The sequence below is a fragment of the Mchenga conophoros genome, linkage group LG18, assembly GCF_057382185.1.
Source record: "Mchenga conophoros isolate Kocher_MC1m ecotype Shallow Benthic linkage group LG18, M_conophoros_male_GT1.1, whole genome shotgun sequence".
In the NCBI taxonomy this organism is placed as follows: Eukaryota; Metazoa; Chordata; class Actinopteri; order Cichliformes; family Cichlidae; genus Mchenga; species Mchenga conophoros.
This window is the reverse complement of record NC_140543.1, coordinates 13706114-13778202: the sequence shown is the minus strand read 5'-3', so window position 1 is coordinate 13778202 and position 72089 is coordinate 13706114. Positions and strand designations below refer to the sequence as shown.

At 40.5% G+C, this 72089-nt stretch overlaps 2 protein-coding genes across 4 annotated transcripts in view; both read right to left on the bottom strand.

Moving 5' to 3' along the window:
- The window catches only part of skila (SKI-like proto-oncogene a), a 35716-nt gene extending 26187 nt beyond the window's left edge, over positions 1 to 9529 (bottom strand). The window contains exons 1-2 of one of the 3 annotated variants that reach the window (XM_085253563.1): positions 9324 to 9529; positions 5759 to 7039 (exon numbers count right to left, since the gene is read on the bottom strand). In XM_085253563.1, the coding sequence (XP_085109689.1) occupies positions 5759 to 6889 (1131 nt within the window). In that variant the 5' untranslated portion in view covers positions 6890 to 7039; positions 9324 to 9529. Of the gene's footprint in view, positions 1 to 5758; positions 7040 to 7746; positions 8591 to 9323 lie in introns of those variants that run through there. The other 2 variants (XM_085253561.1, XM_085253562.1) reach the window with 2 other exon arrangements.
- A 13072-nt stretch (positions 9530 to 22601) lies between these two features.
- prkci (protein kinase C, iota) lies at positions 22602 to 68476 on the bottom strand. The gene is made up of 18 exons (XM_085253499.1): positions 68122 to 68476; positions 53781 to 53902; positions 51013 to 51102; positions 48724 to 48774; positions 47368 to 47453; positions 46680 to 46817; positions 46536 to 46590; positions 44492 to 44547; positions 43368 to 43544; positions 41546 to 41643; positions 35663 to 35749; positions 35413 to 35548; positions 35177 to 35264; positions 31260 to 31385; positions 30815 to 30894; positions 30522 to 30611; positions 24458 to 24573; positions 22602 to 24348 (listed from the first exon to the last, which is right to left on the bottom strand). Exons 1-18 carry the CDS (start codon positions 68202 to 68204, stop codon positions 24261 to 24263), a joined length of 1767 nt encoding a protein of 588 aa, XP_085109625.1. The 5' UTR covers positions 68205 to 68476; the 3' UTR covers positions 22602 to 24260.
- Between the last annotated feature and the right edge of the window lie 3613 nt (positions 68477 to 72089).

Here is a 72089-nt window from a genome sequence, read left to right as displayed (position 1 = left end):
AGCCCATTGGGATTCAACGACACGCCTTTGATATCCGTTGTTTATCTGCTTGTCTCGGAGATTGGGGCTGTAGGAGAAACTATAACACTGCCCATATGCCGGGCGTCTACGTGTACTGTCTGATGTGTACATGGTGCTCCTATGGAAAGCGGCGTCTCCGGGGTTCTCCATTTATATCTTCATTAATCACCGTTCCCACCGGGAGGCCGCACAGAGGAGTCTTTCAAATGCAAATGCATTCTCTCTACTTGCACACAACACACACACAGCCCCTTTACAGTATACCCACCAGCGTAGCAGCTCACAACACGCACAACCTGTCCGGCTGTCTTTCAGGAAGACCTGACAGTGGACAGTTAATCTTCTCGTCAACTGATCGATTAATTAATACCAAAACTCCTCATTATTCTGTTTTCTTCTAAAGCCAACTAAGCAAACGAGTCAGGCGTGTTTTGATCCAGAAACCTCTCTCTGCTTGCATCTTGTTTGAACTCGTAGCCCCACTATTCTCACTTTGTTCTCAATCTCGTTTTCCTCAGAAGCAGCAAACTGATCTGGCGCCCTGAGGGGGAGCGAGCAAGAGCGCAGTGAACATGCAAATAGGCCATCCGTCGAGGCTTCTTTTAAAAGCCCGCAGGACGTTTAGCGGGGAGGGGCTTGGCAAATGTGTTTAGTCTGTGTGAGTGCTGGCAGACGTGGCAGAGGCTCCGCTGTATCTGGACAGACCTGTCTGTGCTGCCCACTGCTGCGGCAGGCTCACGTCAGGCCCGGAGCAGCACAGTTTCCTCTTATTTTTACTTTATTATCCAAAATAAAGAGCAGCAGCTGTTCCAGCCCAGTGATGGTACATTTCTAAATGTGGGGCTGTGGTGAACGGCACAGGCTGATGAACTGTGGCAGAGGCCTGTGGTCATGTGAAACCTAAAGCTTTAAAGGATGATTCTTATCTATTTCAGACAAAGACTAGGAAGTAATGGTTTGGGCACTCCTCCAGCGAGCTGCAACTCTGTTATAGAGCTATGATACTGGCACTGACCTGACGATGACATACCAGAGGCCCCTCAGCTAAGCCCCTCCTACCTTGAGAGGCCCCTTTTAGGCCTTTTACAACAGGCTGCAAACATGGGCCAAGGCATGGCTCGTTATACACAGACTGTCTCCCACACCAAACTACATACAGGCCTAATAGACTGTAGGTTAGTGTGGGCCAGCGTCCAAAAAGCGGCCGTGTATTCAGTATAAGGGGACAATTGTTCTAAGGAAAATGCACAAACAGACAGAAATATGTGTATGTGTGTCCTTCTTGTTAGCTGGGGAAATACAAGCTAGCAGGCATGTGATTGGCCAATAAAGAGGGCTGTTACAAGCAACATTTGAGGTTGAGGTTAATTTCACGTTGGAAGAAAGGAAATTTGAGGTCAGAGGCCAAACCCCCCACCCCAAATAAATAAATAACTAAAAAGTGGAGCAGTTTTGAGTAAACCATATTCAGGGCAACGTGTCCTGGCTCTAACCTCACATCCTTTCATAGCCTTTACTTCTCTTATTTGCTCAAGTTTCTTGCCCTCAGGCGGTCAAAGATACCGTGTTGCCCGATGCTGCTTCAAATGAATGCATGCGACAGCAGAAGCAGTAGAGAAGTGAACTTGGGACACTGATTCGCATGTCTGAACAGACAGGAACTTATGTAACACTGGCTGTGCCCTCTGTAAAAAAAAAAAAAAAAAGTCTGCTCCTTTCACTCTTCTTGTTTCCTTCTTCCTCCTTCTCCTCTTGATGCACCCTCCCCTGCCACCCACCCCCACTCTATTCAGTGTTCGTGTCACCCGGCAACTCGCCATATCCATCAAGGAGACCCGATCAATAGGCGCTGGCCTTTCTTCCCCATCCACCTCGCAGAAGCGCACAAGTGGTCTTATTGCTTATGTAATGATTGACTTATCGGGTCATTTGGCTGCCTACTTTGCTACTGTTCGCCAATTGGGGCCAGGGAGGGGGCATTGACTGTTTACGGATACATGTGAGAACGTCTGATTTGGGAGAAAGGGGGTAATGGTGAGCAATGGGTGGCAGCGTGAAGACCAGACTGCGGGTCTGAGGGCAGGAATCCAAGAGAAGGCAGGCAGTTTGAATGTCGAGGGGAGGTAGATGAAGAAGGCAGGCGCAGCGAACGATTAGCATGCTCGCCAAAATCCAATTAGACACCGCCCAAGAGAAAGACTGACAAGCAGACAGACAAACAGCCCAGGAGACAGCCAGAGAGTGCAGCTGCACCGGTCTGCGGTAATGAAGTCACTGGTTTCCAAATAGCAAATAGAGGAAGCCAGAAAGATGCAGCTGTCTGCCGTCTGTGCCGCAGCCACTGTGTCAACCCGGCCAGGGAGACAGACAGAGGAAGGCTGTTCTCTCCGTCTGACACTTCTGACTCGGGGCCAGCACAACGCTACAAACAAGGCTGGGGCAAAAAAAAAAGGAAAAGCAGCAAACTGCTACACCCACCATGTTGGGGCTGCTCATTAGCGTTAGGAGACAAGCCCAAAATATCAAATCAGATTGCTTCTGCTCTTTCCTCTCTCGCTTATAGTGTAAAAAAAATTTTTAGTAGCATGAGCTTATTTACACAATACATTTGAAAATGGCTTTAAAAATATGAGGAACCATTTTCAGTCTAAAGAATGAGCGTCTGTAACAAACCCTGAGGTCAAAATGAAATCATTGTCTGTCGAATACTAAAGTGACTCCGGTGATAAGGTTTCAGCTTGTTGCTGTGTGCGTTGGTTGTGTCTAGTAAACTGTTTACACAGCAGGGATCAGTAGACAGGCTAGCACTGCCTCCAGGCACAAAGCGCCTTTATGGAGCGCAGGTCCTGGAGTTTTTAACTGCACCTTTTTAAGCCAAACAGTCCGAGCAGGATTTGGGACTGGGGGGGACTGGGGGGGGATTCCAGAAAGCTCCCCTCTTGTTTTCTATGAGGTCCCAGAAATCTCTGTTAAAACTGCTTGTAAATGTGCACATTGACACTGTGTGTAAATAAGGGACATTGGGTAACAGTATACATTTGGGGTTAGACCAACACGCACGAAGGCGAGCCATCTTTCTAAAAAGAAGACTCAACTATGAGCTTGCCTGCCTGGCCGTCCACCAACTGGGATGTGGAAACTATGAGTCACGCAGCCAGTGCGGTGGAGGCGGCTGGACACAGAGAGTCTGGAGGATGTTCAGGGTGAGAGACACGTCCGTCTGTTTCGCTTCCTGTTCAGTTAACGCACACTTTCATTACAGGAATACACAAACAGAGAGTGGCTGAATGTGAAGGGAGAGCCCCTGTGTCCTGACTTCAGTACGAGGTCATCGTGTTCCTCCGGTCACTGACCTTTCACACACTCGTAAATCTGTTCAGGAGGGAGTGGTGTGAAGCTTATACTGGCATCCTCTATCAAGTCACCTGCTTCCTGGACACTCTCATGCAAACATCTTTCCAGGAATTTTAGCCATTTGTGACTTTGTCTGTCTCTGTCAACACCAGCATAACTGTTACATAAAATTTCACCACTGCTGTTAACCCTGCAAAAACCATTTCCACTGAAACCAAAACCCCACAAACACCATGTTCTGGTGTTTGTGGGGTTTTAACTAGAAGAAGAAAATGAGAGAGAAAAAAAACAAAAAACAAAAACTTTGACTGAGAAAAAAATTAATAAAAAAAAAATCACCACCTCACAGAGGAGACAGCACCTGAAACTGTGGTGAGACACATGCTCCAGAGGGCCTGGCAATGTGTGAGTGTGTGAGACAGAGAAACAAAGATGTGTCATACTGGCCTACACACACACACACACAGGGGCAATGTGTCTCACACATAAACACACACACCACTGATACTGCGGGACTCATCAGCCCCCTCGACATTAGGTACATGGTGCAGTAGTTTGTGCGCTAGTTTCCCTCTGAGCTACAAAAATGTCTCTGGCTTTCAGAAAGAACGTCTGTGGCTTCCAACATGCATACCGGCTGGGAAGAAGCGAGACAGGAATGTGGTCAGGACGCTGGGCGAGACGGTAGATGCTATTTCCGATGCATTCGCAAAAGGCAAATAATTCCTCTGTCTCGCACACATAAGTTGTGTGCCTTGAGCCGTACAAACCTCACACTCTGCACAAACTCTGCTCAGTCTTGCATGCAACCAGCTGCCAAGTAGTGACATATAAATCCTGACAATGACAGCTAACTTCACCAAAAACATGCATATAGATTTGCGTGTGAGCTAACCAGCCATTCACCCAGAATACAGTGCAAACCGGGGTAGTCCGCTGTGGTCACAGAGAGGTCATGAGACGACATAAACCAGTTAATAGCAGTGAAACGAGCTGGAGTTTCTCCCCCTCTTCCTCTTCTAAACACTGACCTTTCAATAGGATCGCTGCCCTTGTGGCTTCTATATTGCACTGGCATGATTTTTTTTTTTACACAGCAACTTAAAAAAACAAAAAAAATACATAGGAGCAGTAAAAAAAAAAAAAAAAAAAAAAAAAAAAAAATCACAATCAAATCAAATATAAACCCATTCCAAAGTGCTGGGAGTGACTAAATAAAGCTAAGTGGTCTGCTGAAAGTTAAAATAAGATAAATTTCTTTTAATAAATGTTGCCAGTCAAAACTATAACGGAAACTAAGCTTCAATTAACTGCACAGCCCTGCTTAACATCGGTTGATGTTCCACTACTGAAAGTGTGGCTTTCAGTACGTGTAGACTGTTCCAACATTCATTTTTTTAAACCAGCCAAAAAGCTCCTAAGCTGTGAACGGCACGAGATTTCCTTTCCATCAGCCATTATCTCAGACTGTGCTGAAAGAATGGAGATGAAGTAAACCTGGGTAAACTGGCCAGTTATTAGTCAGTAAAAAAGGGACCAGCTTATTTCCTTTTTAACTCTGTTTAGCTACAGTTAGTTTCCAGTGTGGGCTTCCCTGTTTCAGTTTAGTTTTTAATAGTTGAAAATGTTAGGTTTCAGTTTAGATTTTATTCATTTTACTAGTTAGGTTTATAAAAATGGAGGGCTTTTGCCATGGGCATCTCTCTCAGAAGTACAGATTAGATATTACAATATGAATAAAGCACTTTTTGAAGGCAGCTGACTCGGTCCCATAGACATGTACCCTCATACAGGTAGGTTCCGATACCAAATTTGACTAAACAATAATTCAAACTAAACATTTCCTCTACAGTTAGTTTTAAGTGCAATATTGTGTCACTTAGTTTTCTTTCTTTTCCCTTTAAAAGTCTTTGTTGGCTATAATAACCTTGGTGCTGACAGATAACTCCAGTACCAGAGTTTCAGGGTTGCTTCCTGAGCCTCGCATATTGGCCTTTTGTTCAGTGACATTCCCACCGACCTCCAGGTGACCCGGAGGACAAATGATGCACTTCCCCTTCAGCTGTGGCCAGCTGGCCTAACTTCGTCTGATCAGACCTGCCCAGGCAGATGTCACCACCTGTCCCAGGCCTCAGACACACACACTAGGTCAACACTGGTTTAAGAAAACACCAGCCATTTTATTCAAATGAGCCCAACACACAAAACACAAGTCTGGAAGAGGGCAGGACAGAGGACGTGTCAGCTAGACAAACAAATATGGAGACTTTAATTCAAGAGAAAAGCTTTCACCGGTCAAACAGCAGAATGGTGATGAATGAGGATTTATAGCAAGCAAAGACACACTCAGCTTACACGGGTATCACTAAACAGGTGCACTTACTTTGTCTAGCGACCTCTTGAGCTGATAGTGGAACTTCTCTTTGACTTCGTCCAGCAGCTGCTTGAGTCTGGGCTCCTCCGGGGTCCCCTGGTACTTTCTGGCAAGCTGCAGGTAGCAGGGCCACTTGGCTGAGTCAAAGCCCCAGTGGCAGGTCCTCTTATCAGGTGACTTGTGCGAATGCATGACAAACTTCTGCGGTGAAAAGAGCAACTGGCACTCCACACACTGGATGCAGGGCACCTCGGGCTGGGTGTAGAACTGGGGCACAAAGAGACCCTGGCACTTCCCCAGACACTGGTGCTCCACCTGGAAGCTGGCTTCACTCTCCTTCAGGAGGCCCTGGGCTGACAGCTTACCGCTGGGGTCAGCAGGCAGGGCTGCACCAGGACGCAGCAGAGCGTTGCAGAGCCGCTGTGCATCCGTCAGTGTAATGAGGCCACAGGAAGGCGCGTTGAACGGCAGAATGCCCAGCACCTTTAGGATGTGCAGCTGCTCGGCGTCACAGCGAGAGCAGTAGACGTACAGCTCGTCGCACACGGTGTTGATCTGCTGCAGTGAGAAGTCGCGGAGCACGGAGTTGAGCACCTGGGGCAGGCAGAGACGCTTCTCGCCCCCAACAACGAAGCAGGAGATGGACTCTCCCTCCAGCAGAGAGTGGGTGAGTTCAGTAGAGCTGTCGCAAGGAACCAGCAAAGGGCCCCCTCCCAAAACAGGAGGGGAGGGCAGGGGGGGCATGCCGGCCTGGGAATGCTCATGGCCCGTACGCGCAGAGAAGGCAGCCGGGCCCCCGAGGGAGCTCTGACTGCTGAGGGTGAACTGGGCCAGTGTGTGTTTAAGCCCAGGGCTCAGGTCCAGGGCTTTAGTAGAGCCCATAATGTGCAGTTCAGCCCGGCCTTCCATGTCCATGTCACAGTCAGGGCGTGGGTCCTCAGTCTGCTCCCTCTTCACCTTGGGAGTTTTGGGGAGGGAGGGCAGGGAGTCCAAGCTGCGACGCTTCAGGTTGATCTCCGCCATCACGCGCTTCTTGATGGGCGCGTCTTCCAGCCGCTCTCTGTACAGCCGTTTCATGTTGCCCTTGAATGAGGTCAAGTCTTTGAAAGGGGTTTTCAGGCTGGTCTGGGTGCTGGCCATATCTAAGCACAGGGTTATTGTCGTTTCTGCGAGCTGACCAAGTTCTCGTATTCCTCTGGGTCTCTTTTCCTCCTTAACTCTTCTCAAATCTTCTGGCGATGAGACACATGCATGATCGTTACTGAAGATTTCTATCGTCTGATCTGTTCCCTGAGCATGAAAACACAAGGAAAAAATAGAAATAAAAAATTAATCACAGTCTTTTCTACCTTTCCTGTAGACAGATGAACAAACTGAAAAAATATCTGGAGCATTAAAGGTTTAATGGTGTCCCTGCGGGGTTGTTGAACAAGTCATCGGCTGTCAGCTTGGCCCGCTATACCAAATGGCCATTACCATACTTCACACAAACACGGGGGTTTTCTTCTTGGCTCTTGTAATTGAACCCCAGAGGAAGAAATTTGCATCCACCAAAGGTTCAAACGAGAAAACTTCTCAGCGCTGAGTGAGAATTTTAACAAGCCAAACCAGTTGACCACACAAGACAAACAGAAATCCTTCTCCACCACCACAACCACCAACACCCTACCTTTACCCCCCTCTCCCCCGTCATTACATTGTTAATGAGCGGCTGATCCACAATGCTCAAAAACATTTCACTTTGCAAATGAAAGTGCCCTTCCCAGCCACATTGTACGCTCCCGTAGGTGTGCTTACCCCACGCTGACCCCATCAACTCCGTGAAAAACAACTGATAAAAGCGTTAACAGCAGTCATCCCCTTCCCTCAATCCTCTCACAGCTTGACATTCAGCACTGTGGAAACCGATGTCCCCCCAATCTCTCTCTCCCTCCGTCTGCCTTTTTTGTTTTTAACTCTCGGATTTTACTAATAAGGTAAACACCGAGCGGCTTTACCGAATTTAAAACGCCTTGTAGTTGGTAATGGCTGCATTATGGTGCTGCAATATGACAGCAAGAGACAGCAGATTCCATGCACTTCGGCTCTGATGATACGCTTTCTGGTGTGGTAACGAAATGCTCTTTCTCTATATATACACGCATAGAGAGAGACACACACACACACGCACGCACGCACACACACGCCAAACGGAATTTTTGGCTTGTCAAAAAGGTAAACAGGCAGACTCGGTTAATTAACCACAAGACATGGTTTTGCATGCTTCTGCAAATTTTAGCATCCCGACGTTTTCTCTTTTTTTCCACCGACTGACGAGAAGAAGAAAAAAAGCTGTCGCGGTGCAAAACCTCTGAAACGGGTGGATGTTTGTGGGCGTAATAATGGCAAATACCACCGTGGGCCGATTGGCAAAAACAGCCATAAACACGGCAAAATTCAAATCAGTGGCTGACATAAAGGAGCGTTTGCCCCGATTTTTCTCGTGTTTTTTTAAACAAATCTATCTCGGTTTGCTTCCCCCAAGACACAAACCGTCTTTTCTCGCGCAGCCTCTCGCCCGAGCTGGACTTATTCACGTCACCCGCACTACTTCTTAGTACCCTTTTTTTTGGTGCAAGGACACCGCGTATAACGCCAACTATCCCCCTCCTCCTCCTCCTCCAGTCTGCAGCCTCTACCTCGCCTCCTCTGCTGGCTCGGCACTGGTATGCAGACAGTGCTGATAATGACATTCACTGTCTGCGATACAGTCTGCTGTGGTGTGGTGAAGGCACCGCGGTTGGGCATTTATGCGCACACGCCGATTTTGGTGAGGGCACGGTGAGGTTTAAACCCGTGGCAATCTCCCCTCTCCAATCCCCCCCAAACACAGGTAGAACACTTGTCACTAAGGGTCAAAACACTTGCAATAGGTGTTTAATATTAAATATATGAGTGCTAGATTATTTAAAATAAGAATATGTTCTGAGTGTAAAAAATGTGCGCATTTGACTGGAAACCCGCTGAGAAGCAGCTCTCGGGTCCTTTAACACTAAATCATCATAGCGCTAGCTAGCCCGACCACCCCAGTCAGCCTTGCTCCGATACAGCCGCTCGTATAGCAGTCTGAACAGCTCAGAGGGCTGTGAAGCAGGCTAACCCAGCTCCCGTGAGTACAGACGGGCTCACTTTTGCCCAGTTCCCTCCCCCAGCAGCAATAACAACCAGAGTAAAGCAGGCAGAACCGACTTCAGCGCTCATATACATTGTAAGCATTGACCGCGACCGTTGGGGGGATAAACAGCCACCATATTAAGGCAGGCTAACCCCGCGCAGAGACTAATAAAGCAGGCTTACCGAGAGCACGGAAAGCGTTAACATCACGACTGGCTAACCCCAGATAGACACCGATACGGCAGGCTAAAGCAGATTAGCTTCGCTCCCCTTCACTCCGCTACTCACTGTCGGCCAAACGCAGGAATTCAACCATAATCGTTAATCACCGGCTCGGATTCGCTACTAACAAACCAACCTCCCGTCCCTCCTTAACGGGCCCATTTAACCGGCTCCGTCCTTTGAAACGGCGAGCACTTGCCTGGACGCTGTGTATCGGCCGTCCTCACTCTCCCGGGGTCCTCTCAGTACTGGAAAAGCCTGGCGGAGCGTCAACAAGATGCAGCTAGAGGCTCCACTACAGCGCCGTAACGTCACGCTGCACACGGCCGAGAGGCGGATACGTCACCCGGCTGACGGAAACTATGCGGGGGTGTCTCTCGCCTGTCTCTCCTCCTGTCTGTCGGCTCGCGTGTCTGTCTGTCTCACACAATCTGTGAGGTTTGTTTCCAGAGGTGTGGACTCGAGTCACATGACTTGGACTCGAGTCAGACTCGAGTCATTAATTTTATGACTTTAGACTTGACTTGAAAAAATGTTCTAAGACTTGTGACTTGACTTGGACTTTTACACCAATGACTTGGGACTTGAATTGGACTTGAACCGGTTTACTTGAAAAGACTTGATATTTTACCCCAAATATAAAATTTAACACGCATATTATATAGAGATTGAAAATGTGACGTCATTCACGGGTAGAACCGCAAAGGATTCTGGGAACTCGTGGCAAGAGGTACTAGCGCACGCAGGCTTTCAATTGAAATCACAGCGATAAAAAGAAACACAAAAATGTCAAGAAGCCGTTGTGTTATTAACTGCAATAGCCGGTCGCATGACAGCCACGGGAAGCCGACGGGTAAAGAGATCGGTTGTTATCGGATTAAGTCGTTGAAGAGAAATTGTTCGAGCCATGTTTCCGAAGTAACAAAGGCGCGACGGATGGCCTGGATTGCAGCCATTCAAAGATCAAATATAACGTCCCAGAACACTCCAGCTCACAGGTTAGTCTGCTCCAAGCATTTACACGAAGGTCAGAGTTTTTTAGTAGTTAATACGTCATTTTTCTTAACATAATTGGTGATATAGGTTACAAGTAAGTCTGGCGCTGAACAGAAATTGTCGCGCTATGCTCCTTTGTTTATTGTGCATAAATAGTGAATTGTCCTGACACAATATTGCGTTTCGCTTCTGTTATTATGGTACATTGACAAAAACACATACTTTTATTCACAGGATAAAACAGGTTTTTTGTATCACTAATTGCCCAGTACGATTACAGCATACAATATTGTTGTCACTGCTACATTTCTGTGATGCTACCAGAAATTATTTCCACTACTAATTAATTACCCTTGAGCTCAAAGGTTATATTAATAAACGGTTAACGAATGTGTATTTATGATGACGATTTGTGAGACTGGTAAACTTATGATACGTACGATGGTTCAAGGTCCTGCACCCATCCGTCGGTAAACTGTACCTGGACTTGTTGCAGTGACCTGAAGTTACTAAACTTCATGAGTGTATGCACTCACTCCAAGAAGCGTATGATTATAAATATGCATATAAATATGCTAAGATGAGATAGCTGACTTCATCTAACTAGCAAATGTTGTCCAGGCTACGTTGGTGATACAGTTTTTTTTAATGTGTATGATATTTTTGTCATGCGGTTTTAAAGCTGGTCCTACAACCGCATCCAAGAATAACATGCAGCTTATCTCAGAACTGTCGGTGAAAATTATTCTTGGAACTAGGTTTAATTGAGCTGCATTTTAAAGAGGTGCAATTTCACAATTTGTGTATATTTTCTAAGTTCACTATTTTGTCATGTGTTGAGAAAAACACAGATTTTAAAATTACATGGTCTAATATTTACATTTAGCATATAACTGCAACATTATTTTTTCGTTGTTTTTTTTTTTTAAAGACTCAAAAGGACTTGAAATTCAAAATTTCAGACTTGTGACTTGACTCGGACTTTTACACCAGTGACTTGAGACTCGACTCTGACTTGCCTGACATTACTTGAGACTTGACTTGAGACTTGAGGATAAAGACTTGAGACTTACTTGAGACTTGCAAAACAATGACTTGGTCCCACCTCTGTTTGTTTCCTTCAGGAGCAGGTAACGCTGCAGAGGCGGCCCCAGCTTTTTAAAAGGGGGGCGTAAGAGCCGGCGGGGGGAGGGGGCAAATCTAACAAACAACTTGAAAAACACCCCCCATACAGATGTGTTAAATACATCCTTTTGTTAAAGAATATTAACAGGTCTGTTCAGTGTATTAAAAAAAGGAAAAAAGAAAGAAAAACTTGTACAACTGTTTTACAAAGTGACTAAACAAGTATTTAGACTGTGAGGTCATATCAGAAATGGCACTAATCTTAACTCCATGTTATCGCCATGTGTAATTATTTATTTTTTTAATTGTTTTTCCAAGTCTTCCTGACATGGGGCAGTTTTCCAATTTCACTGTACTATTGTACTATGTATGACTGTGCAATGACAATAAAGAGTTATCTTATCTTACGTAAAGCAAGTGCACTTGTTTTCAGAATCATATACGTTATTATATTGAATCATCTATATTAATTAATTAATGCTCATTTCACTTTATTGCTGCAGCTTGAGATCATCTTAATAACTAATGTATTATTATGTATTATTATAAATATTAATATTAATAACAATAATAGAGCTCAATGGAGCAGCTCTGTGGCCTGATACAGATGTAATACATATAAGGCAAGGCTGTACAAGAGTTTAAGCATCCTTTTGTACTGAATAACTTGAATAACTGTGGTGAGCATTTATACCCTCTGAGGTATCTTTTGTATAATTTAAAATAATCCAAAGCCATCAATGAAGTAGCTACCATTGACTATAAATACAACCTCAGTCTTTTAAATGCCTAAAATATAATACCATTATTTTGAAAAGGAAGAAAATGTTACACACTAAATAAGAGAAATTATTTTAATACATATTTCTTTATTGTATTTTACTATAAGCCTTATTATAACTATTTGAAAGGGTATGGGAAACTTTTTTTAAAAGGAAACTGGAGTTTATATATCTTGATGCATTCTCAATCATCCAGGTAAGTAAATCTCCAAAGGCTGATTTTGTTCATCTGGACGTGAAAACGCTACTTCCAGATGAACAGAGTCAACCTTTGGAGATGGAGTTTATATATTTTTTAAAGTGTCAGCTTTATTTGTTATATAATGTAAGCCATGCTAGTTTGTTATTTCTTCAGAAATTGCACAGGGTTTTCTTTTATTTATTTATTTTTTTCTTGAGTTATATGGATTGCCATGCTTGGATTTAAAGGAAGATTTTTTTTTCTGCAGTTCCCTGGTTTGACTTACATATATTGCACCAAGTAGACTGAAAGCATAGCCTGTATATAAATGATGGACATAGTCACTCTGCTGCCTTTCACTATTTGGGGAAATTTCATTATGAGTTTATGAGTTCAGCATTTTCATCACCACCTTGTTCCTTTGAAATTAGATGTGGTGAGAGAGGGATAGATGCAACTGTGAAACCACCCCCTTGTTTGCTAATTAGCATATCCTCAACAATCATACTTACAATTCAAAATAAGGATGACCAGTCTACAACAGTTCAGAGCAAAAAGACCTGAGGACAATTTTCACATAGACTTCTATATAATTGGAACTTGGGATCATTACTTGCTAGCTATAACGCTACAATCATGTTTCATACTATGTATGAGCTGATCTGTGCTGGACTACTATGTAAAACCAAAAACTTGGTGACAGTTGGAAGAAAAAACCCTCTTTTAACAGAACAGAAAGAAATACTCAATTCTGGCTTTCAAATGTCAATGCCTCTTGAGTATCTAAGAAGAATATTAAAACGTAAACAGCAGGATAGCTCTAAACACATCTCAACACACCAAGTGGCAAAATGCTGCCTCCTGGATGTGAAAGTCTTAATTAAATTTTATGGAAGGTAATTATAAAATGTAACTTTAAGTAAAAGCCATAATTGGATGCCGGATTGGAGTCTTTGCTAGGCCTGTTCTGGCCCTCGAGCCTTATGTTTGACCCCTCTGAGCTAGACAATTGAAACTTGGACACAGTTGGGTGTTCCACTAGGACGATAATCTAAAACACACATAAAAACCAGTTTTTAAATGGATGAAAGAGACTCAAATTTAACATCAACCATATCGAAGATTTGTTGACTACGTGTAAGAGCAACTGTAAGATTACAGGAAGCCAACAAATTTAAATTAATTCTAGCAATTCTGCCAAGAAGAGTGGTCAAATATCCAGCCGGAATTATCCCAGAAGCTTGTTGATGGCAACCGAAAGCATCTGATCGAGGTCACACGTACTACGGGACATTTAAACAGGCATTACCACAACTTTAAGTCAAGAGTAGCAAAGCCAAAACTTTTCAGGATGACTTTCCTGTAGAAAATCAGTTCAAAAATTCTGTGCGGACATCTTTAAATGTCTTGCTTTTTCCATCCAGCCACCCAACAGGATACTCAAACATATTCAGTTTACAAGGATATAAAACGGATACAAGCAGAAGTCATCAGTTTCCAAAATTACATTTACAGCAGTTCATGTGTCTGATTATTTATGGCTTAGATCATTTTGTGGTTATTGACGTGGCCTCAGTTGATATTTCCTGGCACGAAATGGCACTCCAGTTGCTTCATCTATCTCACTGGCTTCCCATCAAGTTTGCAGTAGAAAACACACACACACACACAGCTAGAGAGAGGGGGTGGGATAATAGAGGGCAAACTCACTGGGTAAAAAGGGTGGTTTCCTCTCCCAAAGCTCCCCTCCCCCCCTTTTTAATACGGCCCTTTCTTTTAAAAAAGGTCAAGAGGTCATTCAGGAGCACCATTGTCCTTCTAGGCACTGTGAGAGTTAATGAAATCTGACTACGAGGATGTTTAGACGTTACATTTTCTAATTTAAAGACGGCCATGTTGTATTAACTTTAAATACTCTCGAATCTGAATCCACACTATCATTTATAAAAGTCCTGTTTTCTGCAGGAATCTGTGAAGGTTATCTTCCTCTGTCGACACATGCTGGCGTTTTCTCAGCTGGAGTGCACCGTGGCTGGCTGACCCACAATCTGATGTCACACGTCTGTGAGAACAGAGAGGCTCGATAAAGCTTTGATAAACAACACGGTCGGACGTTTCGCCGCAGCCTCTCTCTGCCTCTCTCACTGGTTCGCTCTCTGACAGCAAGGTCAGCAATTGCATTATGAGAGCAGATGTGCATACACCCCATCCAGCCCCAGAGAACAACAAGAGGGACATTGATTTTCCTGTAATAACATCACTCTGTGTACTGCAGGGAGTAAATTAATCTCATATGTGCAATAATGTGACCAGCACTGATTGTTCATTAGGGGTATGCAGCAAAAAGAAAAAACAAATCCGAAGGATGAAGAGGACAGTGGTGGGGGGAGCTTGAGTTCACAGACAGAGAGTAGCAGTCTTCTGCATTGATAAGCCTCTCCATTAGCCGAGAGCCTGTCTAACCGTTATTGGACTTTGTACTAAGTGGACCCTGGGGCCAGACACCTCGCAGTTGTTTTCATACATCTCATCTGGGATCAATGGCAGATATTGAAATACGTACTAAGCCGTTCAGCAGATGTTTGTGGAGCTCGCTGAAGTGGTGGTCTGAGGTCTTCGCGCCTTCACCGCAGAGTGTGAAGTGTCAGAAGGACACTTGCGAGGTTTTCTTCTCCGTGATGTGTCAGCATGTATCAGGTTTCTCCTCGGTATCAGATCGTCATTTGTCTCCTATAATTAAGCACGAAGCAGCGGGGAACTATGTAAAATTTTATGCAATTAGGTGCTTTAAATAACGTTGATATCAAATCCGACTGATTGGACGCTAATATGCTCCCTCTAAACCCTTCTAAATCACATGGCCCACTTTTTGGAAACTTAAATCCTATTTGGTACACAACTTGGAGAAATCTGAGAGACACCAGAATACTCTGAAACCCGATTCGAGTTTGGGAAGCAGAACAAAATCTGGAAACCAGAAACCATCGCAAATGATCCAAACCAGGGCACCTCTAACTCATGTAGCAGCTGCTAAAGTTAAAATAATCAAAGTACAGCATGAGATTCTTCCTGTCCTGATATCTCAGACCAGTCCGCCAATGGAATCTGAATAAACCAAGTATTGATCTGATAGCAGCGTTTGCTTTTCCCCAGCTCTATAATCAGTTCACTGAGTCATTTACATAGGGAGCAGTGACTGAATAAATGTACTCTTCTGTGTTGAGTCTTGAGTCAACCCTCATTGCTGTATAAATGGAAATTGGATGTCAATATTTGGTATGACCACCTTTATAGTTCATCACACCCTGAACTCTCTTAGACAAGCTTTCTTGTCGTTTGTCAGGCTGCTTAAAGGACATTCAAAGCTCTTCTTTGGATGTTGGCTGACTTTTTGTTCTCTCCTCTGTCAGGATGATCTCACACCACTTAAATAACGCTGACATCGAGCTCTGGGGAGGCCAATCCATGACTGATAAAATGGAAAATTTGAAAATTCAATTATTTTAGCATTAAAAACATGATTTCAGGTAAAGAGCTTGCACATGCTTTATGTTTCTCAACAGAAACATAAATAATGAGTTTATTATTTACTAATGGGTCTAATAAACCTGTTAAGCATTGTATGCTTTTACTGCATTGGCAGTGTGTTTGAGATCAGTGTTACTCTGTCCAGATGGTCTTACACAGTGCAATTCCATCTGTTTTGAAAAGATCCCCAACGCCACAGGCTGAAATTCAGCCCCAAACCATGACACAGCCTTCACCGTGTCCTGACATATTGATGATGATTTGAACAAAAAAGTTCAAAATTGGATTCATCCCTCTGCAAGACCTGTTGGCACTGATTTTCAGTCCAGTTATGGTGCAGTTTGGTATACCTGAGCCTTTTGTCCCTTCCCTAAGAACAGCTTCTTGACAGCCACCAGCACTGAGATCAATTCTGACAAGGCGTCAGTAGAGACAAACAGTAGATCAGCTGAAGGGTCAGATGCATCTCTCAAGTCTTTTTTTCCCTTTTGCTTATAGACACCACTTTCAGATACTGTTCATCTACTGTAGATATTTATATAATTATTAACTAAAGATAACTAAAACAAATGATATGTATGTTACTGGCAGCCTGTTACAAAGTGCCATGTGTACTGTACTGCACTACAACAGTCAAGAGTTTTGTGTTTGGCCTGACCTATGAATCATTCAGTGTCCAAAGAAAAATTTTGAGAGACCTTCAGAAGCCTGGAGAGCTATTGCTCAAGACCATTTTAAAAATTACAAGTTTGACTTCTTAGAAACAAAATACAAGGAAATGAGGGGTGACTCAAGAGTTTTACACAGAGCTGTACATAATAATAATAATTCCACCTCGTATTGTGTCATATACACACCGTTACAGAGGTGTACGATCACGAGAAAGAGCTTCAAATAATGAGATCATTGTATGTGAAATCCTCGTGTGCGCTCTGTTTTTGACTCTGTTTGACTTCAAAGAAAGAGGATATCCTTAATGTGATCGTTGAAGGCACAGCCCTAGCTGTGTGCACAGAAACCCCACCCACCTGCTGGTAAAAGCTTCTGTTCGTGAGCGGCAGCAAACCACAAGACAGTTCTGCTTAAGCAAAGAGGAGCTCAAACAGCTTGTTTCAGACAGTGATTGACCTGAGGTGCTGCAACAAAGCCAAGCATAAGACAAAGAAGCTTATTTTTGATACTTAAAATCATACAAAGCTACTCTAGAAGACTTGCATAAATGTAGAGCTGGAAATGAGCATAGATGGTTCACTTTAACCTGGCCTGGTCTCCAATACCTGAAAATCTTTATGGAGTCGAGTGCATCCTTTAATTAGACTGCATGTGAATATTATTGAAAAATGCACAATAATGTCACATGTGAACATCAAAATAATGTTATTCCTTCCTTTGTGCAAATTCACTGTAAGAGATGGTCTTCAAAATTCACAGTTCTTTTGATGCAGAGGTGCAACACATAAGAAAGGCTGCATCAGCAGTAGGGACCTGTCTTTAATAAGCAGGTCTGTACTGCCAGACTTGAATGACTGAAATAACATTCAGGTTCTTCATCACTGTCATCATAAATGTCAGCGTTTCTGCTGGAAGTTAACTACATTAACAGTCCTGGTCAGGATTATTAACTCTCGTACATAATCCCGTGTTTGAAGCCGTTTCACAGATTATTAAAAAAGACAGCGCTGCTCACTTTCATCAGATAATGTACTTTGAGTCAAGTTAAAATTAGTATTCGGTGTTGCTGTCTTCTGAGTAATAGCCTTAAACCAACAGCCCCTTATGACGCACAGCCAGTATGTGATTTATGTACTAAGAATGAAATAAAAAATGACAACACACTCTAAAATGAGAAACTGCTGTGGGGGGGAAAGAGCAGACAGAAATGTGGCAGACGCATACATCATCATACCGGGGGATTTCCAAATGCTACACCTTGTCTCACGCAGCTTAATAAGATCCACATCTGTAACTGTGACTGCTCTGATATTTAAGGGGAACTTAATTAACATAATTGATGCTACATGCAATACTGTACAAATGTCTTGAGTCACCCCTCATTTCTTCATATTTTGTTTCCAAGGAGTCACTTTTTCCTAATTTCTTAAAAGCAGTCTGGAGTTCTTCAGGCTTTCTGGAGGCTTTCAGAAGTTTGTCTTTGGACATTGGCTGCTTTTTCACTCATTTGCATTCCAGTCCTTGTACCTGACCATTTTCTTATTTTAAGCTACGTAACACTGACCTAAGAATAATTCTAGGATAAAAATTCACCGAACTCAAGGGATTATACACAATAACAGACAACTTCGCTAAGAACCAATTTCAAATTATATCTTTAATCACTGTGTTACTAGCAACCTGTCACAAAAACCCATTTTTGTTGTATTTCTTTAGTTGAATCAGTTAAAAATTATAATGATAACATAATATATAGCATATAATAGTATTTTTGGAGCAACAAGCCGATTCCCAAAGCATTATTAGCTGAAAAACATATCTTGGCATGATTTACAGTTTATACTTCATACTACATTTGAGGAAACTGTTATTAAATTTGAGGAGGCTACTGACTGAATGCAGTGAGGACCTCAATGCAGACGCTTGGAGGAAATTGAAGACTGATATAAAGTAAGCCATTTATTCAACTGAACACACACACAGTACAAAATGAGAAAAACAGAACATTATACATTTACTTAAACCAAAAACAGAGTAACACTGGGTCAGGTCACTCTGATAAATAAAAGGAGAGATAGTGACCATAAATATACAGAAGGGCAATCAGTGGAAGTGGAGACAGCTGAGGACGACGAGACACAGGTGGACTAAATCACAGCTGACGAGACAGAGGAAGAAAAACTCTGAAGAAGAATCCATGAAGTAAATGGAAACACTGAACAAACCAGAAATTAAATAGATTATTTAAATAAACAAAACTTCAAAGTCCAAAAAATTAAATAAAAAAAAACCTTGGAGGACAAAAGAAGTGGTAGGCAAAAATATCTATGGCAGATGTCAAGAAGCCGTTCTTAAGGAAGGGAAAGAGGGAGAAAAGGCTGAGGTATGCTGAATTATGCTGAAAATTAGTGGAAACAGGTTTGATGAATGTAGATATTAAACTTTCAACACATTTTGGATCAATTTATCGTTGATATGTACGAAGGAGATCACAAGAAGTGCAGCAGTGAGTGTCTACAGCCATCTGTAAAACACAGTGGAGGCACTGTCATAGTTTGAGCCGGCAATGTTGGAGATCTTGTCAAAACTGATGAAATCATAAATGCAGAAAAGTACCATCAAATTTTGATCGAGCATTCAAAACCATCTGGGAAGTGTCTGATTGGAAACGTCTTCATTTTTCAGCCAATGCAATAAAACCATACCACACAGTGGAAACACACAGTGGACACTGTCAGTCATCGATTGGCCTCCCAGAGTCCGGTCCTCAACATTATGGAAGTTTGCACATTTCAATAAATCACTGCACCTGTTTCCTATTCTCCCAGCAAAATATGCAGAAATGAGGGGTGGCTCCAGACGTTTGCACTGTACTCTATGGTTATATTATATGTTGCTGTGTTTCTGGTTTCTTCTTGCTGCTGGGTAGAGCAGATTTAATGAGGAGGACATATGTAAGCATGTAGACACATGCAGACACCCAGTTCCCCTGACATGGATTAAGAGTATTGCTGAATTTGAAGACAAATTAAAAGTACTTTTAGTCTTTAATCTTTAAAGTGGAGTGTGGTGTAATATCCAACGACTAAATCAAACCAACTAAAACTGAAATCTCTGATAAGATTTTTTTTCACTTTTCAGTCATCGGTTTGCTGTCTTTACTGCAGCTGAGCACATTTGTCAGCCCCACTCATTTACACACAATATGAAGGTGTTCGTCCCATGTTTTTGTTACACTATGGCTCAAGAAGCTTTAATGGCATTGTTTACAGTCACTTAAGTGACAAATAAGAAACAAGCCTACATGTTTGACTGCAGATGTTAGTCACTCAGAGTAAGTCATTAGCGTTACAGTGAAGAGCGCCACTAAAAGCAGTGAGATGCACCTCACCGTGTGTTTTACTAAGTATAATTTTTGTGTTGCTTAATTAATCCCCCCAGGGACGGAATAAAACACCCAACAAGATAAGTGCAATTAGAACAGGATGTTTTTTTTCAGCCCGTTCCCTGTTTTACATCATTAATTATGCAAGGTTAGCCTTCCCCGTGTCTTCCACTGGGCGATGTGAAGCCACAGCGCCTGGGGAGGCCTACCCCTGTTCTCCACCAGAGAGGGCACAGGAACAATGTCAAATATGCCATCACGGGAATAGAGAATTATGCAAAAGACATTTATCCTTGGTGCTGCCCTGCTTGCAGCACCATGTCTTCTGCAGTCGCACAAAGGGAGCAATTTCTACAAAATTTCCTGGTTCATCCTCTACGATGGTTGAGAGGAGTAGGATGGTTCCCTGCCCACTGCTGTGCGAGCTATTGCAGCACACTAATCAATATATTTTATTATTTTTGACACACCATTATTTCCATGACCTAACTTTCACCTCTTAACGCACAGCGCTGTCTGTGTTCGTGACCTTTTAGCCCACTAGGGATGACAAGACCCTTCTAAAAGTCAAAGAGGAGTCATGTGACCATCAGAGCCACAGGGAGCTGGAGTAAAAGAGCACAACCTTGCACCTCGAGTATATTTCCCTTCTCTCCAGACACTCGTGTGGGTGAGAGCTCATGTTTGGGAGTGGGCAGCAGTGAAAAGTCCCATTGTGATGTTTCATGAGCCCAAGAGTGCACCAAAGAAAGAAAAATCCTCTTTAGTGCAAGAGCCACCCTGAAAAACTGCTCCAGTGTGGGTGTCACTGGTGCAGCATACTTTATTTATTCAATTACAACTTTTATTGCCAAAGTTTCACAACTACTCGATGGATTTAAACACACACACACACACAAATCCCAAAAGGAAGAATCTACCTGTCTTTGCTTCTAGTATAACAAAGCATAACATAGTATTTCATATTCTCTCCCACATGTGAAATTGGTTATTGCATTAACATATTTGTCATTAATAAAAATAAATTAATTATTTGCAGGCAGATTTGGTTGGGACCATCACAAAAACACCAGCCGGGGTTTGATGAAGAGGTCCAGCTGTGCTGAATCCAGCGATATGAAATCTACGACTGCATAAGGTTGAGAAAGGGTTTCAGATTAAAAAGTCTACGACGTGTCTGCGAAAAATAAACAGGTGAAAAATGGTATTATTCTACTTCAAAGTATACAAGTTGTTCATCCACTTAAAACCACTTTAAAATCTGGAATTTGGTCACTGTATAGAATTTTTGAAAGTTTTCTCTTTTCACATCTAGTTTTAGTTTAATTTTAGATCACAATAATAATCTTGGTTCCCTGATTACTCAGTGACAAAATACGAGTTGATTTCAGGGTTTAAGCTTGCATTTGGTAAATTGTCACTTAAATTCTCAATGTGAGCTTCAAACAAATGAGAGCACAAGTGAGGGACGCCATCGTTAGGCTTAAAGACCAAAATAAATCAAATAAACCCATCAGAGAGAGAGAGCGAGCAAAAAAGAGCTCAAAGAGAAAGAGCTCAAAATCCTCACTTTAAATTAAATGTGTAAATTTTGTTATACATGTACAATATCAAATGTAATCGAATCAGGTCAAATAAAAGTTAGTTGATTGGTGTACATTGTTTATACGAATCACATTTTTCTTTGTCATTAATTATCTGAATGAATAAATTTGATGCTTGGTGTACGTTTGTAAAAAGAATCGACGCACTGGACAATTCAGCAACATTGAAAGGCCTGAAAAACCACAGAGGACGACTGAAGTGGATGATGACAGAATTATTTCCATGGTTAAGAGAAATAACGTTACATCTAACCAAGTCTAGACTCTCGATGAAGTAGGCGTATCATTATCAGTGTATAATCACCAGACATCTTCATTAATGGAAGAATGACAGGGTGCAGACCACCGGTTATACTCAAGAACAGGAGATTAATTTATAGCAGGATGATGGGAATTGTTGTATGCAATACTGAAACTATCAGTTAATGTGTGTGTGGGTGTGTAACCGCTGAAGTACACTCACTCACACTGACTGAAAGTGAAATGAACTAAATTATATGAAACAGGAAGTACATGCTTTACAGAGTAAAATGATGCACCTCCAAGAACCAAAAGGTTTATTTCCATCATTAACCAGGGTCTCTGATGTCTGAGTGATGTAATCAGAGGGACCAGTGAGAGACAGACTCAAAGGAAAAAAATGTAGAGAGAAAAGGAGCAGAGGCAAAGATACCCAGCGTTTCATCCCTGGCACAAAAAACCAACTCCCAACCGTGTTAAATTTTTTATCAAAACATCTGAATCCTCAGCTGCACGGTGAGCAGCGGTGATGTTGCTGTGACGTCACCGGAGATCTACTTGCCAAAGCTCCTCAAAGGGAAATGAAAACTCGTACTGAATATTAATTATTCCTCTGAACCACATGATAACTATTCTGAAGATAACCCAAGGGACAAAAAGTGTTACATATATGTTTTTAGTGGCTGAATCAAACAAATCAGTAGAAACGTTGCTGTATTTTTAACCACAATCAATATCTGATGCACAAAAATGAAATTCTGAACCCTGTACTGCATTCACTCCCACTTCCTCTAGTTCTGTTTTTTTAATTCTTGCTTTTCATTGAACGTACTAAAGGCTTTTCCTCCTAAATAGTATCTTTATAATTCATTAAGAGCTCTAATTTATTTCCGCTTCTTTTGTACTTACTAGTGCCTTTTAAACCAAAGACAGAGCCACACCAACAAACACATATTACCACAAGGAGAGAAATAAAATGTTTATTTTAGTGTCTGTTTTTTCTTTTTTTCTCTGAACGCTAATAATAAAGTTCACCAGTGTCCTGTGGATGGCAAACATCCTCAAAACACAACAAGTACAACAAAAAGTGTTTCCATTGGGATCACCCAGTAACATTTTGGAATCAATGTAGTGATTAAAAAAAAAAAAAAGAACAAAAAAACAATCAAAACTAACCATATCCACAAAAGAAAGAAACAACAAAGCAACAGTAACAAGTGTAACAGATCAGAGTGCTCCGCCAGAGGACCTGGAGGTTTGTGCACCCCCGCTTACAGTTTGCGGGTACAGAGCGAGTCTTTATTATGCTTTATGTTTTTAACAGTTTTATAAAATATCTAATTCAGAAAATAAACTGTGGGCCGAACATGGTAAAAACTGAGTCCAGTGGATATGGGTTACAGCTTTAAAACCTTTTCACGGTGCGGTCCGCTGCTCTTTTGAGCTCTTCTTTCTTTTAATATTTGATTTGCAGCACAAAAAAAAAAAAAAAAAAAAAAGACAAACATGGAATGAATACCAAAGAAAGAAAGACTGATAACAGATCATAAATTTTTAGAAAGTGTTAAAATAAGAGGGGGATCTAAATATATATATTTCTATGACAGCACATCTTCCTTACGTATTCTGTACCCTCTAATACGTACCAGCAAGACATTTCATGTGTTTAGTTTTTGGTTCTGTATGAATGTGAGCGTCACCAACAGCCCCCGCGCAGAAAGATAAAAACCCGTGCTCCAGCTTTCAGGTATCGTGTGCCATTTTTCCAGAACGAGCGTCTTCATTTCACTGTTTGAGAGCATTTCCTTGTTATTAGTGTTACGTTGCCGCTTCGGTTCCTTCACTGTGGAAGAAGGGACCTGAAGTAGCCCCTTACCGTCCAGACGTTGAGCATTCATGTTTTTTTTTGTTTTGTTTTTTACTCAGGGCTGGAACATTTAACACTTTGACAAATGGTAAACAAAACATGAGAAAAATATATTGTTTTTATTTATTTTTTCATTTCTACTCTTTTCCTTTCTTTTTTTTTTTTTTAAAGGCTAGTGTTATTATTTTTTCTACAGAGAAGGGCGGGGGACGTCGTGACAAAGCTAATTCCAAAAACTTTAAGATGTCAGTGCTGTCCGACTGGCTTGAAGCTAAAAAGTCGCTGTCTAACGTTTATCCTCATTAGTATTTTCATGTATGTACAAATAAAATATGGATTGAAAACACCCCACCAGCTGGAAGAAGAGGAAGCTCAGTTCATCTGTCGGGAGGGGGCCGTGCCTCTTCCCCCCCACCCCCCCACACATACAGCGACACTGGAAGAACTTAGCAGCCACTTTGGCCACCGACAAAGAGGCCCCGACGAGATATTTCTGATATCAGTGCAGATTTACATGATATAAAAATAATTAAGAAAGAAGGTAGGCTTAAGGACAAGTGGCTATAAATGGCAGAGTGTGAGATTCGATTTGGCAAATAAGCGTTCTACTTGTGCATGTGTGCGGCCCTCGAACAGAAGGTGGATGTCATCGGGTTGTCTCGTAAACATGCAGCTTGAAGACACTGAGACGCCACGTAAACACGTGCATGAGTGTGTGTGTGGTGTGGTGTGCGTGTGCACAGACGCCACGCCCCCTCACACACACTCTTCCGCCGACATGAGCAGAGGGTTGATGTACTCGAAGCCTTCAAACTCAGACTGGTCGATCTTCTTCACGACGTCCCTGAAAAAGGAAAAAAAAAATGGAGGAGAAAAGATCAAAAAGTTGGTTAAAATCGACAGAAAACTGAGGCTGCAACAGGAAATGAGCACAAAATGAAGCGCTGACTCACTCGTCATCAGGCGTGAGCTGGATTGGCTCGTTGGTGAACTGGGCGTCAAAGTTGTCCAGTCCGTATTCCCCTGAGATGTTGGGCTTGAACGGAGGGACCACCTGTTTATGTTCCAGCTGGAAGTAAAGCAAAGGACGAAGGTAGGACCCAGTTTTTAAATAATTCTTTAAATAACCAATTAGTTGCTTAATAGAAAATTAATCTGCAAGTATTTTTGTGATTGATTAACCAAAAAAAAAAAGAAAAAAAAAAAAAAAAAGAGCTTTTCAGAGTGGCCAGAAAAATCTAATTTCAAAGCATCTGTTTGGTCTCTGAGAAACTGTGACTATATTTTTCATACACTAAGAGATGAATCTATTGAGAAATAATCTGTGAATAATGGAAACAATCCTTGTTTGCAGTCTTATTAAGAAGCTTCAAATAGTGACTGTATCAAGGTTGTATATGAGTTTGTCCAACAGGATTTCTGAGAGGATAAGCTCTCCCGCAGCTGTAATCAGGCCTGAGTGACGTCCTCTCCACTCAAAAGCATTTGATAAGATAAGATAAGATAAGATAAGACTTTATTGATCCCACAACGGGGAAATGTTTGCATCACCTCAGCTCAGGTACAGATATATGAAAAAATTTGAACACAGAGTAAAAACTTTTATTAGGGACTTCCACTCATTTCCTCTGCCTGTGGTTTCATTTATCACAGTGTACGTGCAGCTCTCTGTCCCGAGTGTTACTGCACTTGTTTGGAGGGCAATAACTGCTCCCTCTGCAGGCCAGAGAGCACACTGCGGGGCAAACATCAGCGTTGGGGGAAACGGGGTGGGAGGGTTGTAAGCTGATCCTCCAGACACTCTGACCGAGTGCTGGGTCTCAGCTCCAGACCAAACAGGGAAAAGAGGTCATGGTGATCCTGGCGAGCTGCCCTGTCTGTCTGTCTGTCTGTGCAGATAAAGCTGATGTTACGTGCTCTGTCTTCTTTAAAAGATTTAAAGCAGATTTAATCTGGATTAGTTTAACACTTAAATGACCATACTATAATTTATACAGTAATGCTTTTAATGGCTTTTAAGAGTTGTCTTTATCTATGAAACACACTAAAATGTTCTGATGTACTTAAATGTCGTTTTCTCTGGAGAGAGTTTACAAATTTAGTCAAATATAAATTTCCTGTATTTTCTTTTCAATAACAGACTGTTTTAATTATTAAGGTGTGTTTGAGTGAACTGTGTATTACAGTTTGCTGGGAGCCTAACACCAAACTCGAAACTAACTTTGATCAACAAATTACAATCAAGTCTTCACAGTCAGGGTGCTTTATTAATCCTTTGTTGCTTCCAGGCTTCTGTTTAGCATACACATCACTCCTGACCACCTCCTGGTATATCAATAAAGACGAGGGTTGGATGCCCATTGAACGGTTTCTGGGTTTTTCCATAGGCAGCTGCATAGGCAGAGACCCCTCTCCTTGACCTCTATAATAAATCAATAAATGTGAGGTCTAACACAGTATTGACAGAATATGATAGAAGCTGATCACTCTACAAAAGAGCTTCAAGGCTCACTCCTAACAGGCTTTCAAGGGGTAAAGATATCTTGTGTGTCTGTAATATATGCATGTTGTGCAGAGTAATATTTTGATGACACAGTTTTTCATTATCCATGCCACATCAATGGGCCAATTTCATATGAGAAATTTAAGATATTGGAGGTAGGTTAGTATTTTTACAATTTAAAAATGTCACAACGCATATAAACATGTGGCGGGCGTCCAAAATGACTCTAGATGAGGTCACTTGAGAGTTAATTAAGTTTATAAATGGGTAGAAAATGTAAACTTTTTTTTAGTAAAGTACGACGAATACGTGACAGCAAATTCAGATATGACAGATTTGTTCTCATCGCTAAAAATACCACAACAGTATAATTTCATTCTAATTAAGTAAAAAACCCCAAAAACAAATAGTATTAAACACAATTAGCCCTAAACTGCAAAATTCACTTTCATCCTTTACCTTAAACAACTTAACATAAAATCAAATTATTTATTATTAAATTAATTAATTTTATTTAATTAATTAATTTTATTTTTCCTTAAACAACAGAGACAGGTAAGTAAAACAGATAAATTAAATAAAGAAGGTTCAATAAAAGTGTTCACAAACAAAGTTTATCACACTAAGTCGTGTTTGCCTCATCTTTGTCATTACTTTATGTGATTTCATTTTTTATCAGTTGGCATATCAAACTCCGCCCCCCCCCCTCCCCCTCCAATTGTTGTCATTTTCATTAACTGATGGCACGACCATAGCTGGACTGGCCATCGGCCCACCAGGCATTGTTGGTGATTTTTCGTTTTTATGTGCCGATTTTTTTTATTTTATTTTTTTTGTAACGGTATAAACAATGAGAGGTGGTGGATTGGCCAGATGCTGGTCAATGTGTAAAAATAGCTCAGTTGTTTGGTGGTGGCAATGGCGGCGCTTCCACAGAGGCCAGCAGGTGGATGAGAGAAAGGGGAGGCAGGAGGAGGAGAGACCAGAGGCGGCCGCCGGTCCGAGTGTCAGGTGAACTGAACTTCAGGTAAGAAGTTATGACCTGCAATCTATCTGGGTCAGATACATAACAAATTTAGGTTGAGTTTATTTTCGTTGTGCTGACTTTTAGTCAGTTACAATAACTCGTACTGCGAACTAACAAGCATGACGGAGTTTCTATACAGCTGGGTGGGTGCTATGATGTTACTGATAGTGAACTTTATTTTATTCATAAGGTTAATTAGTAGAGTTGTCAACCATCCCATTAAAAAACGGAATCGTCTGGTATTCAGAGAAAATATTACGCGTTTCTTATTGAGGTGAAAAGGAACAGTTTGTCCCGGACTTCAGCTACAATGAAAAAGACACAAAGCTGGAATTATTCTGTGTTTACGCTGCACAGCTGCCTCTTCTTCTCTCATATTTTCTCCTGTTTCTACTTCAATCATGAAACTGATCAATGATCAGCTGATCGTCTCTCTTGTTTGTTTATCGCCCACTTTGCGCCAGAAAGAGGAAACCGCGCTAAACAACAGCAGCACGTTTAAGCTTGATCAGCTGATGTTAGAATTTATTTAATATTAATTTCTACTATCAGCTGATGTTTGCTGGAGCCACAGCTGTAAAGCTGCTGGTCATGATGTCGGTTTGGATATGTGGTGAGAGGGAAACATGAAGATGAAACCAGGAGATGTCCTTACTGAACAGGTGATGGAGAAACAGGTTTACCTTTTAGGTGACATGAATGAGTTGAAGGAAAGCTATGAACTGTTTCTGAGAGACAAATAACCCCAGGATCTTTTTCTAAGTAGCTGACAGCTGGTAACTGTGCAGGGGCGGGTCTAGCCAAGTTTTGCCAGGGGGCCAGGTAGGACATTAACAGGTAAAGGGGGGCACAAAGAAATACTTTCTTATTCTCATTTAAAATATCTAGCTTTTAATAAATAATTATCTGAATCTTACAACCAAAGTTTTTATCTGACATAAAATGTATAGAAATCATACATATACCAACAAGAAAGTGTACATCACTGTCACAACAGCGTTTGTTTTCATTCAAAGGCTTCAATACCTGGTGGGCCGGTCTCTAGTCAAAATGCCCGGGCTGTTTTTTTGTCCCAGTCCAGCCCCGGGCACGACACACAGTGAATTAATCTGAGAAGGTGCATAAAAAAATAAATGGCCGCGCCAGCGGTGCACATCGCAAGTTAGCTCGCATAGACACATTAGTTGTGCCATACTGGCTTCTTAATGAGCTAACAACCCCAACTACCAGATTCAACTTGTAATTGGCTAAAAATAACTTAGCCTACCGGTGAGAGGGACGTTGCTAGCTGGCAGTTTTTTCAAGCAATGTTGAAATTTCCACATTCTGACACTTCAAAAGCTTCAGGAGCTCTCTGCTCAGCGCAGCAAGAACTCCATAACAGCAAATGAACTGTACAACAGAAAATGCAAATGCTATTTATGGTCTCCCCACAACAATAATAAGAAAAATAAACTGAGCCAATATGGCATGTTTGTTAATACAGAGACACACATGTTAATGTGATCTCTGGTCTCCCACTCGGAGACGTGTGTCTCTGAGTGGGAGACCAGAGATCACACCACGGAAATACATGGATACATCCGTAGACTCAAGACTGATCAAACCAGAAAGCTTTAATGAGCAGCTGGATTTGTCTCGCATTAACTGGCCGAGTTAATGCCAGTTAATTGAAATGCAGCTGATTGAACTGAAAAGCTCGACTCTGTGGGGGCCAAAGTTTGCAGAACTACGAACGCAGCTGGAATCCACAGCTGTGCGTGTTCATGGAGCTTGCATTTTCACCTGCTGGACATCATTACCTGACAAGGTTAACTGTCTTCAGAACATTGCAGGGATATTATTTACAGTATTTGGCTCTACAGATTTTTCTCTCACACGGAGAGTGTCCTCAGGTAGCCGTCTGAATGCTGGACACTCGGAGACGTGTGTCTCTGAGTGGGAGACCAGAGATCACATTAACATGTGTATCTCTGTATTAACAAACATGCCATATTGGCTCAGTTTATTTTTCTTATTATTGTTGTGGGAAGACCATAAATAGCATTTGGATTTTCTGTTGTACAGTTCATTTGCTGTTATGGAGTTCTTGTTATGGATAAAAAGTGTCTTTTTTTGTTTCAAAATAGCTGATAAGTATTTGCTGATAGCTGCAAACATCTGCAAACAAATATAATTCTATAAAGTGGTTCGATATAATGTGTAACTGTTAATATAGGGCGTTATGATTGCATAACATTGGCACATTGACTTCTGAGGAAATTTTAGATGGCACTCATCATCAGAAAGGTTGCCGACCCCTGCTGTAGCTCATCCATGAGCACAGTTCGGGCCCCATCAGCTCATCAGTCCTTCAGTTGGATACATTAACAATACATACATTATTCATTCGTTCATGCGCTCATATGTAAGGTTGAAGCTAATATCAACATGAGGCCGTGAGTCTCATCTGACACTCATTTCATGGTTCTAAGGGTCAAAACAGGAACCTAAAAAGACTCCTGGGTGATAATTTACTCATCGCTGAAACTGATAACAGGAAGCAACAGAAATAACGAAGTATTTTTAGCCCTAGTTTAAATTTCACCGGTATTTTTTTTTCTACAAGTCATTTCGAGATACCAAACAAGTGACTAACATCTGTAAATACAGGTCCACATCTTCATTTCCTGCACTGCGTTCTACATTTGTATTCACACTCATACTGGTTTTCAGGCATAAACTATAAATAAGGATTATACACAGACACAAATACCAGTCATAGCAAGAATCCAGTCAAGCATGTGGTTTTCAGTATTAGTGGCAACGAGTGCAAACCGCAGCTTCAGAGAAAGCATCAGCGATATCTGAGCCAACCTACGAGCTTCTCTGAGGTTCCAGTAATCATGCCGAAATTTGTGAATGAAACGATTTGTAAACAGCGGCGCTGAAATTAGAGTGTTAATGGCTTCTTCGTCAACATGAATCACTGCTCGACAATCCGGACATGCAGAGATCGACATATCGGCCCCGTGTGATCCGTCCCCTCTCGTTTCCTCTCCGTCTTTAAACTTCCTGTGTGTGTGTGTGTGTGTGTGTGTGTGTGTGTGTGTGTGTGTGTGTGTGTGTGTGTGTGTGTGTGTGTGTGTGTGTGTGTGTGTGAGAGAGAGTGAGTAATCGTATCTGCTGCTGTCAGTCTTCTGCCTGGCCTGTCTGTTTCCAGCTGCCTGCTCTTCACAAAGAAACAAGTCTCACCCCACAGCTAATAACCTCAGTATTGACAGAGCGTCTATACCTGCAGGGCAGGAGAAAGAGCGCAGGAGACGGCGACCCTGCGCACTCAGATTTGACCTTCTGCGGTCTCGCGGCAGCTCTTGTTTTTCTCCCCCTTTTCCCCCGCAATCGATTGTATGGATTTATTTTGACCTATCCAACATGCACCAATACTGATTTCCTTCATTTGAAAGAACTGACTGAGAAAAGCAGAGGATGAAATTGAATCACTCACGAGCTCCCAGTCGACGTTTCGGAAAAACGGGTGGCCCATGATGTCGGCAAAGCCCGTCTGAGGGTGGCAGCCCAGGCGCTCCTTGGGATCCTGTGGGAGTGAGAGCGAGAAGAGGGTGAGAGACGGTGGGAGACTATGGTGGAAGGGAAAGATAACAAGTCCAATACCCGAGAAGAAAGGTGGAGAAAGTGAGAAGAAAGAATTGGGAAGGAAAGTGGATACATTTCCCAAAAAAAAAAAAAAAATGCCAGTAAGAGGTGGCACTGCTACAGGCCTGTCAGACCCTCTCTTACCTTGTTGAGGAACCCTTTGAGGACGCTGGCAGCTTTGACTGACAACGAGCGTGGGATTCTGATCTGTTTTTCCAATATTACTGCAGGAGGTGACAGAAAAGGGGTCAAGGGGTGGACAAGAAGAGGAGAGGATGAGATGGTGCCAACACTGCTGCTGTTATGAGTTCAATCCTGCTGGGTATGCTCGCAGCAGCCCAAGATATGAAGCTTTTTGTTAACCCACCTCACTGTTAATTATAAGAAACAAACACAATATAAAACCCTATTTATACTAAAATAATGGGGTGGGGGGTGGGAGGGGGGGGGGGACACACATGGTTTCACACTTCTCTCTGTAACAGATGGCATGTTCCTGGTATTGAGAGAAGCCAATAGAAAGGTGTCGACATGAAGGTGTTGCATGAACTCAGCAGTTTTTTTACGAACCGCAGAAGCACGCTGTTACCTTGGAAGAGGTAGTCTTCTGTGTTCTGGTCAGGGTTGTCGGAGCTGCCGACGATGTCGAAGGGCGACCGGCCCGCCATCATCTCGAACATGAGCACGCCTAGTGCCCACCAGTCCACGCTGAACCCTGGGACACACACACAAACGCACACACACATATCGTACGTTACAGCTCTGACGCTTTGAAACGCCAAAACACCACAAATGACCGACAACTGCAGGAGGAACTTTTAATTGCCACTTACAAAACTTCAAAGTACACCAGCATGTCAGGGTTACTATAGCAACCACCTTCACTTTAAAAGTGGGGGTTTCTGTATATTATCACACCTTCGACAACAAGAACATTATTCAGATTGCCTACTTCTCTCTCTCTCTTTCTTTTTTAGGCCATTAGGGCAGGAATGTCACAATCAGTTTAACTCTGAAAGAAAATGAAGGACAGATGCATTTCCAGTAAATTCATTTGTATGTCTCACACCACCTTCTCACCTACAGTTTGGTCCACATAAAGCTCTAAGCTAGTCTAGAAACAAGTACTGTAGTCTTTATAATACTTAGTCAAGAAAATAATGCTAATAGTGCTAATAAGATGCTCAACCTCATCCTCAGCTGAGAAAACGGAGCGAGCCAAATGTATTTAAAAATTAAGAGACATGTGGCCCGCGGGCCTTGAATTTGGCACATGTGCATTGGAACTGAACAGCTGCATCATTTCACCAAATCTTAGCTGTCACTTCAAACATCTGGTTTTGCTCCACATCACAGATTTCAGAAGACTGTAGTGTTACTATGTGATTTAAAACAGGACAAGACTTGATGACATAAGCATGAAAGGAGAAGGGCAAACATGGAGATATAAGGATGTTTTTAATGTAAACTGCATACATTTTCACAATATGAATGTGAGGCGAGCAGCACAACATATGGGATATAACAAAGCTTAAGTAATCCTGATATGTTGCCAACCAGAAACTGGATCGAAAATGGAAGTGGCTACAGAAAAAACAACTTCCAGTTTCTTCTTTACAAGGAGGAAATCCTCCAATCACATTAAATATCCATATCTCCCTAATGTTAAGAAAACAGACAGAGCTGAAAAACAACTTAAAATTTAAAATCTACTCAGGGTAAATTTCTGTGAATTCAAAATTTCTGTCAAAACAACGACAGAAAAGAAGCCGTAATGATGTGAAAGTTGTAAAACAAGTAAGGCAGACATGAAAGAGAAAACAGAACATTTTAGATGCCATTGTGGCATCCTCAAACTGATTCCTTTGGCTATCGCCATCTTGATGTTTTGAAACCGGACATGATAAATGAGGGGAAGACCAAAAAACTGAGGGACAAGGTAGACCTTCCCTAAACTACACCCTCCTCTCATGTTCTGGATAAAAATATGTGAAGATCATATATACAATCTGACTTGTTTCTGCAGCCACACGAGTCGCCCCTTATATAAAAGTCCATCTTTTATATGCAGTCTTTGACTTCATTAAGTTTTTTTTAAACTTAAAAATAATTTAATGTATGTAAATTATTATTAAAATAAGGAAAGAAAACCCTGGAACGCAGTTTTCTGTGTAAAGACTAAAAGATAAAGACCCAAAAAAAAAAAAAAAAAAAAAAGGTCAGATCTGACATGACTTCCTCTACTCAAACAAACAACTGATGCATTTACCCAGTGAATTTGTTTTTTGCTGATTTCTTTCATAAGTAACAACCAAAAACCCCAAAAAGGGCCTGACATTTGTTTTTCTGTACACAAAGACAAGCAGGTGTGATCATCGTGGAGTCAGTGAAGTATAATCATCTCATTGATCGGGTTAACAGTTTGAATGATAAGGGATCACATTCAGAACAATGGTGGACCTACACTGGATCACACATGCCCCTGCTGTGACTCTGATGTCCACACAATTTGCCGTTCGGCCCATTTAAAAAACAAAAAACAAAACAACTTTCCCACTACAGCCATCACAGTATGAAGAGCGCAGGTGTTGTAAGCAGCCTCGGCAGCGCGACAGCTGAGCGAGCAGCTAAAATCAAACCCAGCCGTCATTAATTTCATTATTCACACGTGTGCTGTTCCTACTGTGTCTAAAAACAGCTGCTGTGCTCATATGTGTTGTTTTTTTTTTTTTAAATAAAGGAGGGAAAAACAATCAAAAACTTTTTCTTTTAACTGTAAAATTTGTTGCCATGACACCACATTTGGTGACCAAGGAGGCTTTTCTATTTTTACAGCATTGCGTGTGTGGATAGTCGAACACGCAGCACTGAGGATGTAGAAACTGATATTTCACCGAGAAGCTGAAAGTACATCTGAACTACGAGATGCTTTAAGTTGCCAGCTTCACACAATTTGGACTCTTTATATGAGTTTAGATGGAGCAGTATTTATTTATGATTAATTCATCATTATGTCCAAATGTTGAGAATAAAGTAAAAATTTCAAGAATAAAGACGAAATGTGAGAATAAAGCTGTCCGTTCAAGTCGAGCTACTTCTGTTAGTGCACGGCTTCCTCTACAAAATGCCTTTTGTAGATGAACCAGTGTTAAAGAATGGAGTTAATGTTATCAAACAAACCCATTGTGTTAGCAACTGTTAGTACTACTGAAGTTTAATCAGCATTTCAAAATCTCAAACTTTTTCTTCACAAAATTGTTTTACAACTTAATTTTTTCCTCAATCTGCTTCTTTGTGATTCAATGAATATTACAAATGCCTCTTTCCCCCCCCCCCAAATGTATCTGCACATTTTTACATTTTACTGCATTTCTTTTTGGGCTGTCTCTCAACTTTATAATTAAACCGCGCAAATTAACTGAATTAATGTAGCATTAACTGAATAGCTGCTGAATGAAGACAGAAATGGCTGCTAGGCAAGTAAGACATACACAGGCAGAGGTCAGCAGATTTAGAGAAACAGACAAGCACGCTATTTAACTTTAAAAACTACCGTTTTTAGACATTAAATGTCACCCAACTGGGTCTTTACTTTTCATCAAGGGGTGTGGATGCTATATAAACCATAACTTTGACCAAAAATCCCCATGTGGACAAGCTAACGGCACGGCAGAATGTGATTTCTGCTACATTTGAGGGGTTAAAATGACACCTCAGAAAGAAAGTTAGAGGACTACACGAGTAACAGAACATCTCTCACTCCTATTTTCCCCCTCTCACATTAAGCCCATCCTGCAAATAGGTGTGCCTCACCATTAGAGACATTAGAGGAGTCCTGAATTACCCAGATTAGATTAGTTGAGAAATCCCCAACAGCAAAGATGGTGCTAAAAGAGCAACTTCCAGGAGAAAACAGCTTTTTAAAACTTGTTTTCAGGGTGTAGTTAGGAAACTTTTAATGCACTTTATCATTACATTTGCTGAAAATAGAGCTGATTTAAATAATAACAGCTTCAATAACTGTTGGAAAACATTTAAAGACGGTTGCACACACTTATATTGCAATGCAGAACCATACACAAATTTCAGCTAGGTGTTTTTGTTTTGTTTGTTTTTTTTAAACCAAGAAATAAATAACCCAGGGGTTGCAAAAAACTCTTCTACCAATCACTACCCACTAGTAGCCCTGGTTTATGGTGACAGTGTAAGATACCTGGCTTGTGTATTGTGGGGTATTGGCGACAGTGGTGACAGTTTTCCTTTGTGCACTAAGATCACTGCTGTATGTCGGGCACCATTTAAATAAATTACATATATCCTAAATTAAAAAAACTAATATGTATCCAAAGAAAATGTGTTCCTACGTTTGTCTACAGTTGTTGAATTGTTTATATATAATGTAGCTTGAGTGTGTTAGTGCAGATAAACCCAGTTTTGCCTCACACACTTTCTAACTGCAGAATTAGATAGCATTTCTGGTAAGTGCTTCCATGTCGTAATCCTCACCGTAATCCTCTCCTCTGAGTATTTCGGGGGCGATGTAATTGGGGGTACCGCAGAAAGTGCTCGTCGTATCGCCAGGTCTCAAGCCCTCCTGAAAGAAGAAAAAAAAAGAAAGAAAGATCATCAGCTGTGAGATCATCTCAGAGGGCTGTAAACCGACACGTCTGCAGCTGTACAGGTGCTTTTATCCAAAGTGCACTGCGGTATCATTACAAACCACATTAATCCGTAAACCACACCTTGCACATGCCGTAGTCTGTAAGCTTGATGTGACCCTCAGAATCCAGCAGCACATTGTCCAGTTTCAGGTCTCTGTAGATGATTCCCCGCTCGTGGAGGTAGTTGAGCGCCAGACTGATTTCTGCTGAGTAGAATCTGAAACCCAAAGAGGGAAATTACTGTGTTTTTAAATTCAGCTCCAGCTGCATAAAGAAATTAAAAACGCATCTGTCCCTTTAATCACACGTGAAGCAAACGGCCAGACTGTACCTGGCATGTTCTTCTGGGAGTTTCCTTTGCCTCTGCATGTGGAACATGAGATCTCCACCATTCACATATTCAATAACAAAGAAGAGTCTGCAGAAAGAAACAGAAGTTAATTTCTCTTAAATACAGAATTAGTCATCTTTCAATCATCCATAAGACATCTGTCAGGGTGGCTGGATGAGCGCTCTCATTTTTTTTTTTCCTGCTAATGTGCTTTACTGATTTTATTACACTCACTGTATAAAACTTGCATCTAACACAGTCAGCCTGGGGTGGATATTTACTACAGCTTCAATTAAATTTTTACTTCCAAAGGCGATAAAAACATAACAAAACATTTTTCCACTAAGCGATTACTTTTCTTGCTTTTATTAAGTTCTCGTGCACAAAAAAAGAACACATCTCTCCTTTACAGCTGCGTACTTTTGCCCCTCACTCAAATCTCAAACTTGCTCTTCAGTTCAGCTCAAAATGTTATGACGGAGAGCAAGCCTTCGATCACTAAGACCTATTAAATCTGCCTCTCAATTCAATTAAATTTTATTTATATAGCGCCAAATCACAACAAAAGTTGCCTCAAGGCGCTCTCTCAGAGGAACTTGAGAAATATTGATGACAGTCAAAATTCAGGGCCTCACAGTCCACCTGCAGGTTTGCACGAGTCTCCCATGAGTCTGCTGCTGCCTGAGGCTCTTTTAGCTCCTACCTGCACCACCAGACAGTTGGGTTATATGGTAGGGCCAAAATCCCTACCATATAACCCTGTATTTAAATTTGAAGTTAGTGAATAAGAGATTCCAACAATGACCAAAATTAACTGATTTTACTATAACTTAGCAGCCTGACTGATTTATACTTCAAACATATACATCCACCAACATTTCATAACTACACCGTAACCCGACCCGCGATACCTTTTTCGCCGCTGTTTTTTAATTTATCAGTGAGTGAATATTGATCGACACCTCAATATAAGGAGTAATAATTATAGCATTGATATAAAGGCTCACAAATGTCAGCAAATTCCTGGTGGGAGACAGATGAAACTACTGGAATGTAAGGGAATCAAAGGGGAATCTACAAAGAACTGAAAAAAAACTCGAGTGACAAAATCTGTCCACAACAAAGAGAGGCGACCCAGAAGGGAAAAAGTCCCAGCATTTTATTTGTTTACATCGTGGGTGTAACCGCACATATAACACCAGGACACGACCACAAGCTATTTAACACAGAACAGAGGAGCACAAACGTAAATGTCGGCAATGACGTTTGCCACTCATGCCGAAACTGTAGGTCCCACATAGATTCCCTGCAGAAGTCTAACCCAGGCCTTACACATGACCTAATAAAAATGCACTTAATAATTTTGTGTTGCTTGTGTTCTTTGTGCTCTCTTCGCTGCTTTGGGATTAAAGTATAATGAAACACAAGGGACTGTTTATGTGTTAGCTTCTAAAACCAATCTTTGTCATTTTAGTTACGTTTACTGTCACAAAACATGTTTTACCGCGACAGGGATTTTCCTATAACCTTAACCATGAACACGCTTCAATGACCTAAAAACAAGTGTTTTGTTTACATAGAAGTACCGTATTTTCACGACCATAAGGCGCACTTAAAAGTCTTAGATTTTCTTCAAAAAGTGCGGCGCGCCCTATAGCGCGGTGCGCCCTATGTGTTGTAAGGAGGACGTAGTAGAGAACACCATGAGAACGTTAAAGGGTGAAGTGTGGGCGTTGATCGTATATACCGGGACAATCGCACATACCTGTATAAAAGAACAGGTATGTGCATTATGCAGGACATCGTTGTTTTAACAACCCTGAAAATGGCAAAGAGACACGCTTACGAAGCACAGTTTAAACTGAAGGCCATCAGCTACGCGGAGGAACATGGAAATCGAGCAGCGGCGAGAGAATTTAAGATTAACGAATCGATGGTTCGCAAATGGAGGAAGCTGGAAAACAAGCTCCGGCAGGTCAAGAAAACGCAGCTGAGTTTCCGCGGACATAAGGCGAGGTGGCCCGAGTTGGAGGAAAGACTCGAGCGGTGGATCATCGAGCAAAGAGCGAGCGGGAGAAGCGTTTCGACGGTCACCATTCGGCTAAAAGCAGTTTCACTAGCTGAAGAGATGAACATTGAACATTTCCAAGGAGGTCCGTCTTGGTGCTTTCGTTTTATGAAACGGTGCCATTTTTCCATCCGGACCAGGACTACGGTAGCGCAGCAACTTCCAGCGGATTATAAGCTGGCCATCTTCCGCTCCTACTGCAGCAAACACATTGGCGACAAAAACATCCAGCCCAGCCACATCACAAACATGGACGAGGTCCCGCTCACTTTTGACATCCCGGTGAGTCACACTGTGGAGAAGAAGGGGACCAGCACGGTAGCGATACGCACAACGGGGTATGAAAAGTCTTCTTTTACTGTTGTGCTTGGCTGCCATGCTAATGGACAGAAACTGCCGCCTATGGTGATTTTTAAGCGAAAGACTTTGCCTAAAGAGAAGTTTCCAGCAGAAATCATCATTAAGGCAAATGAAAAGGGCTGGATGGATGAGGAAATGATGAAAGACTGGCTGAGGGAGGTGTATGTAAGGAGACCAGGTGGTTTTTTTCCACGCATCACCATCGCTGTTGATCTGTGACTCTATGCGTGCCCATCTCACAGCCGATGTGAAAAAACTTGTGAAGCAAATGAACTGTGAGCTTGCTGTCATTCCGGGAGGCCTGACAAAGGAACTCCAACCGCTGGACATCGGTGTGAACCGCCCGTTCAAAGTAAGGCTGCGAGCGGCCTGGGAGCGATGGATGACCGGTGGAGACCACAGTTTCACTAAGAGTGGAAGGCAGCGCCGGGCGAGTTACGCCACAATTTGCCAATGGATTGTAGATGCTTGGGCTAACATATCTGCTGGCACTGTTGTTCGAGCTTTCGCAAAAGCCGGCATCGTTTCCGAGGAGCCGCACGGCACGGAAAGTGACTCTGACGGTGAAGACAGTGAACCTGGCATGTTTGATGGAGATTTAGCGCAGCTGTTCAATTCAGACACAGAGGATGAGGACTTCGATGGGTTTGATTGATGATAAAAATGTGAGTACCAAACTCAGTTTTGCTCCTGCTTTATTTTTAAATACGCACACTTGTATGCTTGTGTGTTGTTGATGATGACGATTACCGGCAATAGAAATGTGAGTAAGGTACCGAATTCAGGTTTGCTCCCGCTTTATTTTTAAATACGCATACGGTACTTGTATGCGCCCTATGGTCCAGTGCGCCTTATGTGTGTGTTAAATACAGTAAGGGCACACATAACTGAGACTGCGCCTTTTAGCACAGTGCACCTTATGGTCGTGAAAATACGGTAATAATACCTCAACCACAGGAGCGGCATATTTAACTGTGTTGTTGTACAATGGTGTTTTGATGACCTCATCTGGGGTTTGGTACCTTGCCTAAAGATGCTTTCGAGTGGGCAGGAACTAGAGATGGACCGATCCGATATTACGTATCGGATCGGTCCGATACTGGCCTAAATTACTGGATCGGATATCGGAGAGAAATAAAAATGTAATCCGATCCATTAAATATCATGAAAGCACATGGCATAACTCGGCTCATAACCTTAGCAGTCGGAGCAGTATGCATCACGTGATAGAGCGGCTGTGGCGTGCGAGACCTGTCGGCGGTCTGGTTCAGCATTTGTAGCCTCGCTACCAACCCGGCATTTCATCTCCGAGAAAGTTATCCCAGAGAGAAGTAAAGCAAGTGTGTAAGTTCATCTCTGAATGTTTGTAAAGCATTCCAGCATTAAGCTTAACAACCGATATATGGAGCGACTGCCTCTTATTCTCTCTCTCCCCTGCTGCTACTTCAATCATGAAACTGCTTAATGATCAGCTGATCGGCTTTTCTGTCGCGACTCCGTCTCTCTTGTTTGTTTATCGCCCACTTTGCACCAGAAAGAGGAAACCAGCGGATAAACAACAGCAGCACGTTTAAGCTTGATAAGCTGTTGTTAGAATTTATTTAATATTACTTTGTACACCGCGATCTTTTTCTATGTAGCTGACAGCTGGTAACTGTGCAGGGGCGGATCTAGCAAAGTTTAGCCAGGGGGGCTGATAGGGCATTAACAGGGAAAAGGGGGGCACAAAGAAATACTTTTCTTTCTTATTCTCATTTAAAATGTCTAGCTTTTAATAAATAATTATCTGAATCTTGCACCCAAAGTTTTAATTTGATGTAAAATGAATAGAAGTCCATTACTGTATATAGTAACTATTAAGTCTAATATATATACCCTAGTAAGCTATAGTACTTTTTCCTTTGGGAAGGCACCATCTGTGCAGTCTGCAATTCTGTTGAAGAAAGATGTTGAATCCATTTAATATTTCTTGAAAAATAATTGATTTCTGTGCATTTTTTTCCACATTGCATCAAATTAAGGTTGATTACATCGATTAAGCATCATAAGGTGGAGCGTGAGGGGTGGTTTCCTTTTTTTTTTTTTTTTTGTTGCTGGGAGTTGGAACCCTATTAGTTAGGTTGCTTAGTATTTACGCTAAGTACTTTTTAAAATACCAAAATAAGGAGGATGGAGTAGGTTTAAGTTTTTTAGATTGATCAGTATTGCTGAATTATGAAATATTTTGGGTGCAGTGTATTTTTTACATACAGGTATAACAGAATAGCTTTAGTGTTTTTGTTTTTTTAAAACTTGAGTATGAACTTATACAAAATGCAGCAAGATATTAAAAAAACAGTTTTATTGATTAAAAAAAACACTATAATGGATTCATATCGGTATAGGCAGATATCCAAATTTATGGTATCGGTATCGGACATAAAAAAGTGGTATCGTGCCATCTCTAGTAGGAACCACCAACTTTATACTTGTAGAAGACAAGCCAAGTCTTGAACCCCAGGACCAATCACTCATTCACACAGCACTTTGAGCTAGCTCACATCCTGCAGCCACTGTAGAATCACCAGTTCACCTAACATGCTTGTCTTTGGGCTGCAGGAGGAAACGTATGCAGGCACAGGGATGCATTTATGTATTTACTCCAACATAGTTACTCACTGACTGTAACTTTACTTTTCTAGGGTGGGTGTTGTCCAGGTGTATTAACAAGGGTGCAAATTATTTACTAGTGAACAATCCCCTTCAGCCAACCAGGTAGCCCCAGCCCTTCCCTCTTGTGCATCCCTAAATTGATCAGGTTATGTTCATACCAATCCCCAAAAAGCCTAATCTTCAGAAATTCTAACGCCATCGTGGTGTAATGCTGCTGGTGACAGAAGTCCTGCAGAAAACTAGAACCTGCAGCCGTCCATTACGGCTGGTTCACCATGTTTGTCGTGGTGATGAGGAACTCAGTTGAAAGACAGCTGATTGTCCAACTCTTATGGGGATATTTAATGATATTTATTAATGTATTTAAGAAAGTGTGGTGTCCCTCTTTTTGCACCCTGACTCCAATACTGCCACAAGCACAGTGCAATTCTGCGAGAAGCCATGCAATGCATTTGTGAAGCTTTATTTAGAAAATTTAGAAATATGTAACTGTAGCAAGAAATCTGGGTCTTTAGATTCATTTCATTTGGGACGGTAAAATTTAAGGTATGGTATGCTCTGGATTTATATCCCACTGACTGCTTTCTCAATCATTTTGTTTGATAATCAGAAGAAAGAAAAACTGTAACTTAAAAATCTGAATAAATGACCAGAATAACCTGATTCAGGCAGCAGTCCCTCCTTAGACCTGTAAATTGGTGTAGCTCTTATATACAGAGGATTTTTCCAAAGCCTAGTGAAATAAATAAATTAATAATAATAATAATAATAATAATCACGACTCATGCAATAGCAAAGCTCACCTGCTTTCTGTCTGGAAACAGGAGTGAAGGCCGACCAGGAAGGGATGATTAGAGGCCTGCTCGAAGACATGCTTTTCTGTTTGAACCCAGTCGATGTCCTGGAACAAAAACACACAAAGAAACACCCAAATGTCAATCAAGGGATGTTTGTGACATAGTGCCCTTGAGCTAACTAAAAGCTGAATAAGCACAGGGCTCCATCGACCATCCTACAAAGCCTGAGAGTTACTTGTGTGTAAGGTGGACAGCGGTGGGGGAAAACGGCTGAGCCAGTAGAAGCGGGGGCTGGCCTCTATCGGTAGCTGGATGATAATATGTCTGGACACGGATGCTGCTCACGCTGACAGGGCAGGGACGGCACAACACTTTGCCATTGATCAAGAAGCACTTGTCAATCTGTCAATCACGCTAAGTGCGCCTAATCAAGGCTAACTACTCCCGCTGCCACCGGCTGTGCTGCTACATGTGTTCACGGAGATCAATTTTCCATGACGTGATGGTTTATCTGCACGTTCTTAGGCTGACAGATCTCTTCAAAGCCGCCAGTCTAACTCTGAGTATTAAGGGATACATAAGAGCGATGCTGGATCACATGACACCAATCAGCGTGTTAGCAATAACAGCTCCCATTGATTGTTCTAGTCATATTAATTAGACTGACAGGAGACTGATTGCTTAATTATTAATTAACCTCACAGAGCGAGTCCTGGCGTCTTGTCACACTGTATGGACTTTAGTGACAGTGGCACCATCCTCGCAGATATACAGCTTTAGACCTCTGGAGTTTGCTGGTCTGAATAAATCAAAAACAGTAAAATATCGAGTCAGTTGATTATCTATTAAAGAGTCAGTAAGAGAACATTAAAATCTCAAGTGATTAGTCAACTATTAATGATGTTTTGACTAAAAATAATTGCACCTATTTCGATAATTACTGGCATTCAAGGCCATTAAGAACAAAAAGCCACTTTGTGCTTGAAAATCCTTCCATGTGAGCATTAAAAACTGAAACACTCTGGATCTTGGACTTCTGAACAGTCAAAACAAACAAACTGAAGGTCCCACTTTAGTAAATTAAGAAACTTTGCTGTCAATTTCTTGTTTTTCAAACATTTTACTGTGTAAACAGTTAACCAAAGACAAAAAATAATGAGCAACTAAAACAAAAGATCATTAGCGGCAGCTGTTAAAACGGCCTTACTGCCTCCTCTTTACATACGCCTACACAGAAAGGAGCAAAAACACTGGTTCAAATAATCATTTTCCATGATGTTGTGTAAAAATGTGTTTCAAACCACTGCGTAGGACAACAAAAATCACCCATTTTGGTGGAAACTACACACTTTAAGAAGCCTTTATTATGAACTCATGCTCACCGTATGTGTAAGTAGATCGTGTGAGCCAAAAGCTCAGGCTTCAGATGCTCTAAATCCTAGTTCACCAACAGGTGGATTGCGGTCTAGATCAGGACATGGATCTATTACTAGATTCTGACGGGCCATCTCCATTTTACTCTGCCCACCTTTTCTCATATTTACGGTACAGTTCTGTTAATTTGAGACAAAGGATGATCTGAGGGAGTCTCGTATAGCATAAACCAAATATTTTGAACTGAATCATACAAAGCTATTCTAGCGACTCCAAAGAATAAAAATATGGATCTTAAAAAGAATATAATAGATCGCCCTTGATACACAAGTACAAAAATTTCATCAGATTTCATCCAGATTTCTTTGATTTCTTTCTTTTCCTTTATTAAAGGTGATTTTATGTCTGGTAAGCATGTCAGGCATCAGCAGTCTTTACACCTCTTCTGATTTACCTCGTCATCGTTGACCAGCTCCTTCTTGACGACCTTCATGGCATAGATGCGCTCAGTCTTTTTCAGCTGTACCAGCAGCACCTTGGCGTAGCTACCTCTGCCGATCACCCGCAGCAGGTCAAAGTCGGCCAGGCCCAGACTGGAAGTCGATTTCCCTGTGTCTCTGCTACTCCGTGCCTACGAGGTGCAATGTAAAAAATAAAAAGGTAAGGAACCCCAGTGATGGGGCCAAGCACAAAATACTATCGTAGCAAAAACATAATGAATTCAACTCTGAGCCGATTAATCACGCATCGTTTTGGCTCTGACTTTCTCAAGATAATTTTTTTCCACTGAACTATTGACAGAGCTGATGAGTTGGTTTGAGCACGAGTGTGATTTCCTTTGGGTGATTTTGTAAATGATATTAAAAAAGCTCCCAGCACCACTTTTAGGCAATAAATCTTAGTAATGACTTTCTTGTCTCGATTTAATACCATCATGCTGCTACCATTAGATCAGGCCCTGGCTGTATTATAGTCCTCCTTCTCTGTAAACATGACTCCCACCTTCACCGTTTCCTCGCCCGCCTTCTCTGCTCTCTTGTAATCTATCCTGTAGTGAACCGTTTCGACTACCTATCTATCTAACATCCCTTCACGTGACAACCCCATCCCCAGAGTCACACATGGAGCTGAAGATAAAAGAGGGCAGGCCGAATGATGTTATCTCAGTCTATCGGCGTCCAACTCAATTCAGTCTTTATCCATTTCCAGCTCTCCTGCCTCATCCAACAATCCTCCCTACCAACCTCCAAACTGCATCCCTGGCCATTAATCAGCCTCTGGTGTTAAGAGCTGTGATAAAAGGTTACTTTATTAGCTCTACCAAAGGAAATCAATACCAACACCACTACACGGGTGCCTACGTCTCCACGCTCTCTGCATCCAGCATGCACAGCAGGTGAAAGAAGGATCACCCAAATCCTCACAGATGAAAACCTGCTTCCAATTACAGATGATCTTTCTCCCTCTCACCCAAACAGCACCAATTTCTAAATATACATATATCCATCTAGTCAGCATGACAGGTTTGACAGATTATGAGTCACGTATCAAGAGCGTTTGAAAAGATTTCTCTCTCACCTCTTTTTCTTCTCCATCGTAAGTCAAGCTTTCTCTGGAGTCTTTATTCTGAGGGCCTGCAAAAGAGAGGGGAGGGGGGGGGGGGGGGGGGGAGTGACAGACAGAGTGACAGACAGACAGAAGGCGAGGGGGAGGCAGGAGAGGAAAAAGGAAAATGGGAGAGATGAGAGAAAATAGGTGAGAGACAGTCACACGCTTTGTTCACAGCTCTGCAGCACCAGAGCAATTTCTCTCTCCTTGGTTCGAAAAGAAAACAGCCAGTTTGTATTGACCCTTGTTTAGCAATACAACAAAACCAGACCATTTTGTGAATACATAAGTAGGAAAGTATGCCTTTACACCTTATAAATTATTTTAATGTTAATCAAGCCACAATATCAGTAAAGCAAGGACATCTGCACTTCAATAATGGCAAACTGAGCTTTAGGTGCCCCTCTAACAGCAAACAATGATCCTAACCTCTTTCAAAGTTCTCAACCACTCGACTGCACCTAAATCTGGAGCTGCTGGTAAGCTCCCAAAATCAGCTGATCAACGTGTAGTCCAGGTTTTCAAGCTCCTTGCTGAGTTTGGTGTTATCTAAACACTGGCAATAAAATAATGGGCACTCAAAATCAGTTCCACATTTTGTTCCTAATCCCCGGGATTACACATGGTGCGAGTCTGTGGCGTGTTTGATTTATGCTTCAGTGGGAAATTAAGATTAAAATTAACCTTCTGTAACGTTGGGTCAACTTAGCCCGCAACTATTGTGACTGACCTGCTCAGCATTGTTGATTTCTCCTGTTCATTTCACCGCAGTTTTTAAATTTATCAATGAAAGAAAAAAAAAATCATCACCCTAGTATAAAGAATAACCATGGCATCAATATAAAGACTCACAAAACTCAGCAAATTCCTAGAGGAAGACTGCTGAAACTATCAGGATTGATGTAAGAGAATGTACAAAGAATTAAATGAATGTATTTTCCCCCGGAAAAACCTGACTACCACAAAGAGTGGGGATCCAGGGAAAGCCCTAGTATTTTATTTGCCTAGCACCACATATAAAACACTGGGGACACACCCACACGATAAATAACATGCAATACACCAGTATGTGTAAATGCCGACGACGCCGGTCACTTACTAAGGCTACATCGTAGGCTCAACAAAGACTACACAGAACTCTAAATCAGGTCTTAGTCTGCATGAGGTCTTTTATTTTAAAAACAAAACCAAACTGACTTCCCCTCGTGCTAATTTGCACACAGGCTTAATCAAAAACTGACTCTGTGTACATCTTTCATGACGCAGAGCGGAAAGACATTTTTGGGATGCTTCTGAAATGCCCTGCAGTGCTTCTGGTGGAGTACAAGTGCTGTCTTAGGGTGTGTTGCTGCACCCACTGGAATACAGGGTGCTCTTACGGGACCACTGAACTGTGGTAAAAATAATAATTACTTTAAATCTAGTGAGTGTTAAGATTATTTATCACATACCTCAAATTCTGAAACAACAGGCATTTACTGTTTGGTAGTGTGCTTCAAACCTAGTCTCTACCTGAGCTAATACAGCCTGTGCGTGGGTGCATGTTCGTGCATGTGTGTGTTCGGGTGGTTGGGGATGGTAATGCTTTAAAAAATAAATAAATAAATAAAAAAAAATCTAAAGAAAAATTGTTTTATCTCAGCAGTCTTATTTTCAAAATTACTGCAAGTCGCAGCTGGAGCCGAAATTAAATTTCGGTTAATTGCAGAGCCCTACCATTGATGCATTAAATTAACATGATCACATTATAACATTTATAGTTTCATATTGCATCTCCACTCATAACCGAGTTGGGTGGATAGTGCTACTCTAACAGGCGCAACCTAACATAACCCAACTTAACCTGCCCAATGCCCAGCAGTGATGCCGTCAGTCATCGGTGATAACGCACGAACGCACTGTGGAGCCGTCTTACATAACTGAGCCTCTGAGGCTAATTTCACAGACTATATTATGTAAATTAACAGAGAAAACTGTGCTTTAAAACTTGAAATGATTTAAATGTGTGTGTTACCTGGTTGTTCATGTGGGTCTAGCTGACTCGGCTGTGTGCTGGGCATCATTGGATCCTACAGAATAACATCCATCATTAAAGTACAATCAGCACAGAGACAAACGTTCAGTGTGTATTTGATTAATTGATGGTAACAGATCTCACATGGATCATCGGTCTGCCGCACTCTACTGTCGCCAGTTTATGGCACTTCTTGTGAACCAGCAGCTTGCAGTTGATGCATTTGTAGCCTTGTCTTCCCAGACCCCAGATTCGGTCTGTACAGATGGCGCAGTGGGCTCGCTGCTCGGGTGGGCGAGAGGAGCAAAAATCATTATCATAATCAAGTACACAGAATAATCCAAAGAGTGGCACAGAGACAACAATGACTTCTGAAACATGAACGAGTCTGCTCGTCTAGAATCAACCCCCTTACTACTTTAAAATCACTGAGGTTTAAAACTTCCATTAAGCCACTGCAATATTTAGACACTAATGTACAAAACAGAAGGGAAATAAAGGATGTATCAAAAAGAATGACACAATTACATTGAAGATTGCAGTAATTTTAAAATACATGGTTGTGCTCAATGTGCCCCCCTCTGGACACTCGGCATACGTCCATATGATAGTCCAACCCGTCCCATACGTTTGCAAGCATGTCTGGAGTCACTGCTGTTGTTATGCTACCTACCAGCAACCACATGAAAGCTCCTCTAAACAGTATGTATTTCGATTGTTACTGATGAACTGCTGTTGAATTAAAGCATGTTAGATGATCGAAGAAAAAAAACCCAAAAACGTAAAAATAGGCATAGCAGTGCAGAGAACTACACAATTCATTACGTCTCACCCTGTTGAAGCGTTTGGCCTGAAAGGCGTGACCGCTGGCATAGTAAAGCTTTCTCCAGCGTCGAGCTCCACGGCGATATATCGACTCTGTGGAGGGAGGGGAGAAAAAAAAGCATCCAGCTTCACACGTGTGATCGGACAAAAATGTAAACTTTCTAAATTCACAACCATATTTGAAACACCACCATCACAACACTTTCTGCAACGTTTTGTGGATTTTCTGTGTAATCTTGTTTGTTGAAAAGTGCTAAAACTGTTTGAGTTAAAGTTTATAAATGTGGTTCGATACTCTCTCTTTGATTTTTAAAAAGGTAAAAACATTGAATTCATTTCTTGCATGTCAAGTCAAAGCTGTGAATCAATTGGCATCTCTTATGACTTTTAACCATCAATGTGTCTTTACTGGCTCTCCTGCATGAAATAAACTTCAGTGAATTTGAACCACATTATTCAGTGTGATTATTCCACTTCTTCACTCTGGAAAAAAGTGGCAGAGGCTCATTATGGCACATTCTGCGGTAGGACTACACCTATGAGAGGAACGTGTAGTCTGTCATGTCTCTTGGTGATGAAAAGGAAGGATTTTATGAGTGTATAATCACCTAATCTCACACAGTGACCATGGTAACAGACAAAAATATCATGTAGTGTGAGCCTGACACTGTCTCACAGCTTCATAGGCAGCCATTGAATCACATTGTTTGTAATGGAGGTGGATGTTTTTCTAAATTATAGAAAAACAGAGTGGCTCTGTGGTGTAGCAGTTAACCCATTTGCCTTACATGCAAAGCAGACTGGAAGGAGACACAAACCCAGCCTTAGAGGTCATAAGCTTTCTCCTTGTGCTGAGCCCAAGCTTGTATATATCGGAGGGTTATGGCATCCGGTATAAAATCTAAATCAAACCACCACAGGGATCATTCTGCTTTGGCTGAAAGTATCTTCATACAGTAAGGACATCCCATCTCCTGCACGCATGTATTGCTTTTAATTTTCAGTTATGTAACTGTTGTGCTGTATTTTCACTTGGATAAACCTACAGGCCTTTCACTGTACACCGAGGTTACTCAAACATGACTTCCTGTCCTCAGGAGACAATTTGTGCACACATCATATTCAAATGATAATTTATTTTCTGCAACTGTACTTCGTTTCTATGCTTTTACAAACTTCTGTTTCTCTGCACAGACTCGTTAAGCGTCCTTACTTGGACCCAGACATTGAACAGTCTCCATTACACCACTGTGCCGTTTTAAGGTTTCCTTGGTGTGTGATAGATTTGAAATACAAGTTAAATGCAGGATTGTTCAGCTGCTAAAAATGAGGTAAAAATAAAGAAAGAAAAGGTTCAACTCACTGTCTTCTCCCGGACAAGGCATGCCAGGTTTCTCTGGTATACAGGGGAACACTGGAAAGAAAAAGGATGACTAACTTTAGACAGTCTTAAAGTCAGACATTTCTATCATTGTCACGGTGAACCTGTAGCAAAAGGAAAACTTCTTTTCAGGTGTGTATGATGTGTATTTGTGTATGATACTACACAAACTGGGAAAAGACAATTTTTATCAAAGTCGACAGCAGAGACCGCTCGAGTTAGACTGGGGGCAGCGTGAGTCAGAGACGAGGCGTGGGCTACAGCCAAAGAGCTCGTTAACAAGCAGACCTGGTGGCCCCTCACGAAGCCCTCAGTTCCTCTCCTAAACATCCCCCTTCATGTCTCACTCATCCTCTTTCAGTCATCACACTTGAATCTGCTGCACTCTTGACCCGCCACCTCTGATTATATTAAATCTTTACATTATCCACAGCCCCAGGTTTTATACTGAAACACACACAGCCTGCCAATCAAATCTACCCACATATACAACCATCGCCCCTCAGCCTGGACTCATGAGGTTGTGTCTATGTCAAACAGATTAAGCTTAGATGGTAAACTAGCTGCGGGGCCCATAAACAGTCGTCAGCAGCAGAAGTAATGCTGTTTCACAGTTCAGCGGCACATTAAACATATGTTTGGATGCCTTTTTGTTGTATGCATTATTTAGCCATCTGTGATCAGACATAAGCAGAAATGTACATGATTACTGATGCATAAAAAGCAAAAAGAAAAGAAAGAAAGAAAGAAAACTACAAGCCACCGGACAGATGTTTAGGTTGACTTTTTGTTATGTCGGTTTTAAGCATTGCAGTTGCACTAGTAAATTTAATTAACATTATCACTTTACTGTCAAACACTGTCTGCAGTCAGGCATGCTCTGCTGGACAAACTATATGATTTCTTTTTCTTTATTATGTGCTGCAAAAAATAATAGTTCTCATAGAAATGTGTTGTAGCCATGACTACAGCCTGTTTGATATGGGATTTTTATTGCAGACACATAGATTTTTTCCTCAGAGATGCACTAAACAGATTTTTCTAACATTTGTTACGTGTTGTTATTTAAAAGTCCTTAAAATAGAAAATAGGATCATACACTTTAAAATTAATGTTATTTTATTATCACAACAAGTCATCGATTACTCATTTACGCTCCACCCAACTCTGCTTGCATGCTGGTTGTTTCCAACAGGGAAGGTGGAGATCGCAAACTACACAACATCAATACTCATAACATGGTTGACGGCCGTTTCTTCTGTCTCATTTTTACCTTTTACTTTAATTTTCCTTTTACTGGTTGTTACAAATGCCAATCTATCAGCAAATAGATCACATCGGCCGATGTGGTGGGTGGCTGGCTCTTCGAAGATCACCCCACCCAGCTCGAAAATAGGAAAGAATCTCAAACTCCAACACTGAAAATTAACAAATAATGAACACTGCTGCTTGTCAGAAGATGTTTGCAAGGCTTTTTTGTAAAAACGTGGGAGGTTTCTGTGAATTCATATCCAAAGACAACATAACTTGATATGGACCGGATAGTGTGTACTAGATCTTTGGCAAACGAATATTACACAGTAACTTATTGTGCAAAATCACTTTGTCAGTGTCTTTCACGTCCCATGGTCTATTTTGATGTTTTTATATCTAAATCGTTAAAAACTCTGAAATGCTAAAAAGGAAAAAAAAATGATATTGCTTGCAGATAAGTGAGTAAAGCAAGGAAATGTTTTTCATTCTGACAAGAAAAAAATCTAAATATATTAGGATCTATTATTGCAGTGAACACAGGCTCACAATAAAAAAAGGTAATTCTGTTCTAATTCTGTTGTCTTGTGCCTAAAGTGCTTGTAATTATAAACTAAAAACAACATTAAGGACTGACGCTTTTCACTCTGTAAAAGCAGGAGAGCCTGATTATGAAGGAGGACATTAACTACTAATAAGTCAAACTGTGGCAGTCTGTGTTGGTACTGGCTGTCAGCCACGATCCAGGCCTGAGGGCTGTTCTACTGTAGCTTAATGACCAGAAATGGAACAAACAGTAATGCTGCCAGTTTGGCTTGTTATAAAAAAGCCCAACAGGGAGGTGAGTAGACCACTGGGAAAGCAAAGAGTCAACAATAACAGGCTTTTCTTAGAGTTATTACAGAACTGGTCTGAATTAACATATTTCTAACAGCAGCATACAGGAACACGCGCTGAAAGTGTAGATGTAGCCGAAAAAAAGAGAAAAAAAGGACTTGTGTGAAAAGCAGAAAGGCTCACCATGGATAATGAGCTCCGAGTCTTTGTTGAGTTCATAGAGACGCAGAGCTTCCTCCAGTTCCAGTTGCGACGATACAGTGCAGGGGTCACCTAGCAGCGGAGGAGAGACCAGATGTCATTCACCACATTTACATGAACACAAGAAACCAAAGTTACTGGGAGTAATCACACGTGGGAGGACAATAGAATATTTTTACTTCCTTTGCAGTAAAACTACTTGCAGAAAGAAAAACAACATTTATTAAGTTTCAATGAGCTTCCTCTTTAGAAAGAAAGAAAAATAAAAATTATGGTGTAGAGTACATAATGTACACCTTTTTTTCCTATGTTTCTAGAATAGATACTAGCAATAGAGATTAGAAACACAGAGACACATAAAGCCAATCTCAATCTCCCAAGCCATCAAAAAGGTTTTTGTAGATTTTGCACATTTAAGTGGATTTCTTTTTCTAATTTTACAAAATAACCCTGCTATAGTCTGGCAGGGAGTAAATCTGGTGTTTTATTAAGAGACAAAAATGTTTATGAAGGGGCAAAAATTAGCACATTTGTCTCATCACAATGATCTTGTTTTAATAATTAGTGGAAGCCAAAATTGTTACTGGAATTTAATTAGTTAATAGGTGTGTCTGAACGCCCCCTCTCCTTTGTTCTTTCAAAAATATCAGCATTTCATTTTCTAGATGCAAATATTAAAGCCTGCTTAGAAATATAAAAAGGAAACCACGGCATTTAAGATGTGGCCGTAGGAAAATCCACAAAGTGGATGCTAATTTTTTTACATAGAACAACAAGGGAAGCAGCTGCAAAGGACAATTAAGAGGTAGGTAAACTGTATTTCCAGTAAACGGTGCAAAAGGCTGTAAGAGTTAAAGGGGAACGAAACAGCGGGGCAGTTTGACATTTAAAATACAAAAAAATTCACTCTAATCGTAGGTGTGATACAAAACGCAACACATGAACTTTTAAGTAAACACTGAAAGTGTGTGGGTGTGAGCAGACGTCGATGATGCTATTTCGAACATTTTTATTTTTAATTGTACATGCCTATTTGTGCAGTGATCAATAATTAAAATGCCACTCAAACACAGATCTAATTACTTCCTCATCATTTACAGGAAAAGTCCAGGGTCACTCGTGAGGAGGCTGGGCAAGGCGACGCTCAATTCTGCTCTTACCGCTCGACCCGACCGATCACCATAAAATTTTTTTTTTTTTTTTTTTAAATGCTGATAGTATAAATAGCACAGGAATGGAAACTATGACACATTGTGCAAATGTAAAATGATACAAACTGCTGGAGGTGGATGTTGAATTAGTGGGTGGACTGCAGCAACTATTGTGTCAAAGGTAAACGTGACAGTCTGGTTTAATCAGTACAGACAAAGTTTTGGTTTCAGGAAGAGGACAGAAGTTATGCTTTGTTTATCAGGTTTATTATGGGGTTGTTGTTTTTTTAAATGGGTTCATCAGGTTTATCATGTTTCCTGAAAATTTCAACTAATCTGGGCTTTAAAACATAGTGAAGAATTTTCTGCTTTTCAAGTTCATGGACAAAAAGGTGACGTATTAAAATGCTTTGTGATATTGAAAGATTTAATTGTTTAAGCTTATTCAAGCATGTCTTGTACAGTGTATGTAAGGAGCGCCCTTGATATTTATGGCTGCAATTAAAATATTTTCATTACTGCTTCACTGGATTGACAAATGAGTCATTTGTTATAAACACAATTTCCCAAAGCCCAAAATGATTTATTCAGGTTGCTGGCTCTCAACTCTTTATCTCAAGATCAGCCTACTGGCTTAAGTGTAATTGTTAAGAAGCCATTTTTGTGTTTACAAGAAAAGCCACCTACATACAGAAGTCACCTTAACTTCTGAAGCCCACTAGGAGCAACCCTTGGCGTTCTTTTCTGAACTGAGACGTTTTTATCATATTTCAGGTAGGTCTGGGTGATATATCCAATATACACGATGTATCGCAAGTTTTTCACGTACAATGGTGAAAAAGACTATCGTAACCATTGAGTATAAAGTGCCATGGCCATATTAAACTTTCTAAAAGTAATTCATTGAGTTTTGAAATTAAGGGTACAAGGGAAGGTTGTTAGATGTCATTTTTATGGATTAAAGACTTAAACTAATTCAGTACTATATTTTGTTTATAGGAAAACTGAGTGTCCGAAGTGGAGTATTTTTAAAAACACACATCAGCAGCAGGCAGACATACAGACAAACTCCAGGTCTATTCTGTAATTATAGCGACGATGACCTGAGTTCATGGTGTGCACTTTGGGGCAGGAGGAGAGACAGCAAGCACAGAGTACGTAGTAACAACATCAAGCAGCTTTTCTGCCTCGCACAGACTAATGACTCCAACGACTTTACGTGGGTGGCTATCAGTGGGAGCTGATCTGAGTCTAATGAGTTTGAGCAGGCCGACCTTCTCCTGAGTGGAATGATCTGATGGTTCCATCTCCATCTTTCCTATGACACAATGACTTCTGCCAAATAACCCGCTGACAAAGGACTGAATCAGCCTGCATACATCTGGACTGACAAGACGTATGCAATGGTAATGGAATGCAGTGGTAATGACATATGTGCTGATGTGAGCCTGCGCTCATCATATGCTGCCAAATTCAACCCGTGGCTCCTAAATCATATTTCTATAATGGTTGTTTTTCCATAAGTTAATTTGTGAAAAAGCCCCAGCTTTGATGGCTGTTCACCTTAAGGTGGAGGCAGCAGTCTGATTAGAAACGTACCTTCCTCATCAATCCACTTCATCGTGAAGAGCTGGTCGTTGTCCATGGAGCACATGTCCTTCACCTCCCCATACAAGCCTTCGTACGAGATGGACGGTTCAAAATGTGTGATCATGATGTCCCTGCAGGAAAGAAAAACAAGTATATTATTTAACTTGAAACAATCAGACATACTGGATCAATACCAACCACAGAGTCAATATTTGACTTTCCTGCCACTCTAACCTTTTCTATTAGACGCATTCACAGCCAATAAAAGTAATTCAACTAGATTAATTTCAGTATTAACTATTTAGACCAAGGCCAAATAAATAAAAACAAATACAGCTACAACATATCACTTTTAGGGGTGTGATGTGACCATCATACATTGGTTTCTGAAGTCCTATACTGAAACCCCAAGACTGGCATCTCCATATCTACTATCCTCATCTTTTGAAAGTGGCTGCGACCAACAAAGGGCAGAGCTGACTGTACTGCACTCTCAGTAGTTAATGTCTTTGATAGCCAATGAGTATGTCCTGGATAATCATCTCTGATGCTTAGAATAAAAATTTACACCATAAAATATCAGGAACATATTTAGAGAAGTGAAGCTTTCAAGTTCTTTTTGCAATTATAGCTATCGCCCCCTGGTGGTCATCAAAAAGAATGCAGGTCTAAGGTACTTCTCAGATGCCTTCAAATTTCAGACCCAGAAGTTGGGCCCATATTTTATACAGCCGAGAACCTCTGGAGTTAAAAGCGAATAAAGAAAATGATAAGCCAAAAGCTGTAGTACTTCTAAAGGCCATATGAGGGTGATTCCAAATGTGAGCCAATCACCATAGACTCACATGTTAAAATGCCTAAACTTACAGTATTAGAAAGCATGTCTACAGCCTACACGACATCTGCCCCCTTCATAAAACTATAACTCATCCATCTGGATACTAAATATATCTGGAAAACAATGTATGATTTGATGTAGAGAATCATTACGTTGCTACTTTGTACAGACAGTGATGCTGAAAACATGCAATGTAATCTTATCTATATCCATCCATAACCAGCACAGTACACTGTTCTGCACTGTTCTGTATTGTTTAAGAAACAAGTTTCATAAGCAGAGAGGAAAAAAAGTTGTGGGTGCAAACCGAGTGCAGACACTATTTATTGCTTATTATATGTCATTATATACCTCTTGTTAATTTCCACAAACATACAAATGGCCTCCTTAGTCAACAAATCTGAATGACTAGCGTTTCAAATCTGAATATCAGTACATGCATAGATCCATTCTCTGCAACATGGATACAATATTATGATCCACTTCACAGACATCAAATATTGTTACTAAGGCTGCTGAAGAAAATGTATTGTTATTATTACATAATCTGCTGATTACTGTTTGTACAAACTTTTCAGTCCTTTAAATATCACAATGCAGAACAAAAAATGTCTATCATAAACTCCCCAAGGTTCAAGATGACGTTTTGTCTGGCCAGTAATCTAAAATACAGTAATACTCAATTGAAATGTAAGAAACCCTGAAAGATTTGAGAGTGTGAAAGGAGAAAAGTTTGACATTTTTATTTAATAACTGGCTAATCAAATGATAAGTGATTGTATCAGCACTAGTCATTACTCATAAAGATTTGTTAAACACTCTACTCCTCCAATCTGTCCCCCGCTCTCGCTTATGTCGTCAAACAAAAACTCTGGAGAATGTCAGACTTATGATGGGGAGAAAAGAGGTGAGAGAGCACTTTTTTTCTTTTTTTCCTTTTTAAACACTGTGAGTCACAGTCTGTCACATTTGTGTGTGCATTCATCTGTACAGCATGACTGTGGGTGTGAGAAAGAGCAAAAACAAGAGCGAGAAAGCCTGCCATGGACTGAGCGAGACAGCTGCACACTCAAACAAAATGGCACAGCTGATAGTGGCTGTTCTTGGACCGTGACCGCTGTGGTTTAGGGCTCACTGTCCACCACTGCAGTCCCTTTATGGAAAAGCAGGGAAGCTCAGTCAAGAACAAATATAACTTCTGACAATGCTAGACCTCACTGATCAAACCTTCATCTCATGTATGATGCTAATTTGGCCTTTAATGTACTGGGAACCTGTCCAGAGAGTAACTCTGCTTCTTGCTTCCAGCTCTCCTGTAACCCTGGAAGGATGGACAGACGATTTGGGCTTCTAATGATTATGAAAACAATATAAATAGCATAAAACAATTATTCTTTTGCATTTTTGGCTACAAAGCTCTTGGTTTTTTTTGCACCCTCTTTCATATACATAGATGAGTTTCCACGCCTCTCTTAAAGCTCAAACATCTCCAGACATCTCAAGGAGGCTTAAAACATCCATCTAGATCACTCGATATGACTGCCACCCCATAGCTGCCCCGGCACACAGGTTCATCATCTGTTGTTCATCATTGCAACACTGAAAATCCCATAAAAGCAAAAATATTTTGCCATTGCTGAACACCAGCTTTGTTTTTGTTTTTTTGTAGTTTTATGAGCCCCATCTATTTAGGGGTAAAGGGGGAGTTACCCTAAAAAGTAGGCAGAAACAGATAGATGCAAAGATAAGATTTTTTTAAATGGGTGACAAATTAAAAACAAACCAATTAGCACAAAAAAGTAAACTGGAAAATGTCCTTACAGGATTAGTCACAATGTAAGAGAGGAGAGAGGGGAAACGACTCAGGGGCAAAGCACTATACACATGGTATAGGACGGCCTTTTCCCACTTCCTTTAAATGAATTTGTTAGACAAAAGACTGTCCCGTTATTTGCACAAGTGTCACCACTAGAGGGGACTGTGTGGTCCCATTCAGGCACATCACATTTGGAAAATTAGTCATTAAAGGGATGTAGGTGTTGGATGGTTGTTTAGATTTTTCTACCTGCTTAAATGAACAATTTGGCTAAAATGCAGGATTTTACTCTTTAACACTGCATGGTGTTGTACCTGTTAAATTTAAAAAAAAACATAAGAACTGCTGAGCAGTTATCCCCATGGAAGCAGTCAGCACTCCACTCATAATTTCATGTTAGCGCCAGGATAGACGTTACCTGCTGTCTGTGCTTACTACACAATAAGATGGGGGTAGAGATGTAAAACACAAGCTTTTACAGGTCTGCAGGCGACAAGAGATCTGATCTCAGGCGGCTACTGGAGCAGGATCAGGAATAAGAGAGAAGAGGGAATGGGCAAAAACAAGGAAAAAGGTAGTGATGTGTAAATGCACTCCCCACCTCCAGCCGGGGACAAAGCCCTCTTACTCCCTTTACAGCCTTCATCCCAGCTGGTTCCAGATTTTCATCAACTTGAAAGCATTTTATCACAATTATAAAATCCCAGTCTTTTAAAGGCAGCTACTACACAAGTTCAAGGACGGACTGAGGTGTGTGGGGTCAATGCAGGTTCAGTCCTCAAAAGGGAACAAACATAATTAATACCAATAAGCTGGTGAAAGACATTAACAGGAGGATCTGAAATGATTCGTCAGCGCACAGCTTCCGCACAGCAGGTATTAAACTGTCTGCGAAACCACACATCAAGAATGAATAAAGCAATAATATGCTGACGTCAAGAGACAGTCTGATGCCTTCTTCTCCTTCCCTTCCGCTCTCTATTTTCTCACCCTCTTCCTCCATCCTGCTGGTGTTAATCATTACCAGTGAGAGGAGGGGGAGGAGAAAAAGACTGGAAACAGCACTCCTCAAGTCTGATCTCTCCTCCAGGACCAGCATGGCAGCTCCACTTCCTACTAAAACCCTGATAACATCAAAGGTTCAAGAGTATATGAACACACACACGCACTACAATTCCAACACCATGACTGTACATGATCCAAGCGCCGTTTTGATGCCAGCGAGTGACTAACTGAGTCACGTGTGACTGGACCGGAGCTGAGGGTGTTCATTAAATACTGTGCGGCTATGCTGTAGTTAAAGTTTAGCCAAATCTCCAGTGTTTCAAACAACTTCCTCATTAACACAGATACGAGCTCAGCTAAAGACTGCAGCTGATACAGGAAAGAAGTAGAACACAGTGATCAAAAATAGACTCACTGGCCACCTCATTAGGTACACCTGTTTCAATGATTGTTAATGTGAATAACTAATCAGCCAGTCACATGGACTGCATCTAGACATGCCACTGAAGTTCAAACTGAGTATTAGAATGGGAAAGAAAGGTGTTTAAGCAACGCTGAATGTGGCATGGTTGTTCAGTTCAAGTCTTTCAGAAACCTACTGAAATCTACTGGGGTATTCCCAAACAACCATCTCCAGGGTTTGTCAAGAATAATCTCAGAAACAAACTATCCATTGAGCAGCAGTTGTCTTGGTGAAAATGTATTGTTGATGATAGAGGCGGATCACCAAACTGCTTATAGGCTATAAGTTCTCTCCAGTACAAAAAATATTTGTATCATCTGCAAATAGAATAAACTGTAGTATATCTGATGTTCTGCATATATCATTGATATAGAGGATAAACAGCTTTGGTCCCAATACTGACCCCTGCGGAACTCCACAAACAATGTCCATACACTCTGATTGATATTCCCCAATTTTCACAAATTGCTGCCTGTCTCTCAAATAACTCTTTACCCATTCTAACACCACTCCTCTAATGCCGTAGTACTCCAGTTTATCAAGTAATATGTCATGATTAATTGTGTCAAAAGCTTTTTTTAGGTCAATGAATACACTAACTATACATTGTCTTTTATCTATATTGTTGGTGATATTTTCGATCAGTTCCATTAATGCCAATGATGTTGATCTATTTGATCTGAAACCATACTGACTATCCATTATTATTTTGTGTTTATCTATAAATTTGTCAAGTCTATTACTAAAGACTTTTTCCAGTATTTTTGAAAATTGAGAAAGTAGAGAGACAGGCCTATAATTTGTGAATTGGTGTCTGTCACCATTTTTAAACAGTGGTGTTACTTTAGCTGTTTTCATTTGTTTTGGGAATGTACCAGTTTGTAAGGACAAATTGCAAATGTGTGTTAAGGGTTTGGAAATGCCCTCTATCACTCTCTTAACGATTTCCATATCAATGTCGTCAGAGTCTGTAGAGTTTTTTGTTTGTGATTTCCCAACAATATCAATGATTTCCATTTCTTCCACCACCGTTAAGAACATTGAATGAGGATTGCGGTCAATGAGTCTAGTTTCTTTCTCTACAGAATCTGTTATATCAGGAATTGTTTCAGCCAAGTCTGGCCCAACACTTACAAAGAATTTGTTGAAATCATTTACCACCTCGCTCATATTAGTAATGTTTCTATCATTATTTGTGAAATACGAAGGATAGTCTGCCTCCCCCGAGCCCTTTTTGATGATGGTATTTAATGTTTTCCAGATCCCTTTAATATTATTTTTATTCATAATCAGTAATTTTTCATAGTATTCCTTTTTACATGACCTTAAAATACTCGTTAATTTATTTTTATATTTCTTGTATTTATTTTCAGCTTCTGTACTTCTGTTCATTATAAATTCTCTGTATAAGGCATTTTTCTTCTTACATGCATTTTGCAATCCTTTTGTAATCCATGGGCACTCTGCATATTTTTGTTTTTTACTATATTTCTTTACTGGGCAATGACTATTATATAACAGTTTAAATTTTCCTAAAAAAATCTCATAAGCTTTATCAATATTTTTTTCCTTATACAGCATCTCCCATTCTTGCTTGAGTAAATCACTTTTGAATGCGTTTATTGACTCTTCTGTTCTCACTCGTTTGTATTTTATTGTGTTTTGCTGTTTAACCTTCCTGTAATTGCTGTTATACACTATAAAAACAGGTAGATGATCACTGATGTCATTAATTAGGAGACCACTTATGGTTCTATTTTCTATTTCATTAGTAAATATATTGTCTATTAGGGTTGCCGACTGTGCTGTAATCCTGCTGGGCTTAGTGATCACTGGAAAAAGTCCCAAGCTATACATTGTATTAATAATTAATAACATTCAGATATGTCTTCTGCAACGAAGGTATGCAAAAGAGCATCTCTTAATGCACAACATGTCAAATCTCAAAGAAGATTGGCTTTAGCAGCAGAAGACCACATCATGTGCCACTCCTATCAGCTAAAAACAGGAAACTGAGGATGAAATTCACAAAGAATCACCAAAATTTGACAACAGAAAAACAGAGTCTGGTGACTCTCAAAACAACATGAAAACAGGGATCCAGCTTGCCTTTTATCAATGGTTCAGATGGTGGTGTAATGGTGTGGAGGATATTTTTTTGGCACACTTTGGGCATTGCTTAATAGCCCTTTGCCACTAGTACCTAGTCGGATCAGCTCGGAACAGTTCGACTCAGTTTTTAGGGGTTTCCATTATGTGGTAGTACCTGGCCAGGGTTCCAAGTGATCTGAGACTATTCAAAAATGTGATTTCAAGAGAGTACATGCCACCAATTGGCTAGTCAGTGGCATAACTCAAAGAGTCATGAGAATCAAATCCACCATGTTTTAAACCTGGCATTAAGAGAAATGGCTACTCTAAAGCCATTTAGAGTAGCCATTTCTAAAAAAAAAAAATTTAAGCATTAAAAAAAAAAAAAAAAAAAAAAAAACCCACACAGCAGTCCCCAAGTCTGACAAAACGCCACTCAACGGGCACCAGGTATACCGTCGCCTTGATGTCCTCCATTATTGTGGCATTCATGCCGCATACAAATGATATCACAGGACTTTCCGCCGTGTGCTACAACAAATCCACACACATTAGGTTCTATGACCGAAACAGAGTTGAGTGAAGCCGCATTGAGTCGAGACAAGTAGGTACTAGTGGGAAAGGACTATTTGACACCACAGTCTACCTGAGTATTATTGCTGATCATGTCCATCCCCAGTGCACCCATCTTCTGAAGCCACTTCCGCAGACACAATACACAAAACAAACAAATTTCCCTTGCACGTGTTATGTGTAGTTATTTATGAGTCCCTAACAAGATAACATGACAGCCTAAGAATAATCGTGCTTCATAGTCACAGCAACTCTTGGATTACTTGACTTCAATCAGCACAACTCTGCTCCGCTGGTTGTTGTGTTTGTTGCGTTCCAAACGTGTTGCCAAGAGTGAAGTTGCAGAGTGGCCTCTGGTGGACAATGCAACACTCAATCAACACTCATAACATGATTGAAGGATGTTTCTCCTGTCTTTTCTTATTAACCATCATTTTTCAGTCATTATAAATGCCAATACCAATATATCATGTTTCTGTTACTTGTTTTTAATATAAAAACAAGTCCTGCTAGAAATACTTTTTTTCCGTTTCAAAGGTTTTTATTTTAAAGATGCAGGAAAACCCTGTTACTTCTCACATTACAGAATTCTTTGTTTTAAAAATATGATGCAACAAATTAAAAAGACCTCACCTTGGATTCTCAGAGTTTAGACATTTCCAACATTTAAGGTAATTTCTCACATAAACAGTTAAATATCAGTTAAATAATGAACTAAAGAAAACCAAAAGACTTGTGGATAAGGAACATGACTGTTATTGAATGGTTTCTCTTTTTTAATCTCACCAGGACTGAAAGTAAGGAAGCACAAAGGTAATGTGTTTTCACACTTGACACAATGAGCCAAGATGACACTTACAATCACTCAATTCACAAGACGGTCGACAGAAAATTTACAGCATTTTTTTTGAAAATCTATTAAACACTTTTGGTCATTTTCCCTTTTTGTCCTCATTAAGTCTAACTTTAATTGAAAAACTATTGATTGTTCCAAACCAATAATGACTGTGCTGAACTTAATTGAAAGAGGTTGTTTTTCAAGGCCACCAAGCGCAGCTGTTTGATGACTGACGTGCTGCTTCTTTTGATTAGGATTCTTCACTTGTAAGTAATTCAGCAAATTCATAACAGAAACCTTCACATGTTAACTAACAGTTTTAAGTTTTAACTTTGCTGTGGAGTTAACTGCATTAGTAATTTTCCCATCTGTCCTGATGTCAGAGCAAAGCACTACAAGAAGATTAAAAGATAAAACTGGTCAGTTAGGTACATTATTACTTTTTATGTGTAACATAAATAAAGAAACCTATGATGGTTTCAATTTAGTTTCCACAATTTAAAATATTCAGTTTTGTCTTTATTAGTTTAATTATTGTAATACAGGTGGCATTTTTCAAGAATGACATTTCAGATGTCCAGAACAGATATTACACTACAAACATTTCACTTTGTGGAGACAGATGACTAAGTAACATAAAAGACACGCCAGAGTGATAAAATAAAACACCAAAGCCCCCTCAGGCTTTTCAGTTTGACCATACTGACAAAGGATTAAAAATAAAGCAGTTTTACTTTTACTTTTTATTACTACTATTGCTTCCACAGAGGAGGTAGTTTTTTTAGTAGTGTTTGCGTGTTTCACTCTGTCTGTGGGGTGTAGAGTAGGGTCATGTTAACAATCCATTAAAATTTAGCTTACATCTAGTCTTCAACGTCAACTTAATGATTTATTGGACGAAAAGTGACAAAAAGCCTTATAACTATGATTCTCATGAGTGTGGTGTTCATCATCAACATATAGCACGTACTGTAAAAAGATTTACAGATTTGACCTCTGACCTCTCTTTAAGGTCAACAGTGATCTGAAGGCCAAAGTGATAATAATGCTATATAGATTTTTTTTTTTTTTTTTTAAATCTACATACCTAACTGCCATTGTTTCTATTGACAACATACAGCCACAAAGGGAATGGTATATGGGGATTCTAATTGTTATGTTACTTTGGACCTCTGACCTCTTCAAGAGAAACTCAGTTCAAGTTTTCATCAATTGTATTTTATCTTTAAAACTAAGCTTAGAATTACTGCTTTTGTTTGTATTGGCAATTAGCAAATTATATTGTTATATGGGATTCTAAATATCACACAATTAGTCACATTTGACTTCCGATATCACTGATCGCTGACTAATTTCACATCTGACTTTATTCAAATTGTCCCAAAATGTGGCATTTTTACTACACCCCAAATTTCTTAAGTTTAAAAAGAACAAAAAACAAGAATATATACAAAAAAATACAATGCCATTCCCTTAAAATTAAATACTGCCCAATGAGTGAGCTGCCTTGGCAGAGTAATTCTCATTTATTTATTTTAGTTCTGTTAGCACAACACGTTTCAGCTGCAGTTTTGTTTTTTTATTTTTATTTAAGTTAAGTAAAATGGAGTCTCACACCATTTCAATCTTTAGTTTAGTTTCAGTTAATTATAATAACCACACTGCTGTTCTTGTGGTTTGTTTGTGCACTGTGTGAGACTAAAACAAAAGACACTCTGTAGTTTCCACTTCTCTGAGTGATTTTACACATAAAAACGGCCACAGCACACCCTTTTGCCAAATTACACCCTTTTTTCGTGGGTGTAAAAATATTCTGATACCTGCCAAACAGGTTTTGTTCAATGAATGGGCAAAATAAAAATGCATAGACTTCTGTTATGTCTGGCATTTCAGACTCTTTTCCTTAAGTATATGCTAATTTATCATGTTTACGGGAATAGTGGCTCTTCAAAGACCCCACCCCATTAACAGACATTAGAGAGTAGGTCAGTCTGGTTCAAAACATTTACTCCATTTGTGTGAAATACATGTTACGAGACAAATAACACAGTAAAGAAGTAAAGTAGAAATTTAGTGACCCGTCTCAAAAAGAAGCTGTGCTATAGGATTCCTTCGAGTGGTGGAAGATTTGTGTTATGAGCAACTAGGAGCTCGTCGCTCGTGAGGAACAAGGAGGAAACAGCATTCCACACGAGTCTGGCATTCCTGTGCCCTGTTCTACGGCACGGCTAAATTAAGGGAGGAGGAGGAGGGGGTGATAGCTGTGATTAGGACTGCAGTCCCAACTGCCCAGCATGAAGTTATTCATCACTGATGAGCGATCAAGCATGGAGGAGGGTCGAGGAGAAGGGTCCTATGAGGGCTGCCACAGACCCTAGAACCATTCATCTCACACTCGGCGCTACCACATCCAAGTTTACATGACCCACATACACACGCACAGCAAAGCTTTTCATGAAAACACAGACAGATGCTAATCTCCAACATAAAGCTCACATACGCACTAAAGAAAAGACAGGTCGTGTAATGAAGCCATGCAAAATTTTTACCAAAACAGCCCCCCACCTCCAAAACAAACAAATAATTCCCTGATTCCTCCCAGTCAGGTCTGGCCTTTGCTGGTGTTGACCGCAGGATGCTGTGGTCTCCAGGCAACATAGCTCACCTGCAGAGCTAAACAGGGAGTGTCACTCTGTGCAATAAAACAACAGCAGCCAAACACACTCCTGCTGATCTCAGAGACAAGATTACGCTTAACACCTATATGCAACACATGAGCCATAGCTACACACAACATAGACCTTACAATGCAGGAATCGCACACATTTATCTGAGAATCAGATACAGTGGAGGAGCATTCTGGTAGATAGATGGGCATTTAGGTGGGTGGCTCGGCAGTTGAGTTCTTGAGGGGCTTTCAGACCAAAAATAACGAGAAAAGGGAAGAACTGCTTGCCATATTTTTAACAAAGCTGGGCCTTCGAGCAGGGATGCAGATGGCAGAGTCTTTGACAAAGAAGAGCAAATCCTTTCAAAAGAGGAAAATAACTCCACTGCTCCATCAGGCCTGTGTAATCCTAGTTTCCTGCCAAACAACATGCCTTACACAGGAATCCTGAAGTTAATCTGGCACACAGGAAACCTTGTGTTAGTTTGTGTCGGCAAATCTGCACAAACAATTTTCCTGGAAAAATAGTGCAGTGAATTAAAAAAAACTGAGGTTTTTGTTAAGAAGACAAGCTAAAACTATACAAGGTTTAAACATTTTAAGCTATGGGTTATCTTTTTTCTTACAGAAAGGCAAGCAAAAATAATGTTAAATTTGTGCTTCAATACACAACCAAGATAAGCTGAATCATAAAAACAAGAGCAAAGAGGAAAACATCAGATGGCTGCCCTCCAAACCCAGCACAAACAAGAAAAAAAAAAAAAATCTAGAGGAAAAAAAAAAAGAAATAGACAAGCACTAGGTTAAAAGCTAAAAACACAGAAAAATCTCCTGCCAAGTCACGTTTTAAAGAGGTCCATTACCACACTAAGGACCACTTTTAATTATTTATAGCGATATAAGGACACTGTTTTGTTAGAATTTGTAAACCGTTTCTGCATAATTTATGCATTTTTAGTGCTTTCTTTATCTATAGCTTTCAAACATTTAAAGTGTTTTAATAAGGTGTTTACCTGTGCCGTGGCATTTAAAGCCTACTGAAAAGATGGAAAGCCATCTTTCCATAGTCAGCCCTCGCATTCTTCTGCAGGTACACTGAGATGTTCTTGAATCAGCTGAGAGAAACTCCAGAATGTAATGGGCCACATCAAATAGGACATCCCCAAACCATCTCACCTGAAAGGCAACTATTTTTAACTCCTGTTGAAGGTACCTTCAACAGTAGGAACTTTAGCTTATTTTTACAGCAACTAGACCTGTTATGCTATGTTATGTTATGCTGGGGAATCCTGGGTTCATGATTTATCTTGGTCTACACCACACATGCACATATCCCCCTGTTAGGAGTCACTTTTCCCCGGATCTCTCCATACTCAATTGTGTATGTCTTTTTGTCTGACTCTTCTATCATACGGGAGAGCAGTAAAAAAAACCCTCTAAAACAAGTGCCCACTCATCCAGCTGAGCCCCTGGGACCCTCTGCCACCGTAAGAAACAGACTATAAAATAAAAGCATCGCCATCAGTTGCTGGTCATACGGTCAGTGTGTTTGCAGCCCGAATGAGAGAAAAATAAAGACGCGTTGGTGACTGCTACAGGCTGACACCAATCTGCTGCTGGCACTGACTGACAGCAAACAGTGAAGAAAAGACCCAGAAAACACCCCACACTAAGAGCAGATAAGAGAGTAAGCTCATTGATAAAGTCACGGAGGTGGGCGTTTTATAGCATATGACTTCAGATATAATGATTTTAGCACCGGATATGGAATTAATCTGTGAAATCAGCTGTTGTAGTGTTTGAACAACCTGCTAAGTCTTAACGCTTTTATGTCACATGAAAGAGGCTCTTGTTTTCAAGCAGCCACACTGCCACCGTCTATTTTCATTTCGGATTAATTAGCTGCAATCGGTTCAGTCAGAATTAATGGAATTGTGTCAGTACCAATGTCACGAATTTACGGGAAAATGCAAGTCACAATGCCCAAAACCCAAGAGGGTGATCTGAAGTTAAAAAAACAAAATAAAATCAGTGCCTCCCACCTCACTCCCTCAGAAGAAGCTGTTCTTTTGATTCTCTTTAAACAATAATGTGAACATATTAAATGACATCATTTAAAATTTTATCTTCATATTATGAAAATTTTCCAAGTTACATGGTGTTTAAGTCCACAGGGGAAAATGTTGAAAATTTATGCTCTACAAAAAGCTCCATTCCCCATCTCTGGTCTTTTGTCACAGGAAGTATTGCCGTTCTCAAAGTCCATATGTCACACTGTGCGATGATTCATACAATAAGGTGTATAAAGATGTGTTGTTGTGGCCTTATAAAAACAGTCGGTAAACAGCTTCGACATGACACTACTGCCTAATCTACTATATTGATTTGGTGCATTACTAGCTCTAACATCTTTCAGTCTTAACTTCTGCAGCGAAAGAAAACAACTCAGATGGCATCCTGGCTTAATGCATCCCGATAGCAGAATCATGAGACCATTACACTGCAATCTCTCTTTGGCAGCATAGCTGAGATTCCTCAGCCGTCGCGTCAGAAATATTTCACATGCCTCTCTCTACGAGATGCCACCCAATAATCAACACACATCACAGAGGTACTGAGGTGTGTCACACGGGTATGGCTGAGATGACTTGCACTACACGCTTTTCAAGTCTTGACTGATCTCTAATCTCTTGACTCCATCAAACAGAGGCAAAGTATAATTGAAACAACCGAGTAATCAATTATTTCTATCATGACAATCAACTGTGAAACGAAATGCTTATTTAGCATGACAGAAACTCAAAGACAATGCCGTCCACCTGGATATGTCATACATTAATGGACAATACATAGATGTCTATTGTTCAGGTCTTGTGCTGAAGTCTGTTTGCTAACTGACTTGGTTTAGGCTTTCCTTTATGTAAATATTAGATTATCCGGGGTTTTCCTCTATAGAAAACACGTTGGCGCCTATCAGAGAGCTTCTGACATTCCACAAAGGAAAATCACAGAAACTGTGATAAGAATACGTTCAAACAGCATCTTTGCACTAAGCTTAAAATTGATTTTTGTTCAGCAAGTGGCCACAAATAGAAACAAAATGCTGGAAAGTTCAATAACACAGTCTCTTTACCCCTTTTTGAGCCAGGCAAAACCCTGATATTACAGTTCTGGCTACAGTGTGAACATCGAAAGTTGATAAACTGCTCCTAAACTAGTCAGAAACATTTATGATGGTTGCTGCTGTTTTTGAGGAAGCAGAATTGTAAACCAAAAGATTTCCCACTGCCAGCTCATGTGTCCTTTACTGTATGTGACACAGTTATAACCTGATTACAGCTTGATAATTTTTTGAAACAAAATAAAAAACAAATCTTTAGATTTAATTACTTTTATTTATAATGAGCTCATCATATCTGCATATAAAAGTGGTACATGGTTTCGTTGTTGTAACTAATATCACGTAAGTACTGGATAACAGAGGCTGAAAATAATAGGTCTACATTACATTGTCTAACTGAAAAGGCATGAACATCACTACTTAATTTGGATTTTCAAAGCTCCTCAGTTATTGTGAAAGCTCAACAATTATTAGGATTTCCTGCTATCACATTGTGCCTCCCGAAGTGACACAAAAGCGGTATTTTAGGACATGTTGTGCTGCCAGAGATAGGACAAAATAAATGTAAAGACGATCAATAACAAGACGCCAAATCCTTATCAACTTAGATAGCAACTGTTAGCCCGCTGCTGAGAGACTAGCTCCAAAGCTTTCATGCTGAGACAGATTTAACTAATTTAAACCACATGACAATTTCGCCGTGTAGCTGAAAAATTTCTCAGATACCACCGAGACTGACTTTTCGCAGGCGGAGCGCCTGGACAGTGTCACCTGTCCGCCTGCCCAAGTTTACCGAAACCCGGTGGTTCCCAACATTAGCCAGCCGTTAGCTGACTGAGCTAGTGTTAGCCAGCTTACTAGCCGTCTTTCCAACTGGTGCTAGTAAGTTATTCCCAATTGGATATATTAAATACTAAAATACATGGTTATTTCTTACCCTTTGTAGTAAGCTTTCACCCGGACTTGGTGGGAATTCTCGCCGGGGTGGGACATGGTGCTATCCCGCAACGTCGGCATCATAAGCTCAGCCGTGGACAGTCCGACTCAACGATATCGTCCTTCCTATCTACCTTGTTTCCTACTTTGGCCCGGTACCACGCCCTAAACTGTTAATCTTTACGGTCCGTCGACAAACCAAATGAATAACGAAGCAAGTGATGCCAAAAGCTGAGTATTTGCCCTTCTTTAGACAAACAAAAATAACAGGTAAAGTATAGAAAAACTTGCGGGGTCCGTCAAACAACTCCCCACTGCAAAGGCCTAACCACGGGCCAGTCCATTATCGGAATGTAACAGGGGCAGTGTACAACTTGGTATATTCGTTCCATCCTGAATTGTGTCTTGTTAAAACACAAAAACACACAATTTCACATTGATTTATTATTTATCGAGTATAACAAACCAGTGGGATACTGTCAAAAACTCTGAAACGTCAAATATAACTTTTGGCATCACTGGCCTGTACCAACTCAGGCCTTTTATGTAGGTAAGTGCTGCATTCGTGTTCAAACATTTAAGCTCGGAAAGGAAAGACCCTCGAGACATGTCGCGCATTCAAGCGCATTGGTTTGGAAAGAACAACAAAATTGACCGGTGACAAAAACATGTACTAAAAAAAGATAAAAATCTAATTTTAGAAACGAGTTAGCTGCTGTGATAAAAGGAAGGGGTGGGGGTTAAAATAACGTGAAATGCTTTGTCTTCTTTTAAATATAGAATATTCTTTTTAATTCAACTTAGATGTTTACTATATTTACAAACAGACTGAGTACAATTATTGGGGGGATGGTTGGGTTTTGTTTTGGTTTTTTGTATTTTCTTTCAAAGTTGTTCCTCATAATCTACGTATAAGGGCATGTATGAGGTATGCAGTGTGACAGATGAGTTCAAGGTTAGGGTTGTCAAGATCCGGTTCATGCGCCCCTCCTGGGGCGGAGTTCTGGATTTCTCGCTCCTCAGCCAGTAGGACCACCTGGCTGTGCCTCATCAGACCTGTGCATTTCCCCAGAGTTCTAGACAAGTCTTCTATTGTCTGAATTCCTTTTTGTGTGAAATAAGTCTTTATGAAAAAAGTTTAGGACGGTCTCTCTTGGTTTTGCTTTTGAGTTCACTAGTTTTGCTCGCCTATCAGGCCTGACAAGGCCTGCATCAGGGATTAGGTTGCTGCTGATGACAGGTTGATGGTAGTTTCTGTGAAATGTGTTTGTGATCTGTAGTGAGAGTAGGGAGCAGGTGGAAGAGAGCTTGGAGAGGTGGAGGTATGTTCTGGAGAGCAGAGGAACATCGAGTGTCAGGGTTGATTTGTGACAGAAGGAAGGGTTTGCAATGTGAACGAGAGAACTGCTATGATGTCTGGTTTGAAGATTGTAGCACTGACAAAGACAGGATGCAGAGATGAAGATTTTAAGCTTTTCACTGGGAGTGACAGGACTAGAAAGGAGTACATCAGAGGGACGGCTCAGGTCGAGCAGTCTGGAGACAAAGTCAAAGAGCTAAGGCTGAGATGGTTTGTGGATGTGCAGAAGAATAGTGGATATTTTTATTTTATTTTATTTTATTTTATTTTATTTTTTTGTTTCACACATGGTACAGCAGTAATGCATTCCCATACACAACCTTCCTTTCAATTAAAGTAACACTGTTTCCATGCATGAAAAGGAGCAGGAAGAAGAATAAATTCTTATTGATACCTGCCCCCTATCTGTGATAATACAAGTAGGCAACCAAAATTACACTATGACAATTTTCTGCACATAATAAAACAAAACAAAGCAAACAGAACAATATACTCAACAATGAGCAATACCACTAAAAATCAAACTAAAAGGATCATTTTTCTGCAATTAAATTCTATTCTTTTCAACTTCTTCATATCGGTTTATCATTTTATTCTTGTAGCAGATTTTAAATTGAGAAACATTTATACAACACTTAAGATGATCACTGAGAGAATTCCAGTTTCTTATGCCTATGACTGTTGGACACATTTGCCTTTGTGTGGTTCAAGCAAAGCGGTGCTTAAAATAAAACTTCCTTCTGCTGTCCCCATTTTCTGAACACAATACAAATAAACTTTGTAACTTAAGAGGTAGTGTTTTATTTTTCGCCCTAAACATAATAGTTAAAGTCTGTAATTTCACTATGTCTCCTAGTTTTAACAATTTCGATTTTATAAACAAATTATTAGTGTGTTCTCTATATTTAACATTATGCATAATTCGAAGCGCTCTCTTCTGTAATAAGTATAATGGTTTCATATTAGTCACATATGTATTCCCCCATACTTCAACACAATAGCTCAGATAGGGTAGAAACAATGAAAAATATAATATTCTCATTGTCTTGTAATCTAATATATATCTAACATTACCCAGGATATAAATACTTTTAGCCAACTTTTTTTTAACATGTTCAATATGTGATTTCCATGTTAACTTGTCATCCACTATTACACCCAGAAAACGGAATTCTGTCACTCTTTCAATTAATACTCCCTCTATAGATAATACTATCTCTTCCTCCTTTACACAGTTTCCGAATATCATAAACTTAGTTTTTCCAAATTCAGTGAAAACTCATTTACATCAAACCATTTTTTAATTTTTTTCATTTCAATAACCATAATTTTAGCCAATTCTTTCAAGTTCTCTCTGGAACAATAACAATTTGTATCGTCTGCAAACAAAACAAAATTCAACCTTTTTGACACATTGCAAATGTCATTTATATATAAATTAAAAAGTTTTGGTCCTAAAACAGAACCTTGAGGGACCCCACATTCTATTTTCATTCTATCAGATGAATTGCCTAAACACTGCACATACTGAAACCTATTATCTAAATAGCTGCTTAACCAGTTCAATACTATTCCTCTCACACCATAAGTTCTTAACTTAGAAATCAAGATGGAGTGTTGCAGAGTGTCAAAAGCTTTTCTTAAATCAATGAATACCCCTATAGTATATTTATTATGATGTGTTGCTGATGAAATGTCTTCAATCCTGCTTTAATGCTATTGCTGTTGATCTGTTCCGTCGAAATCCGTACTGACTTTCGCTTAGCAGTTGATGTTTTTCAATGAAACTATCAAATCTTTGTGCAAAGAGGTTTTCAAGCACTTTAGAAAACTGTGATAGCAATGATACTGGTCTATAATTATTAAAACTATGTCTGTCTCCCGATTTATAAAGAGAAATATTGGACAAAGGATGCTGAATATGTGGAGCTGTCAGGCAGGAGGAAACGAGGAAGCACACAGATATGGATGTGGTGAAGGAGTAGCTGTAGCTCAAAACATGTGCCAGCTGATGGACGCTCAGTCGTTTTTTCAGACAAAAGACAAAAACAGAAGATAAAAATCTTTAAATCTTATGCGGATAAAGCAAAAAAGGAGACGTAGGCTATGACAAGATTATAATATAAGAGCTAACTTGAGCTTTTCTATAATCTTGTTAGCAAACATGAAATCAGCATAAAGTTTCGCATCATTTTTGTCTCTCCTGAGTTTGAGATATAGTCACCGTACGAGAGCCGGCCGTGACCAAATCTAATCACAGTAAAATAAACTTTATTCTGACGCAAAATATCACATTTTTAGGTGTTTAAGTGTTAAGTGTTTAAATTTCGTGTTTCCTCCCAACACAGTATTACGGGACTCGTCACCAGAGGTGTGGACTCGAGTCACATGACTTGGACTCGAGTCAGACTCGAGTCATTAATTTTATGACTTTAGACTTGACTTGAAAAAATGTTGTAAGACTTGTGACTTGACTTGGACTTTTACACCAATGACTTGGGACTTGAATTGGACTTGAACCGGTTTACTTGAAAAGACTTGATATTTTACCCCAAATATGAAATTTAACACGCATATTATATAGAGATTGAAAATGTGACGTCATTCAC

Coding starts and splice junctions, on each gene's coding strand:
- prkci (XM_085253499.1), bottom strand. CDS start 68,204: ATGATGCCGACGTTGCGGGATAGCACCATGTCCCACCCCGGCGAGAAT. Junction 46,591..46,679: donor GCGGCAGACCGATGATCCAT/GTGAGATCTGTT, acceptor GTTATTCTGTAG/GATCCAATGATGCCCAGCAC. Junction 24,574..30,521: donor GAAACGTCGACTGGGAGCTC/GTGAGTGATTCA, acceptor CTTTACTTCCAG/CTGGAACATAAACAGGTGGT.